Genomic DNA, 72,089 nt, shown 5'->3' on the forward strand with positions numbered 1-72,089 from the left:
GCTTTTTTTTATTACCCTCATTGTAAAGATGAGGAAACAGATGTGATGGGACCTTGGTCTCTGTGCATTTATCTCCCTGTGTTAATAATTTTAGACCTTTTACTGGAAGGGTTTTGAGAATCCAAATGCACACATGTATTTTTTCACCTATTGACTACTAACACCTACAAGTGTATCAGAGTGGAGAAGGAGCCATAAGATGGGTTACAGTATTTTTAAACGACTAAAGAGCATCTTTAGTAATTCTACTTCTAAGTATATACCCCAGAGAAACTCCCATATATGCAAAAGGGGAATGCTCATTTTCATAGCGGTTAAAATGAATAAACTAGATTTTCATGTATCAACATGCATAGCTCTTAAAAGCAATGTTGTGTAGGAAAAAAAAACATGTAGAATGATATGAATTTACAAGATCATTTATGTAAAAAATTTGTATAGTAAAACCTACGTTTGGAACACAAAACAACAGAATATGTTATTTGTGAATATGCATTTTTCAAAGTAAAAGGATACAAATAGTAACCAGAAAGGTACAACTTTCAGGATAAGTTATCTTGGGAGGAAAGGAATAGGATGGGGGGAAGGTACAAAGTAGGCTTCAACTCTATAATGTCTCCTTTCTTTTGCATTAGAAAATAATACAAATATGAGAAAATGTTAACATTTGTTCCACCAGGAGCTACATGGTTTGTTCCCTTATTCTTTGAAATTTTTTGTATTTAAAAAAAATTCTTCCATCTTAAGAAAGATAAATAGGTATATTCATGCTGTCAAAAGGCAGGAAGCACTACACAGAGCATTATCTCCATAATTTTGGTGTAAAGTTTTTCTGAAGCAGATTTAACTAGATGCCCAATTTATCCATAAAATAACTCCAAATACCATCCATAGAATAGCTAGCTTTGAGTCTTATAAATTCAGTGCAGCCTCCAAAATAAACTAGTCATAAAATGTATTCTTCAATTGTTTCATTAAGGTGAATTTCTTTATGTGGTTTTGTTAGCTGCAGACCACAAAGGGCCTCCCCCTGGGTCCCGCAAGACCCCTGCAATATTATCAAAGCCAACAGTTGTCCGGAGACTGTTACAGGCGACACGCTTCTGGCCAAAGACTACTCCTCATGGATCATCATTATTATCTGGACTGTACACCCCCAAATCTGATTCCCTGACCACTTCCTTCCTCTCCCTTTCTTCATCTCCAACAGCACAGGGCTTCGCTATGAAGGCAAACACTCCTGATTGCTGTCTAATTGGGCCATGTGGTTTCGGTAGTGTGCGTTCTTCATTACGTGACTCTGGTACAAGGTTCTGGGTCACAGCTAAAAATATTTCAGCTTGAAAATTAATCTAATCTCTTGTTTGTTTGCTTTAGTGTGGAATCTTTTCACTTTCTAGATAATAATGTAGCTGAAGAATGCGATATCCGGCAATACTTCAAGTGCTATTTATTTGTTAATATTCTGTGTTGTAAGTGAGAAAAGTATTCTTTGGATACGTTTAAAAATAATCCCTTTCAGTTATATAACTACCAATCAGTACCAGTTTGTGGGCATGTGTTCATACACATTTTTTTTGTACCTGTCATTTCAAAAAGGATAAAAGATGGGTGCAGATATACCTAACACCAGAAAAATTAAATCTGAATTCTATGAAGAAATGAAAACAAAGGATTTAAGTAAGAGTTAAGTATGTAAAGCACATCCTGTTCAATCTGATACACAAGCCAGAAGGATTCCGAATACACGACTCTAAGCTTCCTCACAGCCAAGGAAAACACTGTCAGTTCCACAATTGTATCCTGAAGACAAAACAAATAGTGATAATACACAAGGGAAATACAACTATACCAGGTGCTAAAATGAAAGAAAAATATTTTCCAGAAATTGTCAGAGAGAGTAAATATAGCAACAAATGTCATGGTGCTTTCTTATAAATCCCTTAATGTAGGCCCAAAGTAATGATACCAGAGTAGGTTCATTAAGAGCCACGGCATGGGATTGGAGGCTGGGAAGGTAGGAAGTCTGTGGTCTAGGAACAATTCAGAGGCTATAGCATTGCTACTGTGGTCTTGACATTAGGCTCATTATCAGGATGACCAGAATCCATTGAGAGTGCAAGATGGTACCATTAATGTAAGCCAGGAATGTCCTGAGCCAACCAGGACATACAATACTAAGTCCTTGTCATCCCCCATTGACATCCTATTTCCATGCAGCCCACCACTGTGGACCTAGTCAGCCAAACTCATCCTGTCCAACATGGAGTGAGACTAACCAGCTCTAGTTATAGGGCACTCTGAGGGTTTCTGGCCCAGGTCACCAGTATGGGGTTGATTTGCTCATGAGTCAGTCAAATAGGGAAGGTGATCAAGAAATATTAGAGTCAGCAACGGGCAATGGTGCCCTGAGGATCTGGTCTCCAACGTGAAGAGGAGAAAGGAGATGTCACTTCTGCATAACGTGTGGGAGGGAGAATGAATCAGGCTTTAGGTAACTGAAGGTACCATGAGGAGGGAAAAGGTACACTCCTTCCTGAAGGGCTCAGTGAGAGATCTAGTGGAAGAAACTACTGAAAGTTGAGATATTGTCATTGTGGCTGAAGCACTTAAGCTATAGTTCTCAAACATGTAATACGAGTTACCTGAGGAGCTTGTTAAAAAGTAGCTTCCAGGAACCCCAGAAATCTAGCTTAGTTAGCAGCCCAGGGACGATGTTTTACCATATTTGTGTTTTGCGTCCCCTAGGGAAGGCGTGTAGCTGGGCATCTTTGAGTCCTTCCTCTCTTCCGTAAGTGTCAGGCATTAAGCTACCTGCTTTTAAAGTTTAGAGGGAAAGACCTATAAATGATAAGAAAATGTTTTACACAGAAAATTATAGAGATAAGCACAGGGTTGCTGTGGAGCCAGAGAAGAAGGGCTTAGCCTAGCCTTGAAGAACAAGCGGAGGTTGATAAACTGAGTCGGACGGAGAAGAAGGGAGGGGGCACTCCAAGCAGAGTAGTGACACATACAAGAAAAATAGATGCTTGTGTGGGGGGTGGGGGTGGGGGAAGATGGAGGAGAGGAAGGGAGAAAGGAGAGGATGTGTGGTACTGGAAGTAGCTCTGTGTTGCTGAAGAAATTTTCCCTTTGTGTCTCCAATGGAGAGGGCTGGGAGAGGGCTGGGAGAAGGGTAGGAGCCCTGGAGCCAGACGGCCTGTGTGATCCAAATCCCAGCTTATATATATTTTATAATACTTACAAAGTACTTAAAACAGTGCCTGTCATATAATATGTATTCAATAAAGAATATCTCTTATTGTAACCCCATTGTCCTCTTTCTCTCATCCCCTACTCTTAATCCATTCCAAGCAAGTCTTAGCAATTCTCCCTCTAAAACAAACACCCAAACCATCCTCTTCTGTTTCCACCTTGGTCCAAAGGACTGTAATTTCTTTCCTGTAGAACCTCCTTCTTGTAGAACCCAGCTCAAATGTCAGAAGAATGGACTTTAGTTTGAGATACCAAACTAAGGTAACAGGCTCGCTGGTTTCTACGTGCTACTCTGGTAAGTTTATTTGCTTTTGTTTATGGCTTTGTTGTTATTTTTTCTGCCTGTCTCCAACCTTGCCCCCTAGAATTTAAGTTCCATGAGAGAGAAACCAGGCCTGTCTTTTTCATTCCTGTATTCTCAGTTTCTATAATAGCAAAACCCTCCATCCAAAGTGCTAGGCACCCAATAAATATTTATTGAATTGATATTGAATGAATTAGAGTAGGGAAAGAAGAAAGTGCCCAAAATTAAGGCACCTGGGGCCAGTTATTATGCTTTTGCAGTAACCCAGTGAGAAATGATGAGGCCCTAGGTGTGGTTTTCAACCTTGGATATGCACTGGAATCACCTGGAGAATTTTAAACTACTGATGCCTGAGTGCCATCCTCAACGCTCTTGATTTAATTGGTGGCTGCAGCCTGGGCATCAGGATTTTAAAAGCTCCGCAAGATATTCTAACTTGCAGCCAAAGTTGAAACCATTGTCCTAAAGGCAGAAGGGGGATAGAGAAGAGACAGTGCAAGGATGTTTAGGACACACAAAAGCAGGACTCGGTGGTTAATTATGAATTGGAAGTGATCGAAAGGTGGATGCCTAGGAAGAATCCTAGATCTGGCTTGGGCCTGGGTGAAAGACAGAGGCAAGTTTTGAGGAAAAGATAACAAATTCTGACCTGGACAGGTTCAGTTTCAAGTGCCTGGGGTGATTTGAGTGACGATGTCCAATAGATAATTGTTTCTTAATAGATTTACTTTGCCCTAGTGAAGAATAGGAAATCCCTCTAATTTTCAAGAAGACAAGAGAAGTAGGAAAAGGCATCTCTGGAAATTATATGACAATTGTACAGAGTACAAGACCATTCCCACTCTGCACAGCCTCTTTACTCAAAACTCCCTTCCAAACTAGTGCCCATCTGTTCTGAAATGTTGTTCAACATGTTGATATATTGTCAAGAAGGATTATATTATGTATGGGTAACTTTCTAAAATCCATTTAACTGAACTATTCTTGTACCACCTGTAGGCTTAATGTATCCCATTGATTAAATTGCTGGCAGCTTTCAAATAGCATTTAAAGGGATATATAACAGCTTTAAAATTTCCAACAAATGAAAACAGCCACATCCACCATTACTTTGGTTAAAATTCATAGTCAGATACTTAGATCTAAACTGCCTAGCTTGTTTAGTGTTCTAATTGGTGAACACTTACTGGGTTACCAAAGATACCAAGTACCCTCTGAAAGACCATAACTTTACTTCCTTTGTTTCTAATTTAAATTAGACACACTAAAATAAGGATTGATAGAGTGATATATTCAGTTAAGTAACAGATGGCGAAAGGACATTCTGTCCAGCATCTATCACATTCCTGTTTCTCAGTACTCCAAAAAAGCAACTAAATCTTGAGATCTACCACAAAGGAATGGACTGAATGTGTTTATTTAGATAAGAATTGATACCCAGTCGCGTGTAGGCTAAAAATTTCAAAGGGTTGACTGGCTTAAAGGATATGAAGGGATGTAACAGATAAAGGTGGATTAAAGTAATTCAGAATGTTTCTAAAAGGACTGAAATATGAATTCTGAATACTTAAGCGACTGTGACAAGGAGGAGGGAAAAAAAGGTGAGTGGAAGATGTTCTCAGAACCCGCACATAGGGTGTTTAACCGTGGCTAAGTGCTGCTCCTAGCAGCCCCTGCGGAAAACTGACGACTTTTAAAACTAAGAAGGGGTGGGGACACCGCCACTCTCGGGGAAGGACATTTCCTCGCGGAGAGCGACAGAAACTCTGTGCAACAGTCCGGCCTTGCTCTCCCTGGGGCTGCCAATCTAGCAGGTGAACCGTGGGAACACAAAGGAATGAATAACGGCGTAGGAAACGCCAAAAGCCAGGGACCCCAAGTTCAGCATCTCCCTACACCTCGGGAGCAGCTCCGGCCTCTCCAACCCGTCCTTGGAAGAGACACCTGCCCCACAGGTCCGGCCGCTCCAGGAAGAGTCCTGCGGGCTGAGGGGCAGGAAGGACTGCTGACTGCCCCGCGCCGGGGACAGGCGGGGGAGGGATAGGCCACACTCTTGGCCACCACCGGAGTCGCAGGCGGGGAGCCCAAGGCGGGCGTGGGGCGAACGTGCGCGAGCGAATGACCACGTCCCAGAGCCGCCCGCGACGGGCCCGGTGGGCGTGACGCCATGACGCACGGCACGCGGGCGGCACGCAGGGGCGGGGCGGGGCGGGCTGGGGGCGGGAGGAAGCGGGGGGGGCGGAGACAGCGGGGGCTGAGGGAGGGGGAGAATGGCAGTTGCGGCGCTGATTCCTGGGAACAGCAGTCGAGGCAGAACTGCGGAGGAGGAGTTCGGGAAAGCGGCCGTCCGAACCCTTCCTCTCCGTTCCCTCCGCCCCAGCTGAGAGGCACCTCGGCGGGGCTGAGGGACCCTCCTCCGTACTTCCTTCGGCTTCTGCCGCCGCGGCCGGGAGATGGGCCTGTTCGCCCGCAGCCCTGCGCCGGCCGCCACGCTGAGGAGTTGAAGGTACGGGCGGACGCGGGGGGAGGCTGCGCCCGGGAGCCGGAGGGCCGGGGCGGCTCCCGTTTCCGACACGGGGAGCTCCGGCCACTGCCCAGGCGCCTCTGCCCGGGACGGAAACGGATTCGGAAACCCCACTGAAAAGGCACTCCTTACGGTGCTCGGCGCGGGGCCGGGGCGGCGCCGGGGGTCAGACCTCGGGCTGGTTCCGCGTCCCCCGCCCGGCCCGGGCGCTGGCGCCCCTCCGGCCGCGCGGGCGGGGGCGGAGGCGGAGCGTGGGATCCGCCCCGAGCCCTGTCCTCCTGGCCCGGCAGTCTGGGGAGACGGCGGCCGACCCGGCGGTGTTGTGACGGGCGGAGGCGGCGCTCCCCCCCGCACTTCCCCGGCCTCTGAAGCAGGCGACGCGGAGGGGGGCCGCCGCGGGGAGGCGGCGGGGGCGGAGCGCATTCCTGATGGGTGAAATCGGCTCTAACGGGACCGATTCCGGGCCTCGCTGCAAATTCGGAGCCGGGGCCAGCGCCCCCAACCCTTACGGCCGGGGTCCCGGGGGAAAATGGAGGCATGCACCCGGGAACGTTCATCCGGGAGAGCTGCCACCCCGTTCAAAAACAGAAACTAAACAGACGAAAAATGGTGTGGTCGTGGGGTAAAGTATGTCTAAGAAGGGTCTTAAGGATTGTCTCCCTCATGTTAAACCTTCAGGGAGTTCTCAGCCTTCACTCAGCAAGTAATGCTACTGTTTTTAATTTACAGTTTTTCCTATCATCTGGGTTCCTTTCTGCCGTTGCTTCCGACCCCACCCCCATTTTCGTTAATGGAAAGAAGGAAAATAAGTTGAGGGTTCATTAACCTCGCGACAAGAGCAGTAAATAAAAGAGAGAGATTGGGTAAGGCTCTTTGTGGGAGATAAGGGAGAAAGGTCTTAATTTTTTTCGCATTGGCCCTTAAAGGTAGAAATATACCAACGATGCTTTATTCTGGTTAATGTTTACTATTCAGAATGTTGCGGAACGTCTTGATGGGTTGACGTTGGAAAGGATAGCGTTTAAATGCCGCTGCAATTTTCAAACCCAGGTTTTGGCTGGAAATGCTAGTTTTAAGTGTTGGTAAACAGTGGAGGAATAAAGCAAAAATATGGTCTTTCCTTTCCATTCCACATTTTTTTTTGTAAGAATACGGCTCTTTTTATTTACATTTTTTATTTTAATTTTAACCTAATTCCTTGACTCTTGTTTGTATGAAGTCTGACGGTATGCCCAAATTTCATTTTTAGTTTTGCCATTAGCCATCTTAATGAGCATCTTTCCACTTGTGTTTATGTCAGGCTATTGTCACATTTGCCTGTTTATACTTCCTTAATACCCATAACCAACTGTCAGAACTGAATCAAAATGTAAATACTTATCTCTATTTAGAAAATGGCGATGTTCTGTTGTTAAAGTTTATTTTCGAATGTTCTTTGCTTCCTACATGCAATTCTTTGGTAAAGATTTAGAATTAAGTCATGAGATTTAATAGACCAAATTATGCAACGACAACAAAACGCTTTCTTTGTTAAATATTTTCCTTTTTATTACTATATACAACATAACTGAAATTTAAATTTCATGTGTCCTCAGAAACTAATTTAATGTCATGCTGAGTGTCTTTCTGAGGAAAAAAATTCATTTGGCAACAATGTTAGTATATTTTTCCAGTATCTCTGACTTCCAGGAGGATTCCAATAAGATTAACTGTGAAAACTGAAACATTAATTTAGAAGTTGAAACACAAACCAATTTTTAGTCTCCAAATAGTAACTACTTGAAATATTGTTGTTTTATTTGGATGATGCCTCAGTTGATCAATAGAATTTATATAAAGAACAGTCCATTTTAGTGTTTTCTGATCAGTATTGGAGTTTTAAAAATTTTGGTGGTGATTGGTAGAATCTTGGGTGCCTTTTTACTTGACTAAATGAACGATTTTTTTTCTCTGCCTACCACATGAAAGATAGGAAGGTTAGTATCTGTTTTTAGAAGTACTTCATTAGTGGAAAATAAATGCACTAAACAACTTTGAAATAGGGGAAGTCATAAAGTCATATTTTTGCAGTTATGAATTAAGACACTTGGGGTTGCCTCTCCTTAATGGGATCAGATTGAATGATACTATTCTTATGGGAGTGTTAGATGGAATTAAATACAGATAATTGAAGCAAACTCTTTTTAACATTTGAGAGAATCTCTTGTATATTATGGCAGTTTCTGATTCTATCTTAAACACTTATTTAGATTTATTACAGAAATTCTTTGGTTTCTAATCATCCTTGCCTCCCCCCTCCCCTACCCCAATTTGGAGGTCACTGAGGATTGAAAAATGTAGTTTTCTGAATTTTTCAAGGGGAGAGAAGGAAGAGAGGTATTTGTAATAACACATAAAAGTCAAGCGCTTGGCAGAGAGTAAGCTGTGGATAAATTTGGTTGCTTTTACATCTGAATTGCCTCCTTATATGTCTTCCCTACTCAGGTTATAAGGGAAATCTTAGAGAATTGTTGTTTGTTTTTCTGATGCTACTAACAAGTGACAATTGATTGTCAAATGCAGGCTGGTTTCTTGCTAAGCTTTATGCTCTTTTATTGTTTGAAGCCTGTATAAAAATTTGGCCTTATTGGACTGAAGGCCAAAGAAAACTGAGTTTCTAAATTTATATTTGGTTGTATTTGCATTGTGTTTGGCTAACTAGCACAAGTAGTTTAATGATGGTCTTAAAGGATCCATGATCATATGTGAAGTACTTTAGCTGAAAGGTTTTGGGTTGATACTTTTTTAGCAAAATGTTAATCTCATTACTTATGGAGATCAGCTAAATTTTCCTTAGATGATTTTTTTTCCAATCAGTAATTATTATTTTTCTTTGGCTTTTTAAAGTCATGAGATATCAATTTTTGTTAGCTTTGTATAGCACTGACATAACTGTATGTAACCACACCTGCATAGCTAAAGACTGAGGGATGATATTCCTTTGCTAAACACATCTGGTGGTAGACTTCAACCAAAAAAGAAGAGGTAGAGACTGATTAAGTGCATTGGAGTAGGAAAAGTAAAACAACCATATAGAAAAGCCTGTCATCACAGGATATGTACTGTATAGCACAATGACTGACTCTTATCCACATCAGGGGTTGCACTGGTTACCTGGTAAGCAGTTATTCATAGCCAGATATAGCTAAATCAAATACATAGCCAAATCAAATAGATGCCTCCTTATTAAGAATATTAATAATAATAACTTTAAAAAATTATGGATGAACATCCTTTGGCTTTTTGCATAAACGTAACACACTTAACTGATGTCCTTAGCAAAAATTTCTGGAATCATGTAGTAGGTTGTATGGTGGCCCTCAAAAAGATATGTTCACACTCTATAATCTCTGGAACCTGTGAATGATACCTTATTTGGAAAAAGGAGTCTTTGCAGATGTAATTAAGGATCTTGAGATGAGGAGATCATCCCAAATTATGAGTGGGTCCAAAATTCAGTAAGTTGTCCTTATAAGGGAAAGCAGAGGGAAACAGACAGGCAGAAGAGGGGAAGATACCCAGAAGAAGAGGAGGCAGTGTGACCATGGAGGCAGATGGGAGTGATGTGGCCATAAGCCAATGAATGCTTCTAATCACCAGAAGCTGGAAGAGGCAAAGAACAGATTCTCCAGTGTAACCCCAAAAGGGATCATAACCCTGCTGGATTTGGGGCTTTCAGCCTCCAGAACTGTGAGAAAATACATTTCTGTTGTCTTAAGCCACCCACTTAGTGGTAATTTGTTACAGGAAGCTAATATGCAGTCAAAAGTCTTTTTAGTAAGCCAAAGATATGTGTTTATCTTTGTTTTATATCATGCATTGTGACTATCAGAGACTAGACATCCCTTCCGTTAGAATTCTAATCCTTTCTTAGAAATATCAGAGGAAGTGTCTTAATACCCTCAAGTCTGAATAGGCCTAAGAAATAGTTTGTATCATTTAAGATACATTGTTATTGTCTCTCCTGTCATTCTTCCACTCTTCCCAATTTCCCCCTTATTTGATTTTTGACTTCTTAAGATATAGTTTATATTTAAGGGAGAGGATGACTGCCACCTTTGCTGTCTCCTTTACTGGATCCTCCTCTTCTTTCCTATATCTTAATGTTGGAATGCCACAGGGCTCAGTCCTTAACCCTTCTTTAGTTACTCCTTTGGGGATTTCATCCATGTTCATGATTTTACACACCATCCAAATAACAAGTCTTCCCAAAATTATATCTCTAGGCCAGACTTTTTCCCTGAACTCTCCAGGTTTGTCATATGGTTATTTGGGTGTACATTCTCACCTAAGATACAAAAAGCATTTCAGACTTAAATGTCTGGAAATGAACCCCTACTCTCTGCTCCTCCCTAAAACTTCTTTTCACAGCCTTCTCCATTTCAAAGGATAGCAGTTTCAACCTTCTGGTTAATCAGACCAAAATTGTCTAGGAATCCATCAGGAAGTCCCATCAGTTTTACCTTCAAAACATGCATCAAAACCCAGAAATAAACCCATGCACTTATGGTCAATTAATCTATGACAAAGGAGGCAAGAATATACAGTGGAGAAAAGATAGTCTTTTCTATAAGTGGTGCTGGGAAAACTGGACAGGAACATGTAAAAGAATGAGATTAGGACATTCTATAAGACCATAAACAAAAATAAATTCAAAATAGATTAAAGACCTAAGTGTAAGACCAGAAACCATAAAAGTTGTAGAGGAAAACATAAGCAGAACACTCTTGGACATAAGTTGTTGCAATATTTTAGGGGTCTGTTTCCTGTGGCAAAGGAAATAAAAGCAAAAATAAACAAATGAGACCTATTTAAACTTAAAAGCTTTTGCAATACCAAAACCAGGCAAAGACACTACAAAAAAAAAAAAGAGAATTATAGGCCAATATCACTGATGAGCATAGACGCCAAAATCCTCACCAAAATTTTAGCAAATAGAATCCAACAACACATAAAAAAGGTTATACATCATGACCAAGTGGGGTTCATCCCAGGGACACAAGGGTGGTTCAACAAACGCAAATCAATCAATGTAATACATCACATCAACAAGAGAAAGGACAAAAACCACATGATCATCTCAATCGATGCAGAAAAAGCATTTGATAAAATTCAACACCCATTTATGATAAAAAAAACTCTCGCCAAACTGGGTATAGAGGGAACATATCTCAACATAATAAAAGCTATATATGACAAACCTACAGCCAGCATAGTACTCAACGGTGAAAAACTCAAAAGCTTCCCACTAAAATCTAGGACAAGACAAGGATGCCCACTATCACCACTCCTATTCAACATAGTCCTGGAAGTCCTAGCCACAGCAGTCAGGCCAGAGAGAGAAATAAAAGGGATCCAAATTGGAAAAGAAGAGGTAAAAGTGTCACTATATGCCGACGACATGTTACTATATATAGAAAACCCTAAAAGGTCCACACAAAAACTACTAGAGCTGATTGAAGAATTCAGCAAGGTAGCAGGTTACAAAATTAACGTTCAAAAATCAGTTGCATTTCTTTACACTAACAATGAATCAACAGAAAAAGAAAGTAAAGAAACAATCCTCTTTAAAATAGCACCCAAAGTAATAAAATATCTGGGAATAAATCCAACTAAGGAGGTGAAAGAATATTACACAGAAAACTATAAACCATTGATGAAGGAAATTAAAGAAGGCTTTAAAAAATGGAAAGATATCCCATGCTCTTGGATTGGAAGAATCAATATTGTTAAAATGGTCACACTGCCCAAGGCAATCTACAGATTTAATGCAATCCCTATCAAATTACCCAGGACATATTTCACAGAACTAGAACAAATCATAATAAAATTTATATGGAACCATCAAAGACCTAGAATTGCCAAAGCATTACTGAAGAGAAAGAAAGAAGCTGGAGGAATAACTCTCCCAGACTTCAGACAATACTATAGAGCTACAGTCATCAAGACAGCATGGTATTGGTACAAAAACAGACATATAGGCCAATGGAACAGAATAGAGAGCCCAGAAATGAACCCACAAACTTTTGGTCAACTAATCTTCGACAAAGGAGGCAAGAATATACAATGGAATAAAGACAGTCTCTTCAGCAAATGGTGTTGGGAAAACTAGACAGCAGCATGTAAAACAGTGAAGCTAGAACACTCCCTTCCACCATATACAAAAATCAACTCAAAATGGATCAAAGACTTAAACATAAGACAAGATACAATAAACCTCCTAGAGGAAAACATAGGCAAGACATTATCTGACATACATTTCAAAAATTTTCTCCCAGAAGAAATAAAAGCAAGAATAAACAAATGGGACCTAATGAAACTTACAAGCTTCTGCACAGCAAAGGAAACGATAAGTAAAACAAGAAGACAACCTACAGAATGGGAGAAAATTTTTGCAAATGAAACCGACAAAGGCTTGATCTCTAGAATATATAAGCAGCTCATACGACTCAATAAGAAAAAAATAAACAACCCAATCCAAAAATGGGCAGAAGACCTAAACAAGCAATTCTCCAAGGAAGACATACAAATGATCAAAAGGCACATGAAAAAATGCTCAATATCACTAATTATCAGAGAAATGCAAATCAAAACTACAATGAGGTATCATCTCACACCAATCAGAATGGCCGTCATTCAAAAATCCACAAATGACAAATGCTGGAGAGGCTGTGGAGAAAAGGGAACCCTCCTACACTGCTGGTGGAAATGCAGTTTGGTGCAGTCACTGTGGAAAACAGTGTGGAGATTCCTCAAAAGACTAGGAATAGACTTACCATATGACCCAGGAATCCCACTCCTGGGCTTGTATCCAGAAGGAACCCTACTTCAGGATGACACTTGCATCCCCATGTTCATAGCAGCACTATTTACAATAGCCAAAACATGGAAACAGCCTAAATGTCCATCAACAGGTGACTGGATAAAGAAGATGTGGTATATTTATACAATGGAATACTACTCAGCCATAAAAACCGACAACATAATGCCATTTGCAGCAACATGGATGCTCCTGGAGAATGTCATTCTAAGTGAAGTAAGCCAGAAAGAGAAAGAAAAATACCATATGAGATTGCTTATATGTGGAATCTAAAAAACAAAAACAAAAACAAACAAAAACAAAGCATAAATACAGGACAGAAATAGACTCATAGACAGAATACAGACTTGTGGTTGCCGGGGGGCGGAGGGTGGGAAGGGATAGACTGGGATTTCAAAATTGTAGAATAGATAAACAAGATTATACTGTATAACCCAGGGAAATATACACAAAATGTTATGGTAGCTCACAGAGAAAAAAATGTGACGATGAGTGTGTATATGTCCATGTATGATTGAAAAATTGTGCTGAACACTGGAATTTGACACAACATTGTAGAGTGATTATAAATCAATAAAAAATGTTTAAAAAAAAGCTTTTGCACAGCAAAAGAAACTATAACAAAACAAAAAGACAACCTATTGAATGGGAGAAAATATTTGCAAGTGATATGACTGATAAGGGGGTTAATATCCAACATGTATAAACAGCTCATACAACTAACATCAACAAAACAACCTGATTGAAAAATGGGTAGAAGACCTGAGTAGACATTTTTCCAAAGAGGAAATGCAGATGGCCTACAGGCACAGGAAAATACACGCAGCATAGCTAATCAACAGGTAAATGCAAATCAGAGCCACAATGAGATATCACTTCACACCTGTCAGAATGGCTATCATCAAAAAGACTACAAATAACAAGTGTTGGCAAGGGTTTGGGGAAAAGGGAGCCCCCATACACTGTTGGTGGGAATATAAATTGGAGCAGCCACTGTGGAAAATAGTATGGATGTTTCTCAAAACTAAAAATAGAACTACCATATGATCCAACAATTTCACTCCTGGGTATGTATCCATGAAAAACAAACACTAATTTGATGTGATACATGCACCCCAATGTTCATAGCAGTATTATTTACAATTGCCAAGATTTGGAAGCAGCCTAAATGTCCATCAGCTGATGAATGGATAAAGAAGATGTGGTGTATATCTATAGTGAAATACTGCTCAACCGTAAAAAAGAATGAAAATTTTCCTTTTGCTGCTACATGGATGGACTTGGAGGGCATTGCGCTAAGTGAAATAAATCAGAGGAAGGCAAATACCTGATATCATATGTGGAGTCTAAAAAAATACAACAAACTAGTGAATATAACAAAAAAGAAGCAGATTCACAGATGCCGAGAACAAACTGGTGGTTACCAGTGGAGAGATAGAAGAGGGGAGGGGCAATATTGGGTAAAAGATAAAGAGGTACAAACTATTAGGTATAAAATAAGCTACAAGGATATGTTGTACAACACAGGCAATATAGTCAATATTTTATAATAGCTATAAATGGAGTATAACCTTTAAAAATTGTGAATCACTATATTGTGCACCTGTAGCATATAGTATTGTACATCAACTACACTTCAATTAAAAATAATAATAAAAAGATGCATCAAAACATATCCTTATGCCCATCATCATCTCTCTCCTAGAGTATTACAGTAGCCTTTAAACTGTTCTCCATGTCACTACCTTACGTCTTCCTTCCCATTCTATTCTTAACAGCAGAATTATCCTTTTAAATTACCTAAATTCTAAATTATCTCTGTTTAGAAGCCCCCCAAATGTTTTCGCATCTTACTTAAAATAAAAACCAGAGTTCTTACAGTGGCTTGTGACTCCCTGTGCAACCTGGCTCCAAAACATTCTGACCTAAATCATATATTCTTTGTCTTGCTCATTTCCCTTTGGCCACATTCTGGCCCCTAGCTCTTCCTTAAACATATCAGGCACATTTCCACCGTAGGGCCTTTGCAGTGGCTGTTGCCTCTACTTTGGATGCTTTTTCCCTAGATTTCCACATGGCTGACTCCCTTACCTTCTGCAAATCTTTGTTTAAATGTAATCTTTTCATTCAGTAAGTTTTGATCACTCTTTAAAAAATTGTAATCAGCATCACACATACACACAATCCTGATCACCTTTACTCTGCTTAACTTCCCCCCACATTCTAGCAAACAGTCAAAATAAAATATTTAGATGACATAGTTAGAAAATTGTAAACTTCTATATGAGTATGAAATAATTTTTCATACTTTAATACTGTAATTACTGACCTAGAATGATTTGTGGAAATAAGACAGGAGTTGGGCCTTGGAAGAAGAGTAGGACTTGAAGCAGAACAGAGAAGATGAAAAAGAGTATTCCAGGCAGAGACAAAGGCGTAGAAAACATCATGGAGGTGAAACTATGTTTTGTTAATATATTTAACAAGTAGATCAGTTGGCTAGATTGTGTTTTATGTAGGGGAACGGTAAGAGACTAAGGTTAGATTGTGAAAGGCTTTGAATGTCATGCAAAGTTTGAGATTTATTTATCTATAGGAAGCAAGTGGAGATTTGTATGCAGAGCTTAACAGAAAGGCCAATGTGATCATTCAGAAACCAGGTGATTAATGAAGGCCTTGTTTAGGAAATAAGATAGTAGAAAGAGAACTTGAGACTTTGGCTCTGCCACGTTAGCTATATGGATAAATCAAATAATCTCTAGAGCAGGACTGCAGTGATGGAAATGTTCTAGACCTGTATTGTCCAATATGATAGCCAGTGGCCACATATGGCTGTAGAGTATTTGGAATGTGACTAGTGCAACTGAGGAATTGAAATTAAAAAAATTTTTAGTTTAAACTTACATAGTTTCATGTAGCGAGTAATGATATATTGAACTGAGTAGCTCTCGACTATAATTTTCTCACTTAAAAATGTTAAGATTAGATTAGAACACTAGTTTCACTAGAAGGATGGGTTCTGCAGCCAGAATGAAGGTGGTGCTGTGTTCTGGGACGAGCAAACACGTGTCTGGCAGGTGCACCTGTGAATGACTAGCATTTATGAAATAGTGCCAGGTTTGTACCCTTTTCATTCTTTGTATCTTCATAACTTATTTGAGATTCACTCTCTTGATTGCTGATTTTTCAAATTTATCTTTAGGTTGATGCCCCCTATAGTTAAATATCTATAGTTGGATTTCTATAGTAAAATGTCTAATGTATCTCATTTAGTAATATGTTTCATGACTTTAGTTAAACCTGTTTTGTTTCTTTTGAATTCTTAATGAGAAAACCATAACAATGATAAACCTTTTGATTGTTTACCTATTGTGTAATTCTTACCTGAATTCTTATGGTTTCTTTATAATATACTTCCTTATTTGTTTTCTTCCCTTATAAAGTTAATATTTCATTTGTTTTTTAGTTTTGGTTTTATTTGAGGGGACGAGTTTAGAGAGAGGCTGTATGAATGCTATGTATCCAAAGGAAAACAGACACATTTTGCTCATTGTGCCTGTTTCCCAAGAGATATTGTTCCTTCTGAGAATTACTCTATAATTTGAAGAAAATTTTATAAATAGCTTTTAGAACTTCTACCAAATAGCCCTTCCAGCCTGTACGCTATCTCCTTATGTACGAACGTCGGAAAATGAAAGAAACACGTAATGTTTTACCCTAACCAGGTTTCCTCTTCCCCAACCCCTCATAGTCTTTAGGAGAAAGAGACAAATGAACTTCCAAAATTGGAGAAGCAGGATACTGCTGTTATCAATACATTTTATTTAAAAAAAAAAAAAAACCCAAAAAAATGGTTAGGACAGAATTAGCCCAAACACTTAATACTTGTAATTGTACAAATAGTGGAATTATTCAGATTAATGATGAAACTTGTAAAATTTAACTTGCAAAGGTAATACTTCAATGGATTTACTAAGACAAAAGAGTATACTAACATTTGAGAGATTTTGGAGATATTTTTTAAAGAACAGAACAAAAATTATCTCAGAAAACAGTAATTATCCACTTTTAACCCTAGAATATGCTCTGTATTATAGCTGTCTATATATTTGTATATTAGAATCATACTCTTTTAGAACTAAAAGACCTTAAACATTATCTCATCCAGCCACTTCAGCTTTCGAATGAGGAAATTGAAATTCAAAAAGTAGACAGACTTGACTAAGATCTCAGACTAGTGTTTCCCTTCTGTTGATCTGTAACAGTGAGTATTTTAACCAGTTCAAAAAAATTTATTGACACCTGGGTATCTTTTTTAAAACCAGTTTTAAAACCTGCATGTCTCTGGACACTCCCTCATACCTGCCGTTTTGCACTATCCTTTTCCTACCATTTCCCTATTGGTATATTGTTTGTTCCTCTGAACAAAGGGTTCCTGGAATGACCTAGTCTAAATGTTTTAAATCTTTTGTATTGGAAAAATGGAACAAATAATGCTTTTTCACTCTGTAGCACCTTATTTTTTGTAGTGGATTGAGTTATTAATATAATTTATAATAAGTGTTATTAAAGCCACAAAGTACCATTCTATTCTACTTCCCAAACAAGAATTGGCTTAAATAGGTAAATGTGGCAGGTGTGTGCTTATGAAGATGTTTAAGAACCCTTTAGGGAGGCTTTGTGGCATATGGGAGTAGTTTATTCTGAACTTTCAGCTTTGTGTTTCTAGGAGATCATAGATACTATCTAAAGGATAGAGCTCAAGATAGTCTGAGTCCTGGTAAGCATTCACTTTCCAAAAAACTTGCTGGAAAGTGATACCTGCCTATGTTAATGATCTGCTGAATTACTTTTACTTCCCCCATTTATAGGAAATTGAGCTGAAATTATTTATTCCCTTTTTAACATTAGACTACTTGTGGTAGGTTTGTAGGTATATAAAGAAGGCTGAAAACATTATTCATATTTACCTTAGATAAATTCATGTACAATAATGATATATTCCAAACTTGCAAGTGGCTAACAATTCTAATTGCATTAGAAAAGCTATTTCAGAGCCAGCAATTTGTTTCAGTTTATTTCTAACCTGAAGCGTGATAATCTTTTCAATAGTTTTGCCCAGTAAATGGTTTAGTTACATTTGTTAACTAAAGGGGAACATTAATGTTCCAGTGTAAAAATAGGCAAAAAAATATGAGTAGATAAATCATTGAAAGATTAAAGAGAGCTGTAAGTATAACAATGTTCCATTTGTTTAATACTGAAAGAGGAAATGAAAGTATTTACTTTTGGTTTTTTTTTTTTTTTTTTGGTCACTTAGAGCTATTGAAATAATATAGGATGTTGATGAGAATTCAGGGAAATAAGTATCTTTCCGGCTGATGGAAACAGAAATTGGAGCAAAACAGTTTTGTAGTTTGTTTCAAGAGCGTATTTTAGAAGTCCATGCCATCTAGATAGCAAGAAATTCATACACCAAGAAGTAACTTACCAAAAGTCAGCAGTAGGTAGAAAGGGAGATCATTATTCAATAAGTGGTGTGAAATAACTGGCTAGCCATTTAGAAAAAAATCAAATTTTGATCGCTACTTATTTCTAATGTGAAAGTAAATTGAAATGGATGAGAGATTTAAGCAATAAATAAATTATAGGAAAAAAAACAGCAAATTTTAAAAATATAATCTTGGAATGAACAAGATAGTTCCAAGACAGATGTAGATCCCAAAGATAATAAAGAGAAAGTTATGTGAATTTGACACACAAAATATTTTGAAATTCCTACACTGGAAAAAAAACATACAAATACAATCTTTAAAAAATAAATGTATTTGACACATAATAGCAAAATTCCTTTATATGTAAATAGATCTTATACATCAATAAAGAAAAGCCTAACAGCAGAATATGAACATGTGGTTAGTTCACAAAAAGTGAAATGTGACTTGTAAACATGGGAGAAAACCAAATATTATATTATAATACCAAATATATAGTTATTAAAATTTAAATTTTGCCTTATTCATCATCTTCTCTTCACCTCTCAACATAAGCATATATTACTGAAGAAGTTTAATAGCATTTTTTTAATATAAAAGTATTTTAGTAGCATATAAAATAGAAAGCCTTGTTTCTTTTTAGGCTTCACTAGCCACCAGAATTAATGATCAGTAGAAACTCTGCTGGGAATCTCTGTACCTATTCTCTCCTCACACAAACAAAAAATAACTTTATACTTAGCCCTCTTTTCATTTTCTTCAACGGTGCTAGTAAGTATTTTTATATGCTACTTTTATTATATGCATGTTTTGTAGGTGCTAGACATCTTGTGTGTCAGACATCAGTAAAAGAAATTAAAATTAGAAGCTGTAGGTACTCTGCTTTTATTCTTAGTATTTATCTACACAGAATTATTGGATTTTCTTCATATTTTTACCTTTTTGAGCAGTAACAGAAGAAACCTAATTTTAGCTGAGTAACAGGCAAAAGCAGATATTCGAGAGTATAGTGTGATTTTCTCTTGGGAAATAATTTCTTTATTGTCTATGTACTTTTGTTGCCCAGTCTTCTATCTCCACAATACCCTCTCATGAGTCTTAAATCCTTCAGACTCGTGGGTGGCTAGAAGATGCTACTAAAGTGTTTATGGTTAGGAGATGGTTATTGGTTGATATTTTAAATCTGTAATTCTCGAAGTTGTATCATGTCAACATGTCTTATTTATCCTATAGCACTTATGAGATAAAGATTCTTGTATTTTCAGTTTAAAAAGCTGGATGTAGTAGGGTTATATCACTTAATAAGGATTTCACAGCAATAACAAGGTGAAAGCAAAGATGTGAACAGAATCCTCAATTCCTTACTTCCACTTATATGTGTTCTCTACCATAATTTATTTAGCCAATGCTTATTTGGCACCTACTGTAAGTTACACATTGTGTTAGGTACTAGAGATACAGAGCTTGTCTTACATTTCATTTCAACTAACATTTAGTATAGTCCCAGGCTTTGTTAGGTACTTTCAGCACATGTCAATTTCACTTTCTTCTTATAACATCTATTTGAAGTAAGTGGTATCATTTGTATTTTGTAGTGGAGATCAAAGACTCAGGAGTGTACTTTATCTAGGATTTTATAACTAATACTGGCTGGCCAGGTCTTGACTCCCAAATTCTCTTCTTTATACATCCAGACTGGATGTTTTTTATTAGCCCCTCGGGCTTTACTCCTAACCCTTCCCTACCTTGCTCTGCCTTCCCAGAAGGGGTTGATCTCTAAGGACTGCCTCACTTGGGCTACTTTGTTGATTTCTCATTGGATTTATGTGAAGCACTGGCAGATACTGAATAGCCCTTCAGTTAGCTCTTTGAAAATGCTTTTTTTTTTTTTTTTTTTTTTTTTTGCCGGGACCTTGACTGATACATACAGCTTTTATTAAAAAATGGGCTACTGTTCGTATGGATTTGAGCCTTCTGACTGTGCTTATGTATCCTGTGTTTAAAACTTGAGCATTTAAAATCTGAAACACATTTTCACTTAAAACAATATTGTAATTGTTGGTTAGATACTTCACATGAAATGGTCAACTTCTGTAATTTTTATGAAATATGAAAAAATAGAATGCTGCCAAGTTAGATGTATTTTATGATGAGTTAATACAAAGTTACCAGCACTTCTACTAAACCTATGGTCCACAAAGTTTTGATATGTGTGGTAGAAATACTTTTGTTTTGAGTTATTCTTATTTCTTAATTTCACACATATTCCTAAAGAGGTACAAAAAAGTACGAATCAAGAGATCTTGACTTTAAAGAGATGTAAGCACTATGGACTAGAGAAGGTCAGGTAAGCAGATTCAGGTCTTTGTCCTTAATACCAATCTCAGGTGCTGCTCTTCAATTGAAGTACATTGAGTGGGGCTTCTTTGCCAGTGATTAAAAACTAATTCTCCAATCAGTTTCTTCAGGGGGATGAAAGTGTGTAACAGCAGTTGGCAGTCTTGGTTACTTGCTGGAGTTGTGCTAGACTGGGAAAGAGGGGAAGAAAGACATTTCTCATATTTCACTTAGCAGGTGACTGAAATTTCTTGTGACATTGGTGTTAGAGAATTGCCTCCTTTATGATTTTAGATACTTAGTTGAAAATACATAATATGGGATCTATTTGTATTTGACCCTCCTTTTCTGTTTCAGTAACTAAATTCTTCTAGCGTTTTTAATTACAGACCCATACTTTTATTTGGGGAGGAAGGTATTCCCACTAAGCCAAACTGAGGTCAACCTCAGTTATCTTTTTCCCCGACCGCTTTTCTTCGTGTTATTAAGGCACTGTATTTTGACAAATTCTTGTGATAGTAAGTCATTTTAAAGAGCTTCCTAAGTTGGGGATTATTAGGAGTTGGATATTTTTCAAATTATATCATTAAGTGTATTTACTGCCTCTTATAATTTATTCCTTCTCTGAAATGGTATGAACTATTTTAGGTTTTTATATATAATTTATCCTGTATTTAATCCAGCAGCCTTCGTATTTGTCTTTGTAAACCCAGTATGAATTAATTGGACTTAAAAAAAAGTAAAACATGTATATGCTTAGGAGGTATGACAATGAAATAACTAGATTGATACTTTCTTGTGGCTATGGAATAGTATCATCACTTTAGTGATATTGTGTCATTTTAAGAAATACTTCTTTGGTATTTATTCACAATGTTTATTTTCATGACACTCACTATCTTGGCTCTGTGTTGTGCTAAAGAAATCACAAATATTCAAGTTCTACCTTTAAAACCTTATTAAAACATTGAAGGTAATCAGGGAAGAAAAACAGTGAAATTTTATCTGAGTTATAAAGCTTGAGTACAGTTTGGTTAGGAGGAGAGAAAAGGGAATAGCTTGAGTGAGGCTTGGAGTTGAGGAATAGTTAAGACCAGCCCTAGATGATATGAAAAAAAGAATTGTCTTTCATTTTCTGAGATAATTTTTGATATCTTCTTAGTTATTAGAAAGGTTGTTTCATGAAGGTGACTGCTGACAAATGACAGTACTGAGACTTAGATATCAGAAGACCTGAATTTGACACCTAATCCTGTCATTTACTAACTCTGTAATATTTACCCTTCTCTGAACTTCAGTTTTCTCATCTATCAGATAGGGATAGTAATACCCATTCCATAGGGCAGTGAGATTTAAATCAAGACACAAATAAAAAGTACTTTAAAACCTCTACTGTCTAGTGATAATATTATATACAACATATTTTCCCTTATTTTTCCAATCAGCAACCCAACTATTTGTTTTAAAATTCAAATAATATTTTTGTCTTAATGGTGAGTGCATTTTTGAGGCAGAACATAACAATAGCACTTACAGATTCATACAGTTGATAGTTTACTTTGAAAAGCTGAATTAAAAAAGAATAGTGCTATATTAAATGATGCAAGTAATAGATTTTTTTCCCCACTGGAGAATGAAATCTGCTTTTTCTAAAAATAAGTAAAGTTCTTGAATCACTGAAAGATTTTTCACATATTTTGTCCTGTTCAGATTGGCAGAATTTCTATAGTGGTTTTTTTTTTAAGTGGTTTATAGTGTAGTCTTAGAAATCCAAGTCAGTTTACTAATTTCTAAAATGTTTATGCAAATAAACAGTTTGATTAAAAACTCTTTGTATGGGTGACCCATATAATCTTAATTTCATGTACCAATAAAATTGTTAGGTTTAGTTCTTTACTTAATACTCTGAATCTCTGGTTGTCCATCTGCAAAATCAGAGTAGTGAAAAAATGTATATGGCTAAAACTTGTAAATTGTAAATCATTGCAAGGAGGAGAAGGGAGATATGGATATGCCTACACTTCAGGGCGGTGGGATGAAATATTGACCGTATCTTCTGAATCTGCTGTTATGTAAGACCTCTTATTTTGCTTTAGCTGGCTTGCAAGATGGCTTCCTCTCTTTTTAAGGTAAATTCTGTAATAGCCTGTAGTTTGCTGTAATGTCTCAAAGACTTCATCTAAATCTGGTAAAAGTTGATTCAAGAGATGTAGTTACAGAGACAAATTTAATGTGTATAGGTTTATAATAATTGGATTTGTGGTAGGTATTTCTTCTCCAGACATACCACATTGAGGATGGAGACGGTGTCTGTCTTGTTCATGGTGATAACCTCAGGTTCAGCACATACTGGGCCAGATTTTAACTCTGAAATTAGGCCAAAGTCCCCTTGATTGAGATAACTCTTCAGTCACATGCTTGCAAACACCTTTTGTGGATTATTTCTACAAAAGATTAGTCACTAAATTATGTGTTTGTTTTTTTTTTTAATGTTTCTCTTATCTCTGTACCATTGGTGGTTAAGTACACCTAACTGTAACCCCATAGGTTGACAATGACTATAAACTGTGTTTTTTTTTTTAAGTGGAACTTTTATTTTTAGTACCTAAAGTAATGAAAAACAAGGAGCCTTGATTTGGAGGCCAAGTCTATATAGAATTCTGTTTTTAAGTCAGAGTGCTTAGCAGTCTCTTTAGTATTAGTAGTTTTTGACCATAGCGTGCAACTAAATTACGGAGAAACATTTTCAGAATATACAAATTCTGGGCTGCAGCCTCATTGATTGGGTAGCTCTAAAGTAGATTATGTTTTTTGTTACTGTTTGTGGGGTTCAGTTAGGTTTTTATTTTTAAACTGTAGGCAATAGAGGCTCATGAAAAAACTATAAACTATGCAGGATGCAGAAAGTGAATACTAAACATTGTTCTCCCAAGGTAGCATTGTTAATGCTTTCTTAACATTTTTCCGAAATTGTGTGTGTACATGTAGGACTGTATGTGTGTGTTTTTTCCACAAATGGGTTCATAGTATAAATAGTACTTTTGCCATTATTATTGTTCACTCGGTACTATATGGAGAGATCTTTCCTTATCATTACACATAAATTGTAGTTGGTTCATTTATTTTTTACCAGTCCCCTATTGGACACTTAATTTATTTCCAGGTTTTGTGTGGGGTTTTTTGCTTTGTTTTGTTTGCTTCTACCAACTGCACTGCTGTGACTTCCTTGCACAATATGTCTTTGCACACTTGTGTCCTTATATTTTTCTGGACGATAAATTTCACGAGGATTGCTATTCAAAGAATAGTTCCATTTTGAAGTTAATAAATAATGCCAAATTGATTCCCCAAAGCTGTGCTGATTTGCAGTCCTCCCAACAGTGAGGTGCTTGCTTCTTCGAGTACACACTCACCAACCCTTTCAACCTTTGTCAGTCTAATGTGTACAAAGATGATATCTAATGTTTGAATTTTCATTTCTGTGGTTGTTATTGTTGTTGAACACTGTTTATCCTATCTTCCTAATTTTTCTAATTCTTTTTCTCCTTATATCTTTACTTATTTTACTATTAGGTTGTACATTTTTTCTTACTAATGTGTATAGTAAGGAAATTTGTTTGTTGTTATATGTGTGTTTTACTAATTTATCATGTCTTTCAACTTTATAGTGTTTTTTATCATATAAAAATAGTAAATTTTTAGTATTCAAATTCATTTATTTTCCTTTGAGGCATATGTGTTTATTGGCACCATATTTTAGAACAGCCTCCTAAGTGGGATGACCATATGTTCTAGTTTGCCCCTGTTATCCTAGTTTAAATATTAACAGCACCTCCATTCATTCTTACCAGGTTCTCATTTGGGTAATAAATTATATGGCTATCAAGTTTCTTAAAGTGTGTATTTTGAGAAAGTCCACAGAGTGATACTCATCAAGTACCACTGGTTTTACATTTTAAGCGATAAATTCTTAGGACAAGATACCCAAGATAGATTCCCAGGGGTCCAGTTCTGGTCTGTGATACATATATTGAACCCTCGAGTACAGAGAGCATTTTGAGATGCAAGAGAAAATATAAAGAAGAAAATACGTATAAAATTTTAATAAAATCTATCATTACACTCTATATTTTCCTCAGAATTAAGGGAGAGTGCTGCAGATGATGGGAAAAATATAAATTGTTGGCCATGAATAGAGTTTGCCTGAGTGAAATGTTTTGCTAGGTTTTGCATTGACAAAATCAGTATGACTTTCTCAAGGATGTGTATGGATATCAGCTCAGGTGGTGGTTGTTGTTTAACCTTTATTTGTGGTATAACAATCATCCAAAGAAGTGCATTAATCGTGAGTTTGTAGGTCAGTGATTTCTCACAAAGTGTACATACCTTTGTAACCACTATACTTGTACCTCCTCGAAAGGTAGCTACAGTCCTGACTTGTAACATCATAGATTAGTTCTGCCTGGTTTTGAATGTTACTTAAATGGAATTATACAGTATCCATCCTTTTGTGTGAAATTCATCCTTGTTTTGTTTGTAGCAGTATTTTGTTCCTTTTCATTGCTTTCTGGTGTCCTAGAGTGTGAATGAATATATCACAATTTATTTATCCATTTTACTACTGAAGGAATGTGGGTTGTGTCCAGTGTTCTGGCTTATTATAACTAGTGCTGCTATGAATATTGTTATGTATATATTTTGATGCATGTGTGCATTCATATCTAGGCGTATAAATTGGGTAATAGAGTATCCATATGTTCATATTTGGTAGATATTGTTTAACAGTTTTCCAAAGTAGTTGTGCCATCTAACACTCCTACCAGCAGTCCACATCTTTGCTGATGTTTGGAAATGTCAGTCTGAATTTTAGCCATCCTGCTGGGTGTGTAGTGGTCTCTCAGTGTAGCTTTAATGTGTATTATGAATGAAATCGAGCACTTCTTCATATTCTTTTGTGAAGTGTCTGTTAATGTCCCTTGTCCATTTTTCTATTGGATTGTCTGCTTGTAAGGATTTGTAAGGATTCTTTCCATATTCTAGATACTGGTTCTTTATTAGTTATGTGTGGCAAATGTCTTCTCCCACTCCCTTAATCTTAATACTGTCTCTTTGTTTTATTATAGTCCTTTTTAACAATCTTTTATTTTATGGTAAGTTCTTTAGTATGTTCCGTTTAAGAAATCTTTTTATTGAAATATTCTCTTCTATTGACTCCTAGAAGCTTTATGATTTTACTTCTCTAAACCATCTGAAATTGACTTTTATGCAGGGGATTAGCTGTAGGTTACAGATTAAGTTCCTTTTGTCTTCTCAGATGGTTACCAGTAAAACAGTATTATGTTGTTTTTGTTTTGTCTTTGACAAGACCATTCTTATTGCTCAGCAGTGTTATTTTTGATAGTAAATCAAGTATCCTTGTGTATATATATGGGACTTTTTTTTCTGGACTGTGTTCTGTTCCATTGGTCTTTATGTCCATGTTTGTGATGTACCACAGTGTCTTCTTAATTTACTATAACATATCTGACAGTGTAAGAGCACACTCCCCCCTCCATACATACACAGTTTGTTCAAGATTATGTAAGCTCTGCTTAACTCTTTGTATTTGTGCATACATTTTATTGTCAATTTTTTTAAAACTCATAAAGGCAATGGGAATCATTGAGGTCTGAGTGTGATAATGATCAAAAGTTTTGTACAAGATTTTAATAAGGTCAGCACAAATCTAGACTCTTTTATTAAGACTAAAGAATGTCCTTGTTATTTCAGCATTGGTCTTATATTCTCTTGTGTGCTACCCAACTGGCCTTATTTTTGTTTTTTTAAAAGCTAAGTGTTAAAGAACATACTTGTTTGAAGTTTCATAGAGAGTTTATAAGTTTATTAAAAAACATTCAGACTAAGAATATAATGAAATAATCTTGGTGTTTTGTTTTCTTTTTTTTTTTTTTTTTTTTTTTTTCAGAACATCTATGATAACAGTTTTCGGTAAATTGAACTTTCTCAAGAATTCTCTGAAGGAACCAAGTAGGATTTTCTAACATCATGACTTAATCTGAATGCAAGAACAAGAAATAAGTTTTATCTCTAAATATAATGAAGGGCTGTGTGTAAACACAGACCCTGACTCAATTCTAATGAGTATTTTAGACATGAGTTTACATCGGCAAATGGGTTCAGATCGAGATCTTCAATCTTCTGCTTCATCTGTGAGCTTGCCTTCAGTCAAAAAGGCACCCAAAAAAAGAAGAATTTCAATAGGCTCTCTGTTTCGGAGGAAAAAGGATAACAAACGTAAATCAAGGGAGCTAAATGGCGGGGTGGATGGAATTGCAAGTATTGAAAGTATACATTCTGAAATGTGTACTGATAAGAACTCCATTTTCTCTACAAATACCTCCTCTGACAATGGATTAACTTCCATCAGCAAACAAATTGGAGACTTTATTGAGTGCCCCTTGTGCCTTTTGCGGCATTCTAAAGACAGATTTCCTGAGATAATGACTTGTCATCATAGATCTTGTGTGGATTGCTTACGACAATATCTAAGGATAGAAATTTCTGAAAGTAGAGTTAATATCAGTTGCCCAGAATGTACTGAACGATTTAATCCCCATGATATTCGCTTGATATTAAGTGATGATGTCTTGATGGAAAAATATGAAGAATTTATGCTAAGACGGTGGCTCGTTGCAGATCCTGATTGTAGGTGGTGTCCAGCTCCAGACTGTGGGTAAGAAGATTTTGTTTGATTTTTCTTGAGTTAATTTTTTTCTCTGTGGATAAAATAAGAATTTGCTCAGCTTTACTCAAAAGAAAAATCTTAACGTGCCAGGTAATTCTTTTCATTGACTAGACAAACATGTATTTGACGTGTACCATGTGTCAAGTACAGGGTTAGACATTAAAAGCAGGAATCTTTTCTTACTCATTTTTATATTGTCTCTGCATCATATATTCACTTAAGAGCATTGTCAGAAGAAAAGGATAAGATGATAGAATATAGGATCTAGTCATGAACAAATTGATGTTCCCCAACTATTTGGAGAACTTTTATTTTGGTATAATAGATGAAATGATCATGTTTGCTTTTGGTAGGGGAGTCAGTTGTATAAACTTAAATGACCTTTTTGAAAGGTACCTTCACATGTGCCTCAGTATGATGTGTTCATGTTGGAATACATAAGTATTGCGAGTATCGAGATCTAGAGGTTATGTAATAACTTCATCTGCCTCAAGTTTTTTTAACTACAAATACCATTTTTCCAATATTTAAAATAAAATAATTTACTTATATTTGATTGTTATGTTAACAGCAGCCCCTGTTTATAGAGCATTTACTATGTACAGTTGTCCAAACTAGGAAGAAACAGTCATATGCTTCTCAAGACTAATGAGAGCCATAAACACTGAATGTGATTTAGCGTAGCATTAGTAAGCCAGAGATTGTAAGTAAGAGTTTGAGAAAATCCAAAACTTCAAGACCACCTGGGTGTAATCAGAGACAAGGCTGGGATGTGAGTTTATAATTTACCAAATGACAATGTCAGGACTCCAATCAAGTTAATTATCAAAAGCTTGTGTAGTAGCAGATTTTCAGATTGCATCTAGTCTATGAATTCCATAATTTTAAATGAGAAAAGTCATCATGCTATTTAACATTTTATGAATTCATTAGTTGTATGAAGGACTCAGAGATTCTGTTCAGTATCAAATTAGTGCTGTGCTCTCCTGTACTGCATGTACTATAACATAAATAACAAAATAATATGTTAGAGATACTATTTAAACTGGGCCAAGATAGACTGTGCTTCCAGGTATATAGTAGAAGCTAACTCTGGGACCCATAAAAGGCTAAACTCTTCAAAGAAAAAGGTGGGGGAAAAACAGGGATAATGAGCAATACCTCTAAATAACTTGAGCGGGAGACAGTATTCTGTCAGACAACAGCTTAGATAAAATTGTATCACTCTTGATCCCTTGGACACCTGCACAATTTTACTTGTGCGAGTGCACATTCATTAGAGTGGATTTCAATTTGAATAGCATATTTTGGGTTAAAAAATTCCTTTTGCAAATCATTATAGCAAATACTCCTATAGTAAGCGTTCAAATAGTAAGAAATATATTGGTTTTAATTTTGAGAAAAAGTGTGATTTTCTGTCTTTCTTGGAACCCCAGGGTAACAGATATTTCACAAGTTTCTTCAAGCATTTAGTAACTTTATAGTGTGCAAATAATGGGACAAATTAAAAGGAGGCATAATTGTCAGAACTTGTGACCAGGAGAGATTGAGAGGATAAATCCAGGAGCACAAGCTTTCTGGTCACTAAACAGGTATATTCTCTCGTGCTGGTTGATGGACCATATCATCATAATGAATAATATCAGTGCTGTTAACCCAATAGAACACAATAGATAGGGCTGACATAGATTCTAGCTTGTATAAGAATTTGATCTGGGGGGAAGCATGCCAAACCAACTGAGAAAGGATTGATGATTCAATATATACAATTGTGAAAATCAGCTATTTGAAGGGAAAAAATTAGATTGTCACCACACATAATAAATCAAAAAATCAAAACAGATTACAGAGGTAAGTTATATAAATAAAATAAAAAATTAGGCTAAAAGAAAATATTAGTGAATGATTAGCTCACCTACTGCATAGTATTTAGGAAAATTGAACACACACTTAACCCTTATAACTTAGAAGATCTACTCCTAGTTAAATACATTAGAGAAACTCTCTACTTGTGTGCCAGGAGACATCTGGTTAGGAGACATGTTTAAGAATGTTCATAATAACAAACAAAAACCCGACAAATGTTCATTCAGTAAAATGGATACATACATTTATTTTCATGGTTACCTCTTGCAAGGAGGAAGAAGCGATATAAACTTTGAGGGGCAATCAGGGGACTTCTGAACTCACAGATAAATAAGATAATCATAAGTTCTGATTTGCCCAGGATAGTTCCAATTCATGCTTATGGTACTGATGTAAGTTTTACCAGCATTACCTTTTTTTCTCAAGTGTTACAGTTTAGTTTGTGTATTAGATGATCACCCTAGTGACACTGTTGTTGTGTGGTAGATGCAGGTGGGTATTTGTTTTATTGTTCTTTATGAATCATTTAGTATATATGACATTTCTCAGTAAATTTTTTCATAATCTCATACTTTGAGGTATTTTGCACATTTTTTTTTCTTTTTGAGACTTCATTGTTTAAAAGTAAAATGGCTTAGTATTCTAAATATTTTGGAGAGGGTAACTTAAGTGTTAAGTATAAAATACCATAAAATAATGGAAACACCTTCATTAATAGATTGTTATTGGGAAGACAACCACTATATTGTCATATAAGTTTAAAAACCCTTGAGTAATTTGGCTATAAATTAATTTTTTTGTTTAGGTGATTATCAATAGTCTTATCTACAAATGACAAAGAAAATATGTTACAGAGATTATTTTTACTTATGTATTTTCATTTATACTTGATTTATGCTGGCTTTGTAAATTGTTAAGAGCATATTTTATATACTTGATTACATTATAGATTTTATGGTTGTGTTATGTAGATGTTACCCAGTAACAAAAAATTTATATGTATACTTTGAAAATATAGAATACTGCATAAGCTGTCGTTAAAAGTTTCAGTTTTACTTGTCATGAGCATGGACAGACCTGACTTTGAATCTCTATCCTATCATGTTGTTATAAGGATTGAAATAAGTCTTTAATGTTATTGCTGGCATAATTCCTAGCACACAGTGAGCTTTTTATAGCTGTTTATCATTCCTTATCTTCATTTCTGAAGTTTTGTTATTATTTTTCTTAAATCAGTCATTCATTCAAATAGTTGATACACCTATGTGCCAGGTACTGGAGATTTTTAATGAAGAAAAGATGAAGATCCCTGCCCTCTTGGAACTTATTAAAATCTTTGGATGTGCGGAGGGAAATTTCTAATTTAAACTCCATTTATTGTTTAAATCTAGCACAAGGAACACTGGTAAATATCTGACTGTTCGGCAGTTATTCATAGCAGTACTTAGGCAGCAGGGCTAGGACCGTAAGTGTGTGTGTAGCATTTTCACCCCTTTTATTATACAGCACACTTGGAAGGTTTCTTTTTTCCTGAAATAAATGTGAAATTGTAAGTTTTCTCCTTTGCATTTGATACTTACCAATATAACCATTTTCCGCATCTGATACCAGTTTTTTTAAACATGTAACACACTTTGAGAAATATTGCCCTTAGCTCAGAGTAGAGAGAAAAACTGACCTGGTTTCTACTTGAGATCTCTGAGGGTTTCTGACCTAATATTCTTTTCTCAGGGCCAGGGCAGATTAAGCTAGTTTAAAGGACAGTACGTATTTCTAAAAACCCCTCTTGAGAAGGGGCCTAGAAGGCCAAACCTGTGTGCTGTGATTTAACCAGGGTGAAGTTAGCTAGACTGTTTCTAGAACATGCTGATGCACACAGGTTCAGAGGAAAGTCTGGCTATGGCTGGGGAGAAGAACTAGGGTGAGGGGCATGTGGGAGGGGAAGCATAAAACTTGTCTTGGATAAAAGTATCTGATTACTTTCTGCCTAGTGGTCCTAGTTTGTACGTTGTCTAGGAAGATAGCTAAAAATTGGCATTCTGGTTTCTGTCATCACTTGTTTTAATTGGCTAAGACCACCCTTCTGCTAGCACACATTATCCCTGTCATCTCATGCAAGTGCTTCTGACTTTGCTGGGGAGCTTTGATTATGCAAGGGCATTAATTATACTAGAATATAATTAATGATTTCATGTCTGTGAGCCTCTCAAGAGCAAAAAAAAAGTATTTTTTCCTTGTAACCATAAGTTAACTCCCTGCTTAATAAAGAATTGTCGAATGAACAAATCTGACTATATGCCATTAATATGTCATATATCTTAGGAACAGTTAACAAACCATTTAAAGCAGTGTGCTCAACTGTAATCAGGTATGTTTAACTTTGAGCTAATTTGCTGACACTTAAATGACTAAATAATAACTTATTCTGGTGGAAGATAGAATTCACAGTGGAGTTTAAAAAATGGCACTATAGGCTTAGGAACTAAATAATGTGTATTTTTAGAATGTTTTTCTTTCCATATGACTGTCATTCCCATCCTACAAAGAAGGGTTTTAGCCATAACTTGCCCATCTTTTGACATGCCGGAAATGCTCTTGTAGGCTAACCTTTTAGAAATTTTATTCAGAGAACAGATCCAACTTTGATTTTCTCCCAAGGGAACAAGTACGTGTGTCTTAGAAAACAAGAACCAGATTGATAATGTAAGACACAGGAAACGTATCTGCTTTCTCTAATTAGTTAGCTAAAGAAGTTAGCTTTAGGTATATATGCAAAATGGCTTCCACCCCTAAACTAGACAGACTTCTGCAAATAGTCTGGGATAATTCTCTGTAACTGTAGGATTCTCCTGCAGCATGTAGTGGGGAGCAGAGCAGAATGTATCTTCTCTGGGAAAGCAGATCCTGAAAGAGAGAACCAGGAGATGAGCCTCACTTTGTCTAGACCGTCTCTCAAATATAGTCAATCAAACAAGTCACTCCTTTTCCACTGGAGTAATAGTAACTTCTTGCTAGTGGAAACATGAGCCTGTTGATTTGGATATAAAACTTGACTTTCCCCCTTAACTGGATCAAATAATTTTGATATTTCTGATTATATTTTCTTTGTTCTTTAAAGGTTGTGTTAAAGCTTTGTGCTTTTGGAAAAAAAAGTTATCGGGACTCCTGGATAATCTTTTATTCTTGTTTCTCGTTTTTTAATTAAAATTTTTATTGAGACTGTTAGGTATTTCTTAGGATTACATTTCATGTTAGTTATAGGTTGTTCTTCTTGCTTGTGTCTTCATAAGGAATTTGCTCTGGGCCGAATATACTGTTCTAGTTGTTATCCCTGCTTCCTCAGTGCTAATTGGTAGGACTGTAGTACTGCGAAGCACTCCCAGAATATAGAAGTCATGGTCCAATAAATTTGGGAAATAATGTTTACCATATATGTACACTCTGTATGTAACATTGGTATATTAAAAGTTATTTTAGCAAATCCTGTAGTAAGTAAACAAACAAAAAAGCACTTTAATTTTGCTTACCATGTCCCTAACTTGACCATTGAGTTCTTCCTTAGTCTGGGTCACCTATTAACAATCCAGAGAATAGAAAATATTTCTCGAAAAACTGCCTTATTTCAGTCCCTTCCTATTTCCCCACTTTCTTCCTATCCCTCCACTCCTGCTAAGTAGGAAGGTTTAAGCATTTCAGGTAGCTAGAGCCCTCCAGCTGAAGAATAGAGACAGAAAGTAAGACTTGAGTTAAACAAGGGGTCATAGAAGGAAATGGAACTATCTTCTAAACCAAGGTTTGGGTACTGGTTAAGCCAGAGATAGTTAGTTAGTTAGTTAGTATTATTCAGTTATTTCTGTGACCTTCTTCTGAGCCTATTCTTTTCCCAAATAGTAATGCACCAGAGCAGAGAGACTCCTGAAATTTTTCTTTAAAGCAAATATTTTGTGTTTAATTTAATTTTATTATTTATTTCCATTATAATTTGAGAGCTATTTTTCAGTGGAAAATAAATTTGGCTCCCACACAGTGAAAGTCACTTTCAAGAGTCCTAACATTTTGTTTTCAAAATATATGAATGCTATGTACATTTAATTCCTTGATGTATTACAGAATGTGCCTAACACGGTTATTATTAGGATTGAGTATGTATAAGAATGGAACACTTACATAATAAGCACTCAACAACTGTTTGCATAAGAATAAACTTCTAGACAAACTACCTTAACTTTTGTAGTTATAAATATACACATTTGTGAAAATATTTGGTTAGTACTATTAAATATAATCCTATTTTTCTTTGGAATTTGCTCAGATTGAATGGGACTAAATTGTTTAGCTCTGGGGTATGGTATCTTAGCTTTTCTATTACTAAGTACTGTGAAGTAGCATAAAACAAGTTTGATGTACTGTAACATTTGAGTATATATGATATGCTGTGAACTAATTCTCTTCCTCTCTCCCACCTGTCCTCTCCTCTCTTTCGCTGTCTTCCTCCCTCCCTGCACGCATGTGTGTGCACACACAAACACATGTGTTGTGTGTTTTTATTATTCCAGTTTTTGAGATGCATCAAAACCTAAATTTTCAGCAAAAGCGAAGTGGCCATATGTTAATTGATACTCATCCAAGGCTAAAGTCAAATATCATCAATTTGACTGATGTGATGAACTTCTGGGATACAAGAATAAATATAAAATTTCAAGAAATATTTTTATAAAATTAGTGATCAGATATTAAATGTTTGACATAATAAAGCAGATATAATTACTCTACATGTCAGCTGTTAGTTTGCTCCTGAAAATTATGCTGCATATTTGAAAAATTCTAGATTGATAGTCGTTATCTATAAGCAGTCATTTTCAACAAGCTTAAGTATCTAGACCCCAAACTATAAGGAATTTTCATATTAAAGCAATTTATGAAGCTGTTTGGAAGTTTATTGAGAAGAAAATGCATTTTGAGTCCTCAGTTTTCTCTGTTTTCTTGCCATACCCTTTCATTTTATTATGGATAATTTACTAGATTTTGGAACTTCTCTTGTTAATGAAATTTTTAAATGGCAAAATTGACCTGCTTTTTTTTTTTTCTGACCTTTTGCTTTTAATTCTTCTGGTCCAGATGTGAAGAATTCCCTAATAGAACTTTCTCTTGAAAGGCTATCTCTAGATAGCATAAATCACTAAGTAGAAATTAAGTCACTTCTTTAAAGTTTTGTTTAGTGATATACTAGTATACTCTACAAAGATTAGAATTATGATATAGCCTAATTTTATTAATCTGCCTCATCTATTTTGTAAATATTAATTTGCTTAGAAAGGATAAGTTCTTAGTTTATCTAGTTTAACACTCTATATTCATCTTTACTGTAAATCTGTTTCCTTATTTATTTGAAAAATTTTGTTTGTATCTAAAGTTGGCTCTCACAATCATACTAAGAATGATTGCATTTTATTCTCGCAACACAATGTATACTTATACTTCAGTTGTCCAGTAAAATTTCACTGTATAAAGCAGTAAGATTTTTACTCTTATCCCTAGAATGGTTATCAATGTTTATTCTTAAATGGATATTCAGATATTAATGTTCAGTCTAAGTGACATACATTTATTTATATTGATGTAGAAATGATCATAACTTATATGATCACATGGTCATTAATCAAACATAAATGCAGAGGTTTGAAGCCATCATTTGCTTATTTGGCCTACTACAGATCAAGGCCAGGACTGAAGCTGATTTTTGGCTGAATATTGAGGCTAAGCCAAAGTCAGTGAATCCCTTTTTTATGTTTGGGAATACTTAGCTGTAGGGAGATTATGTTACTTATATAAAATTATGCAGGTAATAAGTAGTGGAAGTGGAACTTGAACCAGGTAGTCTAAACTTTTCTTCTAGGGGGAAGGTATAGCTCATGTGGTAGAGCACATGCTTAGCATGCACTAGGTCCTGGGTTCAATCCCCAGTACCTCCTCTAAAAATAAATAAGCCTAATTGCCTCCCCCCCAGAATAGTAATAGTAGTAATCTGTAAATAAGTAAACCTAATTACCTTCCCCTCCCCCCCAAAAAACAACCAAACAGAACTTTTCTTCTGCCATTATAAATTGCGACTGACTTAAAAACAAAAAAAAAGTTGGGCTTAGCGTTGTCCTCTGTACACACACAGATTTCCCCATTCTGTCATTCCTCTTCCCTTCTTCCTTCAGGAAAAAGTGGAATAAAAAAGAGGTTTAGAAGAGAATGTCATTTCCTTTTCATTGAAATTACAGTTAAAGAGACTGCTTTAGATTATGAGTTGGGAGAAGATAGGCTTTGAAGAATTTTTTTCTTTTTATTGAGATTGCAGTGAATAAGCCCTCAGGGAAATATTAAAGCTCAGGGAAATGAAACTTTGCTAGATTACCCCATGTTGATTAAAATTGTCTTCAGTTCAGTCACGTTTGAAGGTATTTATGATAGACAGTGGTAATTGGAGAATTGGTCTGTCAGAAATAAATTGGAATTTAAAATGTAAAATTTGGAGTTCGAGGGTTTTGTTTTGTTTTGTTTTGTTTTAGCACAGGCCATCTGTTTGTCCTCCTTGCTTGGCCCTGCAATAAATCTTTCTTTGCTCCAAAAAAAGAGAAAAGATACAAAATTTAATTTTAAAGAACGAGATACTAAGGGAGCAATAGGTCCAAAAATAGAGGAACTTCTTGACTTAAAATTTTGCATAATTTAATAGATTATCTTGAAATTCAGTAAAATCTCACTTATAACTATTATTTAAAATTTATTGCCTTTAACAAGAGAAACCCTGAAAATTCCCGTAAATTTCTAGGCAAAAGGAAATGTTTGCTATTTACAAAAGCCTCTTACACATAAATGACTTGTTTCTCTTACAAAGAGAACCAGAAGCCCCTAGACTTTTTAATTGAAAATTTTATTGAGATAATTGTGGGTTTATGTGTAGTTGTAAAAAATAATAGAGAAATTCTGTGTATCCTTCACCCAGTTTGCCTCAGTGTTACCATTTTGCAAAGCTATAAAATAGTATTATAACCAGGATATTGGCATTGATACAATCTACCTATCTTATTCAGATTTCCCCAGTTTTACTTGTACTTATTTGTGTGTGTGTATTTAGTTATATACCATTTTATCACCTGTAGATTTATCTACCACCACAGTCAAGGTACTGAACAGTCCATCACAACAAAAAACCCTCATATTGCTCATTTTAAATACATCCATCTCTCTCTTGTCCACTCCCACCCCTACCTCATCTCTAACTTCTGACTACCACTAATCTGTTTTCCATTTCTAAAATGTTATTGTTTCAAAAATGTTATGTAAATGGAATCACAAAGTATGTTAACTTTTTAAGATTGAATTTTTTCACTCAGCATAATTCCCCAGAGATTCACCTAAGTTGTTAAGTGTATCAGTAGTTTAATTTTTGTTGTTAAGTAGTATCCCATGGTACGTATGCATCATAGTTTGTTTAACCATTCACCTATTGAAGAACATCTGGGCTGTTTCCAGTTTGGGGCTATCACAAACAAAGCCACTGTAAACATTTGTGTGAACATAAGTTTTCATTGCTCTGAGATAAATGCCAAGAGTGCCCAGAATTTAAGTCAGAAAAAAATTTTAAGTGCCAAAAATATTAACTCAGAAAATAGATATTAGGTCTAATCATAAATCTACTTACTGTTCTCAGTCTTATCTGAAGCAAAAAAACAAATTTCCTAATTGAGAAATTAAAATTTGTGTACTTTTTGGTAGAAGATTGGCACCAGAGACCACTTCTGCCATGCATCTAATAAACAAAAATATGAGAATTTATGTGTAAATATAAGATACTCACAAGATGTAAGAATTGGCCTCACTTACTATTGAGTGACAGATGTAACATTCATAGTTATTATCATTTTAAATAGGTAATTTTTTTATCTTTCTGATTTTAAAAGTAACAAATAACTGTAAAAATTAGAAATGTAGAAATATATAAAGAAGAAAAACCCTCATACCAGAAAAACTACTGTCGGGATTTTTGGTGTGTTTCCTCTTGGTCTTTTCTATATGTATACAATACTAATTTAATAAAATTCTTATAAAATTGGGATTAGGCCAAATATATAGTTTGATATCCTGGTTAAAAGTTGAAAGCTAAAAGTTAAAAATTAAACTTTAATAATGTTTTTTAGTCATTTATATGTCATCATTTGTAGATGACATTATTAATGTTGGGTTTATGACTGTTAGCTCATGCATAAATAGAAAACTTTTTCAGGAATACATTTAAGTTGGAAAATATTTTTACTTAATGAATATCTCTTATTTTACATCATATTTTACATCTTTTTTCCTGTTCTTTCAAGGTATGCTGTGATAGCATTTGGATGTGCTAGCTGTCCAAAATTAACTTGTGGGCGAGAAGGCTGTGGAACAGAGTTTTGCTACCATTGTAAACAGATTTGGCACCCCAATCAGACCTGTGATGCTGCTCGACAGGAGAGAGCCCAGAGTTTACGTCTGAGAACTATACGTTCTTCCTCTATCAGTTATAGTCAAGAGTCTGGAGCAGCAGGTATTTACATCTAACTTTTTTTAGTAAAATTTTGACACATACAGGAATTATTTTGATAAAAAATGCCATATTCAGTCCCTGTCTCCTTTTAGTTTTCGAAAGTGTTTTACATGTTAGTATTTCTGTCCCAGAAACATTCTTTCCTGTGGAAGAAAGTGGTATTGAGATTGGAGAGATTTTATTGTTAAAAAAAAGGAAGTGTCAATAATAACTTATGTAACTGATAGCTGAAGATGGTCTGAAACTGTGAAGGTGTTTAATGCAAAGCTTAGCAAATGTTTTCATTAAAATATTACTTTTGAATGTATCACCCTTAAATTATTTCTAATTGTAAAAATATCACAGAGTTACAGATTTAAAACAGTATTTACTTTTGGAATTCTTTTCATTTACATTTTTTGCAAAATAATTCTTTTATTTACAGATACTGTAGGATCAAGGATTCATACCATAATGGGGAGTACACTAAGAACTTTGTGTCTTTGGCTGGGAATTTAAAAATTACCTGGAGTTCTATACATGAACAAACATGCATCTCATAAATCTCAAAAATTAAAAAAAAATCTGACCATCTTAATGTTCTTTGAATAAAAATTCAAAAAATTAATATTTTACATTCATAGAATTTTCGTTGTTCATTGGAATTTCAGTCATTTTTTTTAAAAAATTCACTTTTCTTATTGATTGTAAAAGGGAAAAATTTGGAATATACAGAAATTTATGAAAAAAATTTACATTCCTACCAGCAGTGTGCTGAGGTAGTCACACACTTTATGCTACTAGAAAGAAATAAGGTCTTACTTGGATTTAAAATTAAATAAACTTTAAATTCAACACTTAATATTTTGCATAATGGACATGGATTTTCACATGTGTTTGCTAATTGACTTATTTCCTGTCCTGAAGATTTGGGGTGGAACTCCAAAGATACTAATAATAATTTGTCAGTATTGGTTCAAAAGCAATTCAGAGAGAACCCGAATACACCTAAACTTTCTTCTGCAGAGTCAGCTATAGCTATTAAATGGTGCAGTTGGAAATGATACCCCTTTTCTCTAAGTGGAGATGGATATTTACAGGACACAAAGACACATAGAGTAAGAGAATGGACTGTGGAATCAGACTGTCTGGATTTAAATTCTAGCTTCTCCACTTATTCTCTGTGTGACCCTGAGCAAGTTACTTGCCTTATCTGTAAAATGAAGATACTAATACTTAGGTCCATAAGGTTGAAACATTTCCAGGCTCAGAGTAAGTGCTCTGGCTATATGAAATAGGGAAACTTAAGAAACCACAGTCACCTGCTAGAGATACACATTTATCTGGACCATCTTTTTTTTTTTTTTTTTAATGACTAAAAGATGTCTTTTGTTATTAATTTTAAAGTAAACATCGTGATTTAGTCATCCAGATGAATCTTCGTCTTCCTTATTGTAGTCACCATGGGAGATTTTATGTTTGTTTAAGCAGTGCTTAAACTTTGTTATGTTTGGCCATAACCTTTAGATCCTCATACATTCACTTTAAATTATCCTCTTAACATCAGTTTGGTTTCTGGGTATGACTAAGTCTTAACAACTAGGGTAACATACCAAGTTGAAACATTGGTTTGGGGTGGATCCAAAGTAAGATATGATTATATGATCATGAGGGTGTCTTCTTTTAATGTAAAGTAGCTTTGAAAGTAATTATGAAAGACAAACTTCCAAATGATTTGAGTTAAATAGTGGCATTGTTGGAATAAATTGCCTCCCAGGATGATTACTTTAAACTTTATTTGGAATTTTTCCATGTTGGTTTAAAAATCTTTATCTCATAGTTCAGAAAATTCAAAGTACATGCGTTTTTACCTACAGTGCTCCAAAACTCAGAGCTCTCAGAATAGATGTTTATGTGACAGTTTCTTCTGATTTAATCTATAAAAAATTTAAAACTTGAACTTGGTTTCTTGCTGACTTCTGAAAAGAAAAAAGGGAATTACCGTCTAAAATAGTTTTATAAATTCCTGTTATTCCAGGTATTTTGGTATTTTTTGTGTGTCTCATTATCATTATACTTTAAAAAATAGTCTGCACTTTTAATAATTGCTTGGTGTAATAGTTATAATTGGTTGGCTGTTTCTAATCAGTCACCTGAAGATAAATAAGTATGCTTAATCATATGATACATTAAATAATTTATATTATGATTATATTTGTCTTTAAACTGTATTAGTACTACATCAGCATGAGACTTAGAGCTAGGGAGTTAATACACTTAGAGTTGCACTTTAAATGAGACACATACTTTTCATTTTTGTTACCATATTTTTACCCCTTTATAAAAGTATATTTGACTCCCCACCGTCACCTCTATCCCCTACTACAGCCACCCCTAGAGATAACCACTGTTAATATTTTGCTGTAAGTTTTTACAGGTGATGTGGAGAGGTGGGATGGGGAAAGTTTTAAAACAAATTTTAAGAACATAGTATTTGTAACCTGTTTTTTTTAACATGACAATGGCCCATATTTTAACAATAAGTAGAAATACTGTAATTTAAAAAAATACACGAGCTTTGCCAAATACTTTGAATAGAAATGGCAAGCTTTTTTTTTAATATAAATGAGCTGTAGATTAATTGTTGTTTAGAGAATGAGGCATCATTTGACCGTATAATCAGTAAAACAGTTTTATTTAGGATTTTTGCTTTTTGACACTGTTTTGAGAGAAATATATTATCTAATGTGCACAATAAATTTTTTTTTTCTAGTTTGCTTTTAGGAAAAGAGACAAAGACAAAAAAGCTTTTTGTAGAAAAATAAGTATACAGAGAGTGAAAACTTGCAGGTACAGATACATAAAGAGACATATCAAAAATATATTGATTACGGTATTAATTCTCTAACATGTAGTTGTAGCATATTAAAAGGCTGTTTTGTGTTTTTTAGAACCATAGAATAAATGGAGATGTCAACTTTCAGTTTGTTCTTAATGCATATATCAGAGCCAAAGCCTGAGTCTCTGCTATCATCTCTAATTAGGATATGTACTGCTTGAGTATACTCTGGGATGAGGAAGTTTTATCAATTAATAGATCACTTAAGCAGATAGAATTAGCATTTTTTTAATTTGATGTACTAGACATTATATTAGCTATAAAAGCCAGCTTTTTTTCATTCATGCCCCAATGTTAAAAAAATTTTAGAGCAGAATTTTATGTTCTTTGGATCATTTAAATCATGACTTACAGATTTTTTTTTTTATTGAGGCACAGTCAGTTTACAATGTTGTGTCAGTTTCTGGCGTACAGCACAATGCCCCAGCCATACATGAACATACGTATATTCATTTTCACATTCTTTTTCACTGTAAGCTACTACAAGATACTGAATATAATTCCCTGTGTCATACAGTATGAACTTGTTTATCTATTTTATGTATACCAGTCAGTGTCTGCAAATCTCGAACTCCCAGTTTATCCCTTCCCATCCCCCTCCCCCCTGGCAACGACAAGTCTGTATTCTGTCTGTGAGTCTGTTTCTGTTTTATATATAAATTCTTTTGTCTTTTTTTTTTAAATTCCACATATGAGTGATACCATATGGTATTTTTGTTTCTCTTTCTGGCTTACTTCACTTAGAATGACATTCTCCAGGGCCATCCACGTTGCTGCAAATGGCATTATTTTTATCATTTTTTATGGTTAAGTAGTAGTCCATTGTATAAATAAACCACAACTTCTTTATCTGATCATCTGTCGATGGACATTTAGAATGTTTCTGTGTCTTGGCTATTGTAAATAGTGCTGCTATGAACATTGGGGTGCAGGTGTCTTTTTTTAATTAAGGTTCCCACTGGTTATATGCCCAAGAGTGGGATTGCTGGGTCATATGCTAAGTCTAGTTTTAGTCTTTTGAAAAATCTCCATACTGTTTTCCACAATGACTGCATCAAATTGCATTCCCACCAACAGTGTAGGAGGATTTCCTTTTCTCCACAGCCTCTCCAGCATTTATAATTTGTAGCCTTTTGAATGATGGCCATTCTGACTGGTGTGAGGTGATACCTCATTGTAGTTTTTGATTTGCATTTCTCTGATAATTAGTGATATTGAGCATTTTTTCACTTACCTATTGGTCATTCGTATGTCTTCATTGGAGAATTACTTGTTTAGGTCTTCTGCCCATTTTTGGATTGAGTTGTTTGTTTTTTTCTTAAGTCATATGAGCTATTTATATATTCTGGAAAACAAGCTCTTGTCAGTCTAATCTTTTGCAAATATTTTGTCCCATTCCATAGGTGGTTGTTTTGCTTATGATTTCCTTCGCTGTACAAAAGCTTGTAAGTTTCATTAGGTCCCATTTGGGGTTTTTTTGCTTTTATTTCTATTGCTTGGGTAGACTGCTCTAGGAGAACATTGCTGAGATGTATGTGAGATAACGTTTTGCCTGTGTTTTCTTCTAGGAGATTTATTGTGTCTTGTCATATGTTTAAGTCTTTAAGCCATTTTGAGTTTATTTTTGTGTATGGTGTAAGGAAGTATTCTAACTTCATTGATTTACATGCAGCTGTCCAGTTTTGACTCATGGATATTTTTAATTTGCATATTCTAGTAATTATCATTTGTCTTGGTTTGGCTACATCAAGTTATCAGTTTGCTCAAAATTGCTTGAATTGTTAAAATACTAGTTGTGAGCATTGACCAGTTCTTAAGTTAAAAAACAGCTAAGTGAAGCACTGAGGAAACCCAAAATCACTGATAAAACACAGGTAAAATTTGACCATAAAACTTGTAGAAAGGAAGATAAAATGTAGCTTAATGCTTATCATGTAAGAAATTGGAACGAATACTTGAATTCCGTGACTAGCAGTATACAAATCTTTTCTTAACTGTCTATAGTAGTTACAAAATACAGGTGGCTACTAGTGACAGTGAATAATTGGTAGTTGCTAGTTAAATCGATGCCAAAGTTCAAAATCATCATATAATTGGAAATAACTCTTACCCTGTGTCAGTGATTCCTAAAGTTATGTACCACTTGATTTTAACTTGGCAATGTGTGCATTGTAACCATATTACTATGCACAAAGTATATAACAACAGCATTTGAACAAATGAATAAAATGGACAAAGATGATTAATTAAAAGCAATCAGGAGCATGATCAACATATGGTTGCTTTAATTCTGAAACTGTTTTCCATTAAGTGTTTATAATCCTTCCTTAGCCTCTTAGCTTCTCCCTTTTATTTAGGCTCTGATTCTTTGCAAGGCCCACCTGTCTATTGTATGAATTAAAATATGAGAAAAAGGCTGCTCTTCTACAGATGTCTGTATTGTTATTTTTACAGCATTCAAAGTTGATGTTACTTAGAAGAGAGAAGTAAACTCATAGTGCTTTTTGTATATAGTGCTTCAGATTACTATCAAATTGTCATTTCCTGTGTTCATTCACTAAAGGAACAGTATACAGAATATCTACATGTTAAGTGGAAACGGTTAGAAGAGAGAATATGAAAAGCCACTCATTGACACAGCTGTGGGGTCGGGACAAAGATAAATTTCATATAGTTCGCAGTTTGCCTAGAGCTGTCCTTGATTCTCATTTCTCTTGTTACTATTCTGTTATTCTTTGTCCTCAGTTTTCTCCTACTGTGTTTCGAAAATGTTTACAGTTTGAAAATTTAATCTAAAATATGTTCCTTTCTCAGAAGGAAAAGTGCATTATATACTAAAAATAACAGTACATGTTAAGATTCTTTGGCAGGACTACAATTGATAAACTACTAAAAATTATTTTTAGACCAGTTTCATATACTAAATGTCTCTTTGTTTTCCTAATAGCTGATGATATAAAGCCATGTCCACGATGTGCTGCTTACATAATAAAGATGAATGATGGGAGCTGTAATCACATGACATGTGCTGTCTGTGGTTGTGAGTTTTGTTGGTTGTGTATGAAAGAGATCTCAGATTTACATTACCTAAGGTAAGCTTGTAGAAGGGGCTGTTTATATCTAAATATAATTCTATATTGCAAGACAAAAAGACTTTTCTGGAAAAAGTATTATCCTAGGTATTTTTGAACTTGGGATTTATAAGATGCTTGAAGGGATCTGTTTTATTCTAATTACATGAATTTAACCGGAGCCCAATTATTATGCTAGTCACTTGGAATTAATAGTCAAAAATAAGAAACAGAAATTGCTTCTTTTTTTGTTTTGTTTTGTTTTTTGTTTAACTTGAAAGCTAGCATTTAATACCTTGTGTAATTATGCTAGGTCATAAATATTTCCATTTAATTTTCTCATATATAAATTTCTTCATTTAGGCCACAGAATGAGTTTATTGATATAATCAGATAGTTCTGTGCTGAAAACAGGGATAAAATAAGCATATTTTACATTAATTTACTCTTCAAAAACTAATGTAAGGTTTTGAGGCTAATGGAGGACTAAGGATAAATATTTAACCTCAATCCCAGTTATCAGTATCCTTTTACTATAGTTTATGGTGGCTTTTACCTTGATTTTTTGACTTTTAATGAACTCAGAATTCAAAGAAAGGGGGGGAAAACTCATTCCTAAGCTTGAGGCTTCTTTTACAGTCATTGCTGAACATACTATAGTAAGTTATTGTTCTGATGTTTTGCAGCAGTTACTTTACATTATAATTTTTTCCTTTAGTCCATCGGGATGTACTTTTTGGGGGAAGAAACCCTGGAGCCGAAAGAAGAAAATACTGTGGCAGCTGGGAACACTTGTTGGTGCTCCTGTAGGAATTGCTTTAATAGCTGGCATTGCTATCCCTGCAATGATTATTGGCATTCCTGTGTATGTGGGCCGTAAGGTAAACTGCATACTTCCTTGCTGATTTATTATCTTATTTTAAATCTTTAGATTTAGGATTGATGGTTTTGCTTTTTTATTTTATTTTTTGTTTATTTTGAAAGACAAAGATTATTTTCAGTATCATAAGTATAAAACAATTACTGTTTTTTCATAAGATAGTAAATTTTCAGTGTTTTACAAGCTTGTATGTATGTATAAAAAGTAGACTTGCTTTAAAATTATATGACTCTAAAACCTTTAGTACATTTACATTATAAATCAACTTTAAGTATAAAATACTTAAGTATGCACATCTGACATTTTTCTCATGGGTAGATCCTTATAAAGTCAGGTCTGTAAGAAGTTAATAGCTAAATAACATATGCCCTCAGATAAAGAATAATCAGCCAGTTCCTGAATTATTTCCAACTTTAATTCAAGGGTTTTTTTTTTTTACTGTTATTAGTAAATATGCTGTTTTGTAGATTATAACAATCTTGTACAAGTCAGAACACCAATACTTACCACTGGCCTGAATGATGAATTATGCTTCATGAGTCAAGCAAATAATTTTTTTGAAAGATTAAAGGGATAATTTAGGAAGTGGCTAAGAAGTCTGCTGTTGCCTAAGTTAACAGAATCTCAGAATTGAGAAGTAACTTCAGAAATTATCTAATCCCAACCATGCACCCAAGCAGAACAAAGTATAGGAATTTTTTAAAAAGGGAAATAGCATTTGTTGAGTTCTAATTATATGGTGGGTGTTTTATGTACTTTGACTCATTTTAACCTCACAGCAATTTATATGTTAAACTTTTGAAGTTTAGGAAAATTTATGTAACTTATCTTCAGATACACAGAAAGAAACAGAACTGGGATGTAAACCCAAATGCATAAACCCTTAATATAAGATTCTTGATAAATTTCAAACTAGCCATTTGGGCATTTCAATGGTGGGACAGTCCATTCTATTGCCAGGGAGCTGTAAGTGTTAGAAAATTCTTACAGTGAGTCAGAATCTGTCTCCCTTTAAATTATTTCATTTAATTCTAGTTCTGTCTTTTGGAACCAAACTCAGTACAAGGCTAATCCTCCTTCATATAACAGCCACTTTTTTTTTTTTATGTTCAATATATATTACTTTTAAAATCAGAAAAATAACAATACATACTGTTTTTTTTAAGTTAGCTTTGGGACAGAGGACAAAGATATTGATGAGCCAAATGTTTATTTCAAAAGATTTTAAGTAACTAAATTTAAAGTCCCAAACATAGTAGCTGATTACAGTAATTTTCATACAGTTGTCCAAAGGTTTGGCTGAAAACAAAACTGTTTACTTAGAAGTAGAAGGGAAAGAGAGGCTGTTGTATTGCACACACCTACGAATAATTTATAGAGGAGAGATTATTTACCTCATTGTTCAGTCTTAGGTACAGTAACAAGTCTCCTTTTTTCAAACATGTACTCAAACGTTTGAATGAAAGGTACCTTGGGAAAGTCTGCCATCTATGTCTGCGTGGACTATTTAGGAAATGTAGAGGCCCATTCCCTGAGAACATATAGTCAGTTTTGGGGAACAGGATTCTGACTAGGAAATATAAGTGTTCCTTGTCCCATGCATGCTTTGCCCATTCCCCATCCCAGCCTTTTCACTATTTAATACATCCCACAAGATTCGTTGTACTCTGCAGCCTTCAAAATAACTGCATAATGATAGATTATTTCATTATGCCTTGTCTGTAATACTGTTTATAAACAAGTGAAGTATTTTGAGAGACTACCTGTACACTTTTGAAGCTGTTTTGAATCTGTCTTGAAACCAAGGGGAAATGTACTTTATTAGCTTTAGCCCTTGGAAACCAGGAGAACAAAGACACTGAGCTATTTCCTGAAGTTCATATGGTATCTCACAAGACACTTTCATGGTGATATTAAGTTCTGTTTATTAACACCTGTCCTCTACAAAGATGCTAAGTAGATCCAACTCCTGTCCTCTGGCAGCATCATTCTTTTATTCTTTTTCTACCCCTAACTTTGAGCTATAAGTGGGAGCCCAGGAACCTGAGTCATTTGATAATATTTTTCTCCATAAAAAGGGATCTGAGGAAAAATTTGTTTCTGTTTAGTATTATTTGTTTATTAGTACTGCTTTTATGGTTAATTTTTTTTAAAAAAGGATTTTAAACACTTCTCCTAGGAGCCAATTTTTACCATTTAGGGTTGTTTGTTTAGAAACCTGTGGAATGCTAAGTTTCTTAGAATTAATCCTATTAGTCCAACATCTAACTCATAACTATGTTGAAAACAGTATCCTTAATTCCTTCTTCTTTGCTCAAAATATAATGTATATTGTTCTTGAATAACATTAAAAGGATTAGTTTTACTCAAGACTATTTAAAAGTAAACATAAAGTAAAATCTATTAAATCACTGTCTTATGTAAGCAAATTATTAATAAGGAGCAAATTATGTGTAAGAATATGATTTAAGAACAGTAGTATGTTTACCTTGAATTAGGATACTTAACTATGAAATTATTCTGGGAATTTCTAGGAAATGTAGGCCTATTTCATTTAAATATGTATATAATATATTTTTTATTTAATCCATCACCCCCATTTTTATTTTTAATTTCAGATTCACAATCGATATGAAGGCAAGGATGTTTCAAAACACAAGCGGAATCTGGCCATAGCAGGTGGTGTAACATTGTCTGTAATTGTATCTCCAGTTGTAGCTGCAGTAACTGTAGGTAAGAAATGCTTAAAAATACTAATTACCTCAAATTTTATAGAATTAGTTTGTGGAAATTTTTAAAAAACAAAGCATTATATTGTTGAAGATAAGAGAGTTACATTTTTATTAATTTAAGGACAATTTAAGCTGGGCCTACTGAGAGCCTCCCATTCAGTAACCATGTTGGTTAAAAGTAGTATGAACCCAAGAACCTAGCGTTCGGGACAGTTGGTAGATTATTAGTGGCTAATGTCCCTTCCTCCCCATCAGAATACAATTTAGAGCCCTGGCACTGAAAAAGAAAAAGGTCTGCATTATTTTTTTTTTTCCTCATGTGTTACCTGATAAGCTAGAAGCTTTGCGTCTGTTTGCATCGTTTAACAGCTGGTAAATTCACTTTTGGCAAGGGTTGCAGAACCCTAACACTTTTCTCCTGTACAGTTCTCTCAAAAAGACTTAATAAAGCATGTGTGTCTGTGATTTACTTTTTGGTTTGTAGTGACTAATTTAATTCTTCTTTAGGGATTGGTGTTCCTATTATGTTAGCTTACGTCTACGGCGTTGTTCCAATTTCTCTCTGCCGAAGTGGAGGTTGTGGAGTCTCAGCAGGGAATGGAAAAGGAGTCAGGATTGAATTTGATGATGAAAATGATATAAATGTTGGTGGAACTAACACGGCTGTAGGTAAGTCCTACAAAGGAAGAAAACGTACTTACTAGCAGTGTGCATGAGTGGAGGCTGTAGATAAGACGCAAGGCAGACTTTGCATTTCCCTATTACTAGCCCTATAGTGTTCACCTGGAGGTGAAGAGAGTTAGGGCCTTGCTGTTAATTAGGCTTTGGTTTAGGGGAATGTTGGGACTGGTTTGATCTTCTATCCAAACTACTACAACTTTCTCCGTATCAGCAATAAAGCTGTTGTGCTTTCTGATAATTCATGTGTTCACTGAAGTGGGGCTTTTAATTTCCTTCAAGAATTTTTCTTTGCATTTGTAACTTGGCTAACCTAGCCTTTGGCCTGCCTCAGCTTTTGATGTGCCTTCCTCACTGAGCTTAATCGTTTCTAGCTTTTGATTTAAAGTGAGATATGTGCGACTCTTCCTTTTACTTGAAAACTTGGAGGTCATTGTAGGGTTGTTAATTGGCCTAATTTCAATATTGGGTCTCAGAGAATAGGGAGGCCTGAGGAGAAGGGAGAGAGACAGGGAACAGCCCATTGGTGGAGCAGTCAGAATATGCACACAACACACATTTATTGATTAAGTTCACTGTCATATGTGGGCACAGTTCATGGTGCCCCAAAACAATGACAATAGTAACATCAAAGATCACACATCACCACAACAAAGATAATATTGTTAAATATTGTTTGAAAAGGTTTAAAATATTGCAAGAATTACCATATTGTGACACAGAGACACAAAGTGAGCAAATGATGTTGGGAAAATGGTACTGGTAGACTTGGTCAAAGCAGAATTGCCACAAACCCTTAACTTGTTAAAAACAAAACGAAAACTCAGTAACTGTGAAGTGCAGTAAAATAAGGTTTGCGTGTAATCGAGCGTTTGTGCAAAATAATGTTCTCTTTCTTAACTCTCATGAACTCACTTCAGTCAGATTTTGGTCCCTGCTATTCCAGAATTTCATCTCTGCCACTCCACCAAAGCAGAGTCATCAGTCACTTCCATGTCATCAAATATACTGGCCAGTTCTTGGTTTTCATTTTAATACAACAGTACACCTGACATGGTAGACCACGCCCTCTTTATTGACACATTTTCTCTGCTTGTCTTCTGGAAAACAACTTCTCATCTCATCGTGTCTCCTGGCCACTCCAGTCTTCTTTGCTGATTCATTTTCCTCTCCTAACTGCTAAATTTTGGGGTTTCCCAGGGTTCAGTTCTCATATTTCTCTTCTTTATCTAGGTAATCTCTGGTAAATAATATACCACAGTAAATAAACTGACCACTCTTCAGTTTATATCTGGGCTAGAACTGTCCTCTGAACTTTATACTTGTACATCTAACTCTCATCTTTAATCTGTACTTGAATGTCTAACAAGGATTTCAAGCTTAACTTCTCTGTGACTGAACTCTTGACTCCACAGCCTGTGTTCTGTCAGTCATCCTCACCTCGTCAGGTAGCTTCTCCATTCTTGCCATTGCTGTGCCAAAACTTCTCTTAGTGTTACTCTCCCTTTTCACCCTACGTCTGATCCATTAGCAAATTCTGCTGCTTCCTTCAATATTTAGCCATAATTCAGACCTTTCTCACCCTCTCTACTGCTGCTCCACTAGTCTAGGCTACTCTCTTCTTCCTTGGCCTGTAGTAATATTCTTAACTGATCCTTCAGCTTCTCCCCTTCCACTCACTATTCCACATAGTGATACTTCTAAAACATGAGTTAAAACATGAGTTAAATCATGTCTTTCTTATGTTCACAATTTTCCCAGTGCTTCTTAACTATCCTGAGGGCGAGGGGGATGGAATCCAAAATCCTTATCATGGCCCGTAAGTACCCCATGATCATTTCTGAGCTACATCTCTGAACTCATCCCTTGTCCCTCTGTATTATACCGCCCATCCTTGACGTTGAGGATGCCAGACATATTTCCACTTCTAGGTTTTTAAACTTGCAGTTCCCTCTGTCTGGAATACTCTTCCCCCAGATAAGATCATGACTTACACCTGCACTTCCTTTGGGTTTTTACAAGTGTCACCTTATCCGAGAGGCCTTCTCTGCCCCCATGGTAGAAAGCAGCACGCAGGCACATAGACACACCTTGTCACTCTCACTGTCGTACTCACCCCCCTTTACTCTGCTTTATTTTTTCTCATGGCATTTCTCACCATATAATTTTACTTACTGCTCTTCCCAACTAGAGTGTAAGCTTCTTGAAGGCAGGATGTTTGTCTCTTTGATTCACTGTGTCCTCACTGCTTATTAGTGTTGGCTATGTAATAGGAGCTCATATATTGAAGCAAATAAGCAAATCCTTCAATACAAGCATGTGAAAAGTACTATAAGATTGGGATACAGTGGTGTCAGATCTCGTAATTGCTTATAGACAGTAGGAACTGTGGACTGTATCAAGAAAACTTGTAACTCATTCTTACTGACCTAGAGAATACCAAGCTCTTTAAATGACACCCTTATTAAAAACTCACATAATTTTTTTAACATTTTTTATTGATTTATAATCATTTTACAATGTGTCAAATTCCAGTGTTCAGCACAATTTTTCAGTCATTCATGGACATATACACACTCATTGTCACATTTTTTTCTCTGTGAGTTATCGTAACATTTTGTGTATATTTCCCTGTGCTATACAGTGTAATCTTGTTTATCTATTCTGCAATTTTGAAATCCCAGTCTATCCCTTCCCACCCTCCTCCCCCCTGGCAACCACAAGTCTGTATTCTCTGTCTGTGAGTCTATTTCTGTCCTGTATTTACGCTTTGTTTTTGTTTGTTTGTTTCTTTTTGTTTTTGTTTTTTAGATTCCACATATGAGCAGTCTCATATGGTATTTTTCTTTCTCTTTCTGGCTTACTTCACTTAGAATGACATTCTCCAGGAGCATCCATGTTGCTGCAAATGGCATTATGAAAAACTCACATAATTTTCTTCTGAAGTCAGCTAAATTAATTTTAACAACCAGGTTCTTCATAGAATTTCTAAATCTTCTAGATTTTTTTTCTAAAGTACAAACATATCTCATTTTATTGCACCTAGCTTTATTGTACTCTGAAGATAATTGCATTTTTTTTTACAAATTGAAGGTTTGGTGCAACTCTGAGTTGTCAGATGATGGTTAGCATTTTTTTTTTTTAGCAATCAAGTATTTTTTCCTACCTGGGCCGGTTCATCCCTCCTTAGACAACCTGGTGGTCCCCGCTCCCAGGGGATCACCATGTTGGTGCTGAACTTAGTGCAGATACCTGGTCGGCATAGCACGCTACAGCCCAGAACTCCCGGGCCCGAGTGACCCTCCTGCCTCAGCCTCCCGAGTAGCCGGGACTATAGGCGCACGATCACCATGCCCAGCAGCAGTAAAGTATTTTTTAATCAAGGTACATACGTTGGCTTCTTTAAGACATAATGCTGTTGCACATTTGACTGTAGTATAGTATAAACATAACTTTCATTTGCACTGGGAAACCCAGATATTCATGTGACTTACTTTATTGCCATGGTCTGAAACTGAACCCACAGTATCTCCAAGGTATGCCTGTGGTGACCATTTAAAACCGAGGGTGAGTCCCTAATCCAGCTCTACGTGGTGAGATAGTTCCCTTTACACTTACCCCATAGTTGTGTGTCCCTGACTCCAGACATCTCTTCTACTCCTGTGTATGTTTTATACTTTATATGAAAATATGTTCTATCTGAAATCATGAAGACCTTTGAGAGGAAAATTAATAATTGTACTTAATTTCTTTGAAATATTTGCATTTAGACACAACTTCAGTAGCAGAAGCAAGACACAACCCTAGCATAGGGGAGGGAAGTGTTGGTGGTCTGACTGGCAGTTTGAGTGCAAGCGGCAGCCACATGGATCGAATAGGAGCCATCCGGGACAACCTGAGTGAGACGGCCAGCACCATGGCACTGGCTGGAGCCAGTATAACGGGGAGTCTGTCAGGAAGTGCCATGGTAAACTGTTTTAACAGGTAAGACAGATATGCTTTGTTTTGTTTTTGCCTTCTGTTAACTCCAAATTATTAAACAGATGAGAACTTTGGACACAAAGCATGATTACATATAACCCTAATGTGTCAGCGTTGAAAACAGTAATGTTTCAAAAAATGAAATTTAGTGGTAAAGAGTGAGTAGGGAAAGTTTTACTCATTTGAATTTTCTGTCACAGTATGTCCATGATTAGGTAAAAACTAAGCCTAAGGCATAACATTATGCCATTTTTCTCACTGCACTTGTCAGATCTTATGTTATGAATCAATGCTAGGACTGTCAGTTAACACAGAAAAGGCAGTCCCATAAGCCTGGACTTGACTCTGGAGGTGACCGCAGCTGGACGTTAGGAAATGAGACATTGGCTGAAGCCTGGGGGAGCAGGTGGAGTCCGGATACCTGGCAACACATGAACTGAGGGCTGGGGTAGTCTGCCTGGGTCCCTCTGTGTGTTAATGGTTATTTCCTTCTCACGAAGTCGTTTACCCAAAGTCATGTAGATAAGTAGGACATGTGAAAGCATTTTATCTTCCCTTGTTTCCTCTTTAATTCACTTTCTTTACTTCTGTTTTATTAGCTTTGTGTGTGTGTGTGTAAACATAGGGCAGAGTACATGAATTAAAAGATAAATCAGTAATACTTATTTTATTTTTATGTAATGTGCTTTCAAACACAAACTTTTAAATTATAGCGGTGCATATTGTATCTTTTCTAAAGAGTTAGGTGTTAAATTTAGAACCATCTTTAATACACAGATGCCCAGGATTTTTTGATCCACTGATCTGTCATGTAGAATTTTTTTTTTATATTTTTATTAATTGAAGTACAGTCAATTACAGTGTGCCAGTCTCTGGTGTATAGCACAATGTCCCAGTCATGCATATACACACATATATACAATGGTTTTTAATGTATTTATTTGTATTCAGATTTGGTGTTTTGCACTGAAATGTGGCAAGAAAAATGCCACATCCTGAGTGAGAATAATGAAGCATATTTAAGTTAAAACCCTTTGGGTTCTTTTTGTGTTCTTCTGTTACAACCTTACTTGGCAGACAGCGAATTTTCTCATACTTGGATAGCTGCTACTGTTCATTGTGCTGCAGTAGAATTAGAATAATCAAATAAAAGGAAACTAAAAAAATAATGTTTATAATTGTTTCTAAAGTAGCTTCTTGTTACTAGAGCTCTTAAATGAATTATTTAAAGATAATATTTTTGTTATAGCAGTGGTGATGTTATATGTAAGTTTGGTTTTTACCTGATACCCCTCTCTTGAAGGCTGGAAGTACAAGCAGATGTACAGAAAGAACGGTACAGTCTAAGTGGAGAGTCTGGCACAGTCAGTCTGGGGACAGTTAGTGACAACGCCAGCACCAAGGCCATGGCAGGGTCCATTCTGAATTCCTACATCCCACTGGACAAGTAAGAAAAGAAGTATTTTTTAAAATTAATTTGTAAAGAACTATCCTTATCATTAGGCAGAATTATTATGAATAATGGTTATCGACTATTAGGTTCTCTGGAAAAAGAAAATGATGAGATGTCCAGAATAGGCAAATCCAGCGGGACAGAAAGATTAGTGATTGCCAGGGTCGAGGAAGGGAAGAATGGGAACTAGCTGTTAATAGGTACAGGGTTTCTTTGGGGGATGATGAAAATATTTGGTAGTGGTGATGGTTGCACAAATATATACTATAAACCACTGAATTTTGCACTTTAAACAGGTAAATTCTATGATAAGTAAATTATATCTCAATAAAGCTATTCTGAAAAAAAAATAGAGAAGGTAGCATGGTACCTGGAACAGCACAAGCAAAAGGTTTCTTTTTTTTTAATTGAAGCATTATTATAAAGACAGTCTTCTTATTTCAAGCATTTTTTTCCTTTCATAGAATGTATCCTTGTATTAGTTTGTCCTGATAGCTTTTATAGTCTTTGAATTTTTTCACACAGAAACCTCTACCCCTTTGCTGTCATTTGAATTTAAAAAAAAAAAATGGAAATCAGAAATTTATATTTTTTACTCTTATATTCCAGAGAAGGCAACAGTATGGAGGTTCAAGTAGATATTGAATCAAAGCCATCCAAATTCAGGCACAACAGTGGAAGCAGTAGTGTGGAGGATGGCAGTGCAGCCCGAAGTCATCCTGGTGGCTCATCCAGTGGCCTGCATGAAGGTAAATCCAGTGCCACCAAGTGGTCCAAAGAAGCAACAGCAGGAAAGAAATCAAAAAGTGGTAAATTGAGAAAAAAGGGTAACATGAAGATAAATGAGACCAGAGAGGACATGGATGCCCAATTGTTAGAACAGCAAAGCACGAACTCAAGTGAATTTGAGGCTCCGTCCCTCAGTGACAGTATGCCATCAGTAGCGGATTCCCACTCTAGTCATTTCTCTGAATTTAGCTGTTCTGACCTAGAAAGCATGAAAACTTCTTGTAGTCATGGTTCCACTGATTATCACGCCCGCTTTGCTGCTGTTAGCATTCTTCCTGAGGTGGAAAGTGACCGTCTGGAAAATTCCCCGCATCAGCGTAGCGCTTCTGTGCTTGCTTCCGTGCTTGCCCACTCGGAAGTCCCGCAGTCGAATCACATTGCTGAAGAGCATGGTGACGGTGGAATAAAACCCAGTGTTGATTTGTATCTTGGTAATGCACTGAAAGAAACAAATAACAACCACTCACATCAGACGATGGAATTAAAAGTTGCGATTCAGACTGAGATTTAGACCTTGTAAATGCTGCAAAATAATTACCGCTGAACAACCTTGTTTGGAGCTCATTAAACTACATGTGACTCATTTAGGTTTCAGGTTACCAGCAGATGCCGGATTACATAATCATAATGCAGATACATTTTCTGTGTTCAGCAAAGCGTTGTATTTCATGTGGATCTTAATTACCAAACTATGAAATGAAGGCTTTAAAAGTGCGTTATTGTAAGGACAGTAATTCTTTAGAGAATTATGTTTTGTGTGTTTGCCACAAAACATTGCTTGAAGCACTTACTTGTGTAGTTAGATAGAAATTTGGCTTAATTTATAATCAGTATAAAATACTAATACAGTTCTATAGCATTCTTATGAAGAAGAGTTGAGGCTTAGGGATAAGTGGTTAGTGACATTTTATTGAAACCACTAAGGGATACTTGCAGGTTACTCTCAGTATATGATACTCTTTGTAACATTTCTATTCATAACTGGGCATAAATTTCATTTTTTTTCTTCATATGCAATGTGGATATATAAAGCTTAATGCAGCCCATTTGCTACCATTTGGATACTTAGACACTTCGAGCAAGACTGGCACTTTTTGCACAACTTTGAAATAGAAATACCTGGTACTCTATATATCTTGTATATTGTTGATGCCATCTTACAAGAAAAGTGTTAAAGTAGGTAATTAAGTATACTGACAGCACCAAATAAGACATATCAAACTGCAAAATAAAATTCCACTAGTTTACAAGTGTTACAAAAAAAGTCACCTTTCACTAAGGGGAAGTTTGCACCCCATTGATTCTTGGTGCCTTTGGAATAGACTGGATTTAAAGGGCCTGCTTGTTGAGGGTTTTGCTGTATTGTTTTCCACAACGTCCCCTCTAGCCACCTTGGATTATGTAGAATGTAGAAAAATACATGATAGATAAACATCAATATGATTAATAATAACAATGCTGAAAAAGTATTAGCCTACCAAAGACACACTCAGGCTTTAGTGAGTAACTTTACATAACCTCAGTTTTTAACATGTGTATCTTCTCTAGTCATGAAATCAAAGCATGGTGCAGAGTTTGTACCAAGTAGTAAGGAGGGGTCCATACACGACTGGCTTTATTTTTCCTTTGCTTTTGTTTATGGAAGATACTTAGCTGACATAAACAGAAGTTGGCCAAAATACTGCCTGTACTGCTAAGTTCCTTATAATTCACTTAAATAAAACAGGCTAACCTCAATGATAGCGGTTAAAATGTTCCATCTTACGTGTTTCCTTTAAGTATTACCATTATGGTGCTACTGAGCATTTTCTTTTGACAAAAAGAAAAATGCCATATGGGCTGCAGTCTTCTTTCATCACTTTTTCTCACCAGGTCCATTAATATGCTTATAACACTAGTGCCAGTTATTTTATTTGATAATGCTTATTATGGTTTCTGTATATTTGTTTGCATTCCAGTTTTGTTCAGTAGTGAGTGTGTAAACTGCATACATGAAATAAATGTAAATACTAATGTATCACTGCCTTATGGTTTGTGCACAAGTGTTTTTATAAGAACAGGAGTATTCATTTGCCATGTGGTTGTTATTCATAAATAATTGCAGGCCACTGAGATGATCCTGCATCCTAGTCTCAGCCCAGAGGGAGCACCTGCTGAACTTCTCAACAAAGAGTGTTAGAAACTATCCTTTCTTCATGTCTGATACCTGCCTTTCCTCCAGAAAGAAGCTGTTTTATTCATCAACATAATTTCATTTTTTTTAAGTAAATTGGTTGGAAAGTACACATAGATCTACCATTAAATTGTGAAGAGAAAAGTATTATAAATCCTCATCTTAACAGAAAAGGAAAAAGATCTTAGACTGTTTTAAGAGATTCTACTCTGGCAACATTAGGTTATGACACGAGAGCCATTTAAATTCAAGCCTATAATTGTAATGAAATGCTTTCTATTCTCAGAGCCTCTATAAAATGCATAGATGGTTTCTCTGTTTTCCTGTTACACAGTTAATTCATACTTTATGAAAAAATGTATAAGAATATGTTGACAACCTTCTTGACATTTCTGTGAAAAGCTAAAGGCTAAATGGAGAGCTAAGTGGTTTAGGAGGAAGATGGCGGAAGCGGTGCCTGTGGGAGTGAGTGCAGGTGGCTCGTCCCATGCCTCTCCTGCTTGTACCCTCAGCCAGGACCACCTCAGTCTCACTCTGAAAGTGCTCCCAACCTTTCAACTGGCTAACTCATCTCCCAAGGGTCCTTCAAACTTGGATTAAATTAGGACCAAACCAGATTCCCCTGGAGCTCAACCCTGGGCTAGCATAGCATAAGAGAATACTCCAGAGTTCAAGACAGGCCTTAACTCACCAAAATCTTTTTAAAACACTTCAAACTTTGCTTCCTTTAAGGCCTGTGGGGAGAATCCCACGGTAGAGAATACAAAGATAATTACCACACACCTACTGTTCATTACGGAGGCCAGCAGTTTAACTGGGTTCTCTTCAGTGTACGAAGTTCCAGCTTCAGGGCGCTGGATTAGTTAGCTTCTTATGTTGAATTCATAAAATTCATTACTCTTGTTTTCACTGGAAATTGGGTTACTTTATAAATATGTAAGACTTTTCATAGCATATTTTCTGGTTAAATATAAATTTTGGAGAGCTTCCCCACGATGGTGTAGAAGGAAGACCCTGAACTCACCTCTTCCCACAGGCCACCAAAACTACAACTATTTACAGAACAATTATATATGAGAACGACCTGAAGACTAGTGGAAAGACTTTGCGCAACTAAAGATATAAAGCAGGAGCCACAACAAGGTGGGTAGGAGGAGCAGAGATGCGGTACAGTCAGGACTCCCACCCCCAGCCAGGTCAGTGAGCCACAAATGGAAGGACCGTCACAAGCACAGAGATCCTCCCCAGGGAGTGAGGGGCCTGAGCCCCACATCGGGCTCCTGTGCTGGAAAGTGAGCCCCCAGGACATCTGGTTTGAAAAACAACTTTTTGAAAAACAGGCTGGTTCTAAACAGCAGGACTTCCATTTGAGAGCTGGGGGGCTACAGGAAACCGAGACTGTTCTCAGAGGACGCATGCAGAATCTCACCTGCTCTGAGTCCCAGTGCAGAAGCAGACATTTGAAAGGAGCCCAGATCAGACCCACTTGCTTTTGCACAGAGAAAGGACACCATCAAACAAAAAGGCTACTGAATAAGAGGCGATGTTTGCAAATGACATGTCTGATAAGAGGTTAATATGTAAAATATATAAAGAATTCATACAACTCAGTATCAGAAGGAAAAAAATTCCACTAAAAAAGTGGCAGAGGACCTGAATAGACATTTTTCCAGAAAAGACAGAGCTAACAGGCACATGAAAAGATGCTCAACATCACTAATCATCAGGGAAATGGAAATCAAAACTTCAATGAGACATCATCTCATACCTGTCAGAATGACTTATCAAAAAAAGACAACAAACAACAAGTATTGGTGAGGATGTGGAGAAAAGGGAACCCTCCTGCACTGTTGGTGGATATGTGAATTGGTACAACCACTATGGAAAACAGTTTAGAGGCTTAACAAAAACTTGAAAATAGAATTACCATATGATCCAGCAATTCTACTTCTGAGTATTTTTCCAAAGAAAACAAAAGCACTAATTTGGAAAGATACGTATACATGCTACATTCATTGCAGTGTTATTTACAGTAGCCAAGATATGGAAGCAACCTAAAGATGAACGGATAGAGAAGATGTGGGGTGTGTATGTAAACACACACACATATATATATGATAGAATATTAGCCATGAAAAAAGTGAAATTGTGGCGTTTGCAACAACCATGGATGGATGTAGAGGGTATTGTGCTAAGTGGAATAAGACAGAGAAAGACAAATACATGATCTCACGTATTTGTGGAATCTAAAAAGAAAACAAGAGAGTGAAAACAGACTCATAGATACAGAAAACAAATGAGTGGTTGTCAGATTTGGGGGTGGGGGAACTTTGGGCAAAAGAGGTGATGAGATTTAGGAGATAGAAACTTCCATTTATAAAATAGACAAGCCACGGGGTTGTTATACACATCATAAGGAATGTGGTCAGTAACATTCTAATAACTGTATGGTTACATGTGTGGTTACTAGATTTATCTTAGTGGTCATGTTGTAATGTATGTAAATGTCAAATCACTATGTAGCACACCTGAAACTAACATCATATATGTCAACTGTATTTCAATTAAAAAATTTAAAAAAATAAACTGATCACAAAAGGATAAAACATATTTTGAAAACCATCAGAGCTAGTAATTCATACATGATATCAGCAAAATGCCTAAACTGCTCTACATCATTTTGCCAATTTTAGAGTCAATTAGGATTCTAGAGCTGCATTTTATACGGTTCTTTTAATGGGTTTGTTGTGTCATTTATTTACCTTGATTATGAGGTTTCATTGCTAAAAGTCAGTATTTATAAACTGGTTGTTTTAGGATACCCAAAGTAGTACTCTAAACTTGGAGAGAGTTACAGTATTTTGGTTGCCATCATTTAATAGATGAAGAGTGAAGGAGAGTTTATGGTTTATACACTTATTTCAAATTTAATTGCTACATTTCATATGCCAGTCAGAATTTCTGTGATTTCTGCGATTGATTTGTTCATTCAGCGAAGAAACAAAATAGATCTAGAGATACACCATTGTACTAAACAGACACTCTGGCTTCAACAAGCTTATCGTTGGGAGAGTGACATAAATAGTAAACATACACATAGCTTAAAATAATGTCAGATGGTGGATGCTGTGAAAAATACGGTGTGGGGAACAAAGTGACTAGAGGTATTGGGCAGTGCTGTTTTGTACAGGGCAAACTGGAAAGATGTTGGATGACGTTGCAAAGATCTAAAGGAAGTGAAGGAGGAAATATGAAGATGTGTCTGTTGGATGAACATTCCAGAAAGAGATCTCCCAGGTGAGTTAGTGGACCATTTAGACATCAGTCTTAGAATTTGTTTAATATCTAGAAAGGCAAGTTAGCCACCTTGTTTTTCTTGGAGATTGTCTTGACTGTTCTTAGCACTTTGCATTTCATTACACATTTTAGAATAACCTTGTTTCATTCCACCAGTTTTGACTGGGATTGCATTTAATCTAGAATTATCCCTATAGAGATCTTTCACATCTTTTATTAAATTTTATTCTCAGGTACTTGATGTTTTTAGATACAATTTTTTGCTTGTTTCTAAGCCTGCATAGAGATAACTGATTTTTGTGTAATGATTTTGCATCTGAGGGATAGTACTCCTTTAATTTTCAAGAGTTTATTTCTAGGTTCTTTGAGATTTCTCTATACGCAATCATCATCTGTAAATAATTTGTTTCTATTTATTCAACAAATACTTTTACAGTGCTTTGAAGTGTCAAACACTTTTTGTGTACTTTTAAAATACTAACTTACTCTTTAGAACAAATGTGAAGGAGGTACTCATCCCTATTTTATAGATGAGTAAACTGACACACAAAGTTATTAATTACTTTGCCCAGAATTACATAGCTGGTAAGTGACAGAACAGGGATTCAGATCTTCTTCGTTCTTCACATTATGTATTTCTTTTTCTGGCCCATTTGTGCTGGCTAGGACTTCGAGTGCATAATGCTGATTAGCAGTAATGCATTGTTAACTTAATAATCTCAAAGGGAAACCTTTCAACATTCCAGCCATTAATTATGTTACTTGCTACAGATACATTTGGAGATACCCTTTATCAAATTTATTAAAGTCTCTTCTAATGCCAAGAATTTTTATCTTGAGAAACGTTGAATTTTATTGGCTGCTATTTTGGGGGTGGGGGCATCTATCATGTAATTGTGACTTACTCCTTTAATGTGGTAGCAGTGAATTTGATTTTTCAAATGTTAAACTGACCTCCTGGGATAAACTTCAGTATCAGCGTGTGCAAGATTGGAATTCTGTCTTCCTTGAATGTTTAATAGAAGTTGCTGTTAAGGCTGTATGGACCTCCTGAATTTGTTTTTTAATACCACAGAGAGCTAGGTTGTCAGGTTCGTTTTCATCTGTGTAATGTGAACAGCAGGGCCTGGCAAGATCTCTCCTTGGGGAGAGTCTACTAATCCTAGAGTGTGTAGATTTTGCTGGGTGTCTGGTGCCAATATAGTCCTGCTTTTATTGTCTTTCTTTTTCTTCCCAGCCTTTTGCCTAATAGCATTGGAGCACCTATTTCTGTTACCTTTTGTCCTGGATGAAGGAGGTAAAAATTAAATATTTCACAACACCACGTGTACCAAGTGCCTCCAAATTCTGAATTCAGGGTACTGGGGAAACAGCAGCCTTAGAAAGAAACTACAGGCGCTCGAGGACAAGAACCTTCTCTTTCCTTTATTTTTCCCTATAAGTTTGCACTTATAAGTACTTTATGTGTGAAGAGGGAATTGAGGATAAGCTTGCTAAGATGGGACAGAGCAACTGAGCAAAGGCAGGAGGATGTTTGTGGACCAGGGCCTCAGAGCTGGTGACCAGCGTCGCTTCATTGCATTGCACACTAGAGTAAGTTTTGAAATAAGACAGTGGCTGAAGAGTCAGTCACTTTTAAGGTTTAATGCCAAATAGGTTAATTTGTAAATACTCTAGGATGTATGATGGCCACTGGAACATGTTTTCAGGGTTAATGTAGCCAAGGCATTTTAATTTTGCTTTCTGGGGGCTTTTTGTTGTTTTTTGTTTGAGGAAAATGTAATACATTCAGCTAAGTAATGAAATCATTGCTGCTTTAGAGGTAATGTGCAACTGATATTTTAGAGACAGTTACTACTGAGAGTTCAAGTGAAATGTGCACAAAAGAATTTCCTTCCCTTTCCCCCCTTTCCTTCTTTTTTTCCTTTGCTCCCCTCTTTTCTTCTCTGTCACTCTTCCCACATTACCTTCCCCCATAACCACTGCAAATGACCAAGTAGTTTTCTCCACATGCGTATAATCACACACAATACATACATATATATATTATTGTCTTGATTTTCTTGATATCTTACAGAAATCAGTCCAAGTCAGGTGGTATAGCTCCAGTTCATTCTCCTGATGGCTGTATATTGATGGGTGTACACTTCGTGTGTCTCGTGTTTTCCTCACTACAAAACACTGCAAGAAACATCCTCATCCATAAGTCTTTATTTTCTGATAAGTTTGGGTTATGGGAGATACATTCATGGATATCAAATGGCTAGGTTGAAAGTATATATATATATTTTTATTTTATTGAGATTACCAGATCGCCTTCCCCAAAAGGCTGCTTACAATTCAAATAACCATACACGAGTCCGCTTTCCCCTGCATTTCCCCAACAGTAGATATTACAAGCTTTAGCTTTTGCAGGGCTGTTTGGTATAAAGTAACACCTATTACCTGACTGTTCACATCCTTTACTACTAGTGCATTTTTACATCTCTTTGTGTGGTTTTCTTTTTTAATGGGGAGCGGGGAATGGTGATATTTGATTTGCTGTTCTCTAAATTGACTTTAATATGTGCTCCCTATTTTCTTTTGGGTTATTTTCTCCTTGTCAATGTGAAAGATAGCTTTATTATGTACTATATTAATAGTTACATTTTTATTATAGTTTTCTCCAAATCTAGTATTTGATTATTGACTTCAACTTTTTTTTTGCTGCACATTTTATTTTATTCTTAAACTTTGTTTAGAGTATTTTTAGATTTATAGAAAAGGCTAATTCAGAGATAATTCAGAGGCTTCCCACATACCCTATCCCTATATATTATTTTTTTTGCCATATGAAAGCTCTATTTTCAAATGTGTCTAATGGTATATCTGAGGCCCTCTAGTCATGGTTAAGGTCTCCTCTGCTCCTAAATGATACTTATAGTCCTGTAAGTATTCTAGCTAGGAGAAAATTCCTCGCTTTCTTGTGAGATTTTTATGTAATTTTTTACATTTGCTTTAATTTGTCTTTAATTTGTTTAGTATATCATACAGAGGCCTGATCTTATTTTCTTCCCACAGGAAAGCTGTTTGTGATGGCACTGTTAAATAATCTGTTCTTTCCCACCAATCTAAATGCTATCTTTATATTGGATTCTCTAGATTTCTACCTGAAAGCCTGGGATTTTGATTGTGATCCCATTAAATCTATAGATCAATTGGGGGGAAATAAGTATCTTAACAATATTGGTTCTTCTAATCCCTGAACACATTGTATCTATCCATTTATTCAGTTTTTAAAATTCCTTTAAACAGTGCTCTGTGGTTTCAGTGTGCAGATCTTTTTAAAAATCTCAATTTCTGTTTATTCATTAATAGTATACAGGCATGCCTCGTTTTATTGCACTTTGCTTGATTGTGCTTTGAAGATAATATTTTTACAAATTGAAGTCTTCTTGCAACCCTGCATTGTCAGATGATGGCCAACATTTGTTAGCAGTGAAGTATTTTTTAATTAAGGTATGTATAATTTTTCAGACATAATGGTATTGCATACCTAATAGACTATATTATAGTGTAAATATAACTTTTATATGCACTAGGAAACCCCAGAATTCATGTAACTCACTTTATTGTGATACTCACCTTATTGCAGTGGTCTAGAACCCAACCCGCAATGTCTCCCACGTTGCCTGTGTACAGACACAACTGATTTTTGCAGATTGATCTTGAATCCTCCAAACATGCAAGTCACATTAACTCTGATAACTTTTTGTAGATTCTATAGGATTTTTCTACATAGACAATCATGTCTGCAGATAACCAGCTTTGCTTCTTCCTTTCCAATCTGGATGCCTGTAGTACCTTGGGGTGGGGGTGGGGGTGGGTGTTGGCCTTATTTTACTGGCTTCAACCTCCACTACAACATTCAATGGGAATGGCTTAGAGTGGACATCCTTACCTTGTTTCCAGTCACAGCATGGAAGTATTTTGTCTTTCACTCATCCTTAGCTTTTATTCCTTCTTGTAAATTCTTGACAAGCCGTAAGGGGTGGGTGACCTTTTTGGACTGATTGGAGTTTGCCCTGAAGTTATTATCTGCCGTGGGTGGTTTGCTTTTTTTTAACCCTCAAGTTTTTTTACATTGAGATACAGTTTACATATAAAATTCATCTTTGCAAAGTGTAAAATTCAGTTTTTAATATATTCACAGGTTATACAACCATCACCACTACCTAATTCCAGAACATTTTCATCTCTTCTAAAAGAAATCCTGCACATGTTAGTACTCAGTTCCCATTTCCCCCTCCTCTCACCCCTTGACAACCACTCATCTACTTTCTGTCTACATAGATTTGTCCATTCTGGACATGTCATATAAGTGGGATTATGTAATATGTGGCTTTTGTGTTTGGCTGATTTTACTCAACAGTGTTTTCAAGGTTCATCTATGGAGCAGCATGTATCAGTACTTCATTCTTTTTTGTGGCTGAATAATAGTCTACTGAAAGGACATAACCACATTTTGTTTATTCATTCATCAGTAAATTGATGGACTTCTGGGTTATTTCCACATTTCTGGCTCTTATAAATGATGCTACTATGAACATTTTCTGTACACGTTTTTGTGTGAGTATATGTTTTCAGTTCTCTTTGGCATAATGCTAAGAGTGGAATTGTTGTGTTATATAACACTGCCTAACTCTTTGAAGAACTGCCAAACATCTTCCAAGGCAGCTGCACCATTTTACATTCCCATCAGCAATATATGTAGTTTCTAATTTCTCTGCATCTTTGCCAACATTCGTTATTGTCTTTTATTATAACCATCTTAGTGAAATCTTTGCCCTTGTTTAGCACAAATATGAATTAGGATTAAAATTGTGTTTGTTGAAATAATTTCCCCAACCCAGTGCTTAATTACAGCAAACACTTGGTCCAATTTTACAGGTGGGAAACTGACATAAAAGAGGTCAGATTGCAGCTAGTCAGATTAAATTTTAAGCTATTCTGGATTTGATTTAGGCCACCGTTAAAACCGTGAGGGAAAATAGAAAACCAAGCCAGTTTGGTTTGTAAGTGACCTGTCTGGTGTCTGCCTGCTGCACAGTGAAGCATGTCTGCAGTGGCAGGGTTTCAGGCGAAGTTTCCGGTGCACTGATACTGGAAAATCTACAGGAAAGCAATTCAGCCATACCCATCTCTTCTCATCAGCCCCAGTCAATTTAAAAACCTGGCTTAGATTGTACCTCTTCCTGAAAATGTTCTTGATTAACTCTGTTTGGCTGTTTTAATAACTTTGAACATTCTATTAATGCTTTTTTTCTACTAGAGTCTTGGTTTTATTTTCTGTTTTTTTCAAATTAGTCATAAGCTATCTTTTTTTAAAACATTTTTTATTGATTTATAATCATTTTACAATGTTGTGTTACTATCTTTTTAATTTATCCTTCATAATACTTTATTCATAGGGTCATAAATAGTTTAGGTCACTTACAATGCTTATGCAACTCAGACATTAATTAGTTATTGCACACGGTTTCTAGGACAGTGGGTGGTATATTCTAACTTGACTAAGAATCACAAGAAATACTTTAAAAGTTAGATTCCCCACCCCTTGGACTCGAAGATTCCCTAGTGATTTTGATGCAAATATTCCAAGAACGACTGTTTGAGAAATATTTAGTGTTGGTAACAGGAACTTCTTTCATCCGAATTTTGGAAACCAGGACACCTTTTGGGGCAGCACCCTCTAGATTCAGTCATTCAGCATTTACTAAGCAGCCTCCAGCCTGTGTCAGGCCCACCCTCAACAGTGACGGCTGGAAAAGAATGACACATGCTGTTACAAATAGATTCTCTGTTAAACTCAACCTGTGGAGTAACCTCTTGGCTGTTGTAACATGACTAACTTCCAGGAGGTGGCACCAGACCACTTCTCTGGCTATACTGTTTCTATTGGCATGGTTTTACTGTGGGCCTCTTATCCAGTAAGTAAATATAAAGGTGTCCATAATATTTGAAAAGAGCTTAATTATCCTTTTATAACAGCATAGATGAGATCATTATACTTCTGGGAAGAAAGCAGTTATACACATAGAAGGTAAGGTAAGGAACTTATTAAGTAATTACAGGTATTTTACATGAACCACATAATCCTACAACCTTGAACGGTGGGAAGATACCCCTCCTCACTTTGCAGATGAGGAGCCTAAAGGGGTCGAGGCTATATAGCTCCTGAGTATCAGTTAAATCCTGAGTTGGGATTTAATTCCAGGTTTATCTGATGCCAAAGTCTATGCTCTAAAGCAGTTTCCCAGAAAAAAAGAGGGAGCAACTGTCTCTTATACTTTGTCTCCTGCTTCTTTTTTATCGATTTTTCTTATCAATTAACCTTCAGCCATCTCTTTTATTTGACTTTTGGCCAAAGGCATCAAAACCTATAAACTTGATGAAATGCACTGTAGTCTGGAGACAGACCTGTGCTAACAGACATCTCTTGCGTGGAGAATTGAGAAAGGCAGGATTCTGTGACTTGTCCACATCGGTCCTTCGGGGTCCTTTTGGTCTGTGTGGTGCCAACTGGCTAATAGGAGAGCAAAACAAATTTCAGGCTTTGTTTCGTCCTGTTTCTTCGATAGCAAACCCGTAAAATAATAGAAAAGCAAGTATAATGAAATCTTTGAATTCACTTTAGCATAATGTTCTGCTGTAACTCATGGTTAATCTCTGCATACAACTTTGCGCCAACCCTTTTACTTCCTCCTAAGGCCTCTAGTGAAGGGTACACCATTTCCAGTGAGGCCCCACAAATTGAAGGGAGTTTTCACCAAGATGCATATGAAATAGAAATGAAAAGGTTAAACTTACAGCTCCATGTTTTTAAAGTTTTCCTGACAAACGTCAAATTCTCAAAACATCCACCATTTTGCAGTGTTGCTTTGTGCAGTGTCACCCTTTGAATTTTGAGATCTTGCTCCTGAAGGAAGTATACTCTGAATTTGCCTGAGATTAACACTCGTTCCGAGCAATTCAGAAACAGAATAGCCAGTTTAGACTCAGTGTTGTAGCTGCCCTGAAAGCTTTGCTTCTTCACCTTCCAAATTTCACCTCCTTCGCCCACAAACCTCAGCAAAAGGGCAAAACCAATAGTCACTGTTTCTCAGCATTTCACACTATACAATATTCTGTTGTGTGCTTATTTTGGTTTTGATCTAAATAAAGGGATTAGATTTAGATAAGCCGAGCCAATCTCTAAAAAAATTCTCTTCAGGCTACAATGTAACCCAATTTTATGACTGAAAAAAAGGCTTCTGGATTTGAGCAAGGTTGTTGGGAGCAAGTTCAATAGTGATGGGAAGTAGAAGCCAAATTTCTTTCAAAAAAAAAATTTAGGAGGTAGGGAAAATGGAGAAAATTATCTATTTTTGAAAACATAATGGTGTAGAAAAAGATGGAAGTTTGGAGGTTAGAAGAGGGACTTTTCTCTGGGAGGGGAGAGTCCAGTTGGCTGTAGGCTCAGAGGAGGGCAGCAATAGAAGGGGACAGACTGCAGAGGCAAGAGAGGTGCTATTCTTGGAGGAAAGTCCTTGAGGGGATGGGATCAGGGATCAGCATTAGAAAGGAGAAGAATACTACTTTCTGGAAGAGAGGAGGGGCTGGGGAAATTCGGTGAAAAGTCAAAAGGGAAGCTGACTGGAGCGGTCGTATGGGATGGCCTCAGTTACTCCTGTTAAGCTTAGGAGGCCGAGGGCGACCAGGGCAGTGGACCATGGGATCCCGTGGTAACAACCGCAGAGGCTGGACGTGAACTGATGGTCCACGGTTAGGGAGCTTTCACATTGTCCATGAACCAGAAGTAATGACAGTCTTTTCTGTTGTATGTAGCTGAAAGGTATTTTTGTCTGTTATTTCACAACAAACATGATTCGACCCAGATGGTATCTACTAATCATTTAAAAATACGCAGACTTAGGGATGGGGATTGCTTGGGTGTTACACACCTAGTATGTATTGTCATGTGCAGCTTTCATTTAGCAGCCTCTGTTTTTTTCCCCTCCTTTTCTATTTTAATTTTTTATCTCTCATTCTTAGTCTAGAAACTGATCATAAGGTCCCTAACGTATGAGTTTCAACTTTGATGCTAAATCACCCTCCTCCCCCCGTGTAGAATTATTCTGAGACTTTTCTAGTTCCGGATACATGATTTACAGCAACCCAACAGGTGTAACAAGTGCTAACATTCTACTGAAATACTTTAAATAACACATGTACCCCCAGATACAAAGTGAGTGATGCTTCTCACTCATTCAACAAATTTATTGATTCTCTAACGCGCTGGGCGTTTTGCTGAGCAAGATGAGGAACAGAATTAAACCAGACATTTTCTGTCACAGACAAGTCAACTCAAAACACCAAGGAGGCGGGTGCAGCTGCGAGAGAGCTGTGTGCACAGCTCCATGAGGAAACAGAGGGAACGCAGCCCAGGCAGGTAAGCAGCAGCCCCTGGGAGGTGACATCTGAACTGGACTTTTTTTAAAAGATGACTAAGGATTAGCTTTGTGGTTTTTGGAGGTCAGAGAGAAGAGCGCTGGAGCAGAGAAGCACCCTGTGCAGAAGCAGTCAGTGCTGAGTGAGCCGTGTTGACTGAGTAAGGAAACAGTTTGCCTGGATGAAATACTGGACGTGGAGTCTGAGAGCAAGAAAAGGCTAGGATGAAGCCAGAGTTTCTGGCTTGGGCTGGTGTACGAATGCTAGTGGCTTTCATGAAACAAGCGAGGCCTAAGTTTGAGGGAACAGGGTTCAGTTGGGGGATATTACATGTGTAGTGACGAGGCATCCTTGTGGAGATGAACAATTTGAAGTCGGCTTTACAGGTCAGCTCACGAAAGATTTAAGGGTTTAAGACAAGAGATACAGAAACAGACTGTGAGAGGTTGAGTCTTGGGATATATCTACAAACCATCCCAAATCTCAGTGGCTTAACATAGAAAGCTGAGTTCTTGCTCACGCTGTCTGTCCAGTGCCGACGCAGGACTCTGCCTCAGGCTGCAGGCACAGGGCCGGGCCTGTCAGCCGGGAGCTGGAGCAGGCGGCTCCGCAGTCCGCGTGGCGCTGGGTGGGAGGCTGTGGCCAGCCCCTGCATGCTCTGGCCCCGAGGTGACAGGTCACTCTACTTCTGCCCTGTTGGTGGGAGTGGTCACATGGCTCTAACCAACCACAAAGGGGCTGAAAAGCAGTGTTGTGTATGCCCAGAAGGGAAAGAAAGGAACTATTTGTATAAGTAAAAAACTGACATCTCTGCCACTTTATATGTACCATGCAGCTTTGCAGTTAAGCCAGCTATCATACCTTCAGGCTCATCACACAAAGCTTATGCTCCACTAATACAGAGATGGCATGCAGTTCCCTGAACACGCCGTTACTCACACTTTCATTCCACAGGCACCTTCAACATGCATCTTGATGCCTTTGTGTCCCATTTGCTGTGCCCAACACATCCTCTTCTGTCCCTCGAATGATGAACTCAAGCTGCAACACTGACTCCTTGAAACCTTTCCTGTCTCACAGGCAGGGCTGGGCATTCCTTCTGCTCTGCGTCATCACCAAGATTGGTAATCTACAGATCCATCGCCTCTACTAAGCTGTAACTCTTGAAGGCCTGTTATTCCATTCATATATTTAATATTTTCCATTATACAACACAGTACCTATGTGTTCAAAAGAAAGATTTGAACCTTGGACCGACCATTTGCTACATCTGTAATCTTTGGTAATGTACAAGGATTTACTTTAAATTTTCTGTGTTTAATTTTCTCTGTGCCATGGTTTCCTCACAGAGTTGTTACTAGGATTAAATTAGACAATGTGTGATAAACGCATAGTGCCTGGCACAGAGTGAAGCTAAAAAACATCACCTGCAATAATTTTTTTAATTGAAATATGCTTCACATATAACTTTGTATAAGTTTAAGGTGTATAACATGTTATTTGATATATTTATGTGTTGCTATGATTGCCATTGTAGGGTTAGCCACCACCTTTATCACATATCATTTGTGGTGCGAGTAAAATCAAGTCTCTTAGCAAGTTTGATGATTACAATACAGTTATTGTCTGTCATTACTATACTGTGTATTAAATCTCCAGGACTTACGTATCTACTAGTTGCCAGTTTGTACCCTTAAACAGTATCTCTTATTCCCCCATCCCCACCCACCTGGTATTTACCATTTTACGCTGTTTTTATGAGTTCAGGTTTAAGAGTCCATATGTAAGTGATACCATACAGTATTTGTCTCTGACTTATGTCACTTAGTATAATATCCTCAAGGTCCACCCACACTGTCACAAATGGCATATATGCTTTGCAAGTATTTTCTCCCATTCTATAGGCTGCCTTTCCATTTTGCTGGTTTCTTTTGCTGTGCAGCTTTTTGGTTTGATGAGGTCCTACTCGTTAATTTTTGCCTTTGTTGTTTCTGAGGTCATATATTAAAAAAAATCATTACCAAGGCCAATATCGAGGAGCTTCTTTCATTTTCTTCTAGAAGTTTTATGGTATCAGGTCTTATGTTTAAGTCTTCGATTTTGAGTTAATTTTTGTGAGTGGTGTAAGAGAAGTCCAATTCCTTTTTTCTGCATTTTATTATCCAGTTTTCCTAATGTCATTTGTTGCAGTAACTATCCTTTCCCCATTATTCTTGGCTCCCTTGTCTAATACTAGTTGGCCATGAACGTGGGGTCTTAATTCTGGGGTCCACTGTCTATTCCATTGGTCTGTGTCTCTTTTTGTTTAATAGAGGTACAGGGGGTGGAACCCAGGACCTCGTGCATGCTAGGCATGTGCTCTACCACTGAGCTATACCCTCCATGTGTCTCTTTTTATGCCAGTACTATATTGTTTTAATCACCATGGTTTACAGTGTAGTTTGAAATCAGGAAATGTGATGCCTCCAGCTTTGCACTTCTTCCTCATAATTGCTTTAGTTTTTTGGGGTCTTTTGTGGTTTCATACAAATTCTTACGATACCTTTTCTATTTCTGTGAAAAATGCCATCTGACTTTTGATAGGGATTGCACTGAATCTATAGATGGCTTGGGGTAGTATGGACATTTTAACAATATTAATTCTTCTGACTCATGTGCATGGGGTATCTTTCCAATTGTGTCATTTTTTGATTTCTTTCAGGAAAGTCTTGTACTTACTGACAAGATCTTTCACGTCACTGATTAAACGTATTCCTGGTATTGTGACACTTCTGTGAGTAGGACAGCTTTCTTTCTTGGATGCGTCACTGTTGGTGTACAGAAATGCAGCCGTTTTTTGTATGCTGACTTTGTGTCCTGAAACTTTAGTAAATTTGTTGATTGGCTGTAACCGTTTTTGGTTGAGACTTTGGGATTTTCTATGCAGTCATCCCTTGGTATCTGTGGGGCCTGATTTCAGGAACCCCCACCAATACCAAAATCCATGGATGTGCACTAAATAAAATGGCATAGTATCGTTGGCCCTCTGTACCCATGGGTTCTGAAAACATAGATTCAAGTGACCCCAGAATTCAACCCATGGATACAGAGGGCTAACTGTATATAAAATCATCATCTGCAAATAATGAAAATTTCACTTTTTCCTTTCTGATTTGGATGCCTTTTCTTTCCTTGCCTTGCCTAATTGCTCTAGTGAGGACTTCCAACCCTAGTATTGAGTAAGTGGTGAGAGGGCATCCTTGTCTTGTTCCTGATCTTAGAGGAAAATCTTTCAATTTTTCATTGTTGAGTGTGTTTGCTGTGGGCATGTCACACAAAGCGTTCATTATGTTGAGGTGTGTTCCTTCCATATCAAATCTGTTGTGGGTTTTTATCATGAAAAGATGTTGTATTTTGTTACATGTTTTTTTCCTGCAGCTGTTGAGATGATCATGTGATTTTTATCTTTCATTCTTCTAATGTATTTTTTGACATTTATTGACTTGCATCTGTTGAACCATCCTTACATCCCAGGGATAAATTCCACTTGGTCATATATTTAAGTGCTCCTATGTTGAATGCATGTGTCTTTATCATTGTTGTATCTTCTTGCTTATTGACCCCCTGTATCATGACATAACGACTTTCTCTGCCTCTTGCTGTATTTTTGGCTTAAGGTCTAGTTTGTCTGATAAATAAGTATGGTTATCCCCACTTTCCGTGGTTCCATTCCATGGACAATCTGTGCATCT

General features: G+C 36.4%; 1 protein-coding gene and 1 long non-coding RNA gene across 6 annotated transcripts; one reads left to right on the plus strand and one right to left on the minus strand.

Annotated features, from left to right (window-relative positions):
* Window positions 1-5,810: 5,810 nt before the first annotated feature.
* On the plus strand, window positions 5,811-56,443 carry RNF19A (ring finger protein 19A, RBR E3 ubiquitin protein ligase). 5 transcript variants are annotated; one of them, XM_032468186.1, is made up of 11 exons: window positions 5,928-6,065; window positions 6,813-6,946; window positions 26,740-27,507; window positions 37,749-37,957; window positions 43,783-43,927; window positions 44,625-44,787; window positions 47,405-47,519; window positions 48,026-48,187; window positions 51,967-52,180; window positions 53,481-53,624; window positions 54,240-56,443. In XM_032468186.1, exons 3-11 carry the CDS (start codon window positions 26,834-26,836, stop codon window positions 54,928-54,930), a joined length of 2,517 nt encoding a protein of 838 aa, XP_032324077.1. In that variant the 5' UTR covers window positions 5,928-6,065; window positions 6,813-6,946; window positions 26,740-26,833; the 3' UTR covers window positions 54,931-56,443. The 5 variants fall into 5 exon arrangements, with proteins under 5 accessions (XP_032324076.1, XP_032324077.1, XP_032324079.1 ...); XM_032468187.1 differs by lacking the exon at window positions 5,928-6,065 and adding an exon at window positions 6,573-6,710; XM_032468185.1 differs by lacking the exon at window positions 6,813-6,946 and having other exon boundaries at window positions 5,811-6,065.
* Window positions 8,895-32,261, minus strand: LOC116659899. Its single transcript, XR_004315272.1, has 3 exons — window positions 31,911-32,261; window positions 16,007-16,012; window positions 8,895-8,904 (listed from the first exon to the last, which is right to left on the minus strand). It is a non-coding gene; the product is annotated as an uncharacterized LOC116659899 (long non-coding RNA).
* Window positions 56,444-72,089: the final 15,646 nt, after the last annotated feature.

The sequence above is a fragment of the Camelus ferus genome, chromosome 25, assembly GCF_009834535.1.
Source record: "Camelus ferus isolate YT-003-E chromosome 25, BCGSAC_Cfer_1.0, whole genome shotgun sequence".
Taxonomy (NCBI): domain Eukaryota; kingdom Metazoa; phylum Chordata; class Mammalia; order Artiodactyla; family Camelidae; genus Camelus; species Camelus ferus.

Excerpts from the sequence above, each read along its gene's own strand:
- RNF19A (XM_032468185.1), top strand. The coding sequence starts at position 26,834 with ATGCAAGAACAAGAAATAAGTTTTATCTCTAAATATAATGAAGGGCTG. Across the intron at positions 52,181-53,480 it reads ATGGTAAACTGTTTTAACAG|GCTGGAAGTACAAGCAGATG; the intron begins GTAAGACAGATA and ends CCTCTCTTGAAG. Across the intron at positions 53,625-54,239 it reads TCCTACATCCCACTGGACAA|AGAAGGCAACAGTATGGAGG; the intron begins GTAAGAAAAGAA and ends CTTATATTCCAG.